The 72,089-nt window shown below is 38.2% G+C and overlaps 1 protein-coding gene, 3 long non-coding RNA genes and 1 other non-coding gene across 5 annotated transcripts; all 5 read left to right on the top strand.

The window, feature by feature from the left end:
* Positions 1–10,557: 10,557 nt before the first annotated feature.
* LOC126824479 (cell surface hyaluronidase) lies at positions 10,558–15,204 on the top strand (the record flags this gene model as incomplete). The annotated part of the gene is made up of 7 exons (XM_056101797.1): positions 10,558–10,744; positions 11,172–11,276; positions 12,032–12,216; positions 13,156–13,228; positions 14,595–14,713; positions 14,896–15,025; positions 15,191–15,204. Coding segments are annotated over 7 exons (813 nt in total), but the record flags the coding sequence as incomplete, so codon positions are not given.
* Positions 15,205–22,294: 7,090 nt separating this feature from the next.
* Positions 22,295–27,684, top strand: LOC126824478 (uncharacterized). Its single transcript, XR_008788648.1, has 4 exons — positions 22,295–22,492; positions 25,193–25,405; positions 26,419–26,518; positions 27,615–27,684. It is a non-coding gene; the product is annotated as an uncharacterized LOC126824478 (long non-coding RNA).
* A 1,699-nt stretch (positions 27,685–29,383) lies between these two features.
* Positions 29,384–31,224, top strand: LOC130013260 (uncharacterized). Its single transcript, XR_008788647.1, has 3 exons — positions 29,384–29,513; positions 29,868–29,918; positions 31,154–31,224. It is a non-coding gene; the product is annotated as an uncharacterized LOC130013260 (long non-coding RNA).
* Positions 31,225–31,429: 205 nt separating this feature from the next.
* Positions 31,430–34,849, top strand: LOC130013259 (uncharacterized). Its single transcript, XR_008788646.1, has 4 exons — positions 31,430–31,640; positions 32,271–32,603; positions 33,910–34,011; positions 34,747–34,849. It is a non-coding gene; the product is annotated as an uncharacterized LOC130013259 (long non-coding RNA).
* Positions 34,850–36,043: 1,194 nt separating this feature from the next.
* On the top strand, positions 36,044–41,972 carry LOC126823334 (uncharacterized). Its single transcript, XR_008788645.1, has 5 exons — positions 36,044–36,113; positions 36,836–36,859; positions 37,930–38,014; positions 39,078–39,181; positions 41,501–41,972. It is a non-coding gene; the product is annotated as an uncharacterized LOC126823334 (transcript).
* Positions 41,973–72,089: the final 30,117 nt, after the last annotated feature.

Genomic DNA, 72,089 nt, shown 5'->3' with positions numbered 1-72,089 from the left:
CTTCATTAGTTGATAGTCCCAATATGACTTGGTTTATGTTGAGAGCCCCCCTCTCCCCCCTCTCTCTCTCTCTCTCTCTCGCTCCCTCTTTCTCTCTATCTCTCTCTCATTTCATAATATTGTAGTTTAAAAAGATTCAAGTTCCTCATATGTCTATCATCTCTAAAATTTGTTTACAAGTACCCAACTGAATGAATTTTGACGGTTTATTGAGTTTATCGCCCTCTGTAAGCCTAATGTTGAAATAAATGTTAATCAAATATACATATTCATGCTTCGATTATAATCGACAATGACAAAGAGATTAGCTTAATCGACTCAACTGACCCTCTCTAAAACGTTATAAAGATAACGTTAAATGGTTGACATGGTTTTATGCCTAAATAGATCATTGATGGGAATGGGGGGGGGGGCAAGAGAGAGAGAGAGAGAGAGAGAGAGAGAGAGATCCTCTCCCAATAAACCAGTAAACCAGGTCATTTTGGGAGTATCAACTATTAATGGGAGAGAGACAGAGAGAGAGAGACAGAGAGAGAGAGAGAGGGAGAGAGAGAGAGAGACGAACTATGGCTCATTTCAATTATATTTTAATAATTCGCTTGGGTGTATGAGTCTTTAGCAGTGGGGGGGGGGGGGCTGGGGGCAAACGACATTGGGTGGGTGGACATAAGCTTGGAATCGAAACCACGCCACATGTATCTCAGTGGCAGACCTTATGATCTAAAGCACGTGTTAGACAACTCGACCACACAACCCCCGTACACACGACGGAGACCAGGAGTACTTAATATTCGTAATTGTAAATATACGATAGTACTAGATGAACCAGGAACCGCCATCTTTAAATTGTGCCGTCATGTCAAAATTTGTTTGAAGATGTGTTACATACATAAGTTGAATGAGAGAGAGAGAGAGGGAGAGAGAGAGAGAGAGAGAGAGATATGAGGTTTAACCTCCACTCGCCACAATAAGGTCATTTCGTGACTAACATAATGGTTCAATTTTATTTCAATAATTCGCGTCATGCGCGTAGGGATCTTTAGCAGTGGGGAGAAAACGGAGGACCCGGAGAAAACCCACGAGGTTGGACAGTCAACCCTACTCCTTGTCACGTACAAAAGAGGGAATCGGAACCACACCAGTTGACTCAATGGCAGATCTTATGATACAACGCGCATGCGCTAACCATTCGGCCATCCAACCCCCCAAGTTGAATGAACTTATTGTTGATGTTGTTGTATGTATGACGTGGTTAATCTGTTTATCGTGACTTAATAAAATCACGACCACTGATGCATACAGTAAGATAACATTGTTGTTCTTGGTTCACCGAACTATTTCATTATCGATCTATTTCAATTACTGTTAGGTCTATCTACTGACGTCATTATCGAATATCCGCCATATTTGTTGATCCAGATCCGTATTGTAACACATGAACCGTCGCTGAAATTAGCAGAAGACGCTCGTCGTGATTTGTCCACTTCTTATTTGAGGAGTTCGCTAAGTAGGCTTACTCTTTCTAGAACAACCGATATCACTTCCCTTTTCTGGACTGCCATTTACGGTAACAACTCAAAACAAGTAAACATTACAATTCGACCTGAATCATAAAAAATAAAGTGTTTTCGAATCTTGTTATTTTCTCCATCAATAGCGGTATGGAATCCTGGACTTCCTGATTAGTGATCCGACGCCTTACACGTTTGGAGGTCATTAGGTTACCACGAAATCATCAATTTACCCATATTATTGAGCACCCGGTAGTTTTTTTTTATTCTTTTAAATATTTTTTGTAAAATACATTGTTTGGAGGCGCGGATCGGGGGGGGGGGGGGACTTGCGGTGGCGAATAACTTTTTGCCCCATATTATTCTCGCGGGAAAGGAATTAACAGTCTGTTTAGGTTGGAAATCGTAATTTACTCCGAAACCAGCCGGTTGGTGACATGGTCGATTGCCCGTCAGTCCGCCCACCGAGGGCCGGGCTTCGCACTCCCAAAGGATCCGCCCATGGTTTGGCAGTGTTGACCAAACTATGATCTATTAGATCAAAGTGATAGTGATTTTTTGCCGTTTTGGTTTATGTCCTTGTGTTGAGATCCAACATAAGATTATTTTTTTTAGTGTATGAGTTAGGTTTAGGTCGACATAAATTATTTGATCTGATCCGTGAACCGATTATCCCCCGTATCAACAAATCGGTGACAAATCCCGGTGCATTCAAGCACAACATAAACAAAAATTTATTGCGCACTTGAACTGTTTTAATTTTGATCACGTGATATGCGTGGGGGACTCTAAATATACTAGTTGAACCAATCTGAGACAAAGTCACTACTCCGAGTTCGAACTCCTACATCAGCACTGCACCTTTTTTATGTACAGTTTATCGTTTGGAGTTGATCACTGGCAGCCATTATGATTAACAAATCACGATTTTAGAATTAGTTTACGATTTTTTAGCCTCACCTTTAAAACGATAAACCAGGCTGATTTATTCAGTTGAAAAGTTTACAGTCGGTCCACACTTTATTTTATGACTGGGACCTTTCTACTGAAATAAAATTGAAAGTAGAAATCCATAAAGTATAAATCAACGCATATTAAGAGTGTGTAAAACGTCACAGCAAGAATCTCATCAATCAACATGTGGTTATATTTGTTGCTTATGTTGAGTGTATGTTTATCAGTTACAAATGTTCAGGGAGCTTGTCCCCATCTTGAATCCGGTCTGCAGCGATGGAGTGATGGCAATACATGGGGAGGTACCAAACCAGCCCCTAATACTAAGGTAAGTTTGAAATATTTTTGAGATAAAGCCCGCTACGAAGGAAGTGATACCTGACAATTTATTAGCTTTGCGAGTAAGGGGTGGGGGTGAATGATTTAACGTTTGTGTCTTAGATAATAAGTTCTGCCATTTGTCGAGTAACACGGTTTCGATCCCGAGGATAGGAGCGCCTGCTTAACCTCGCGGATTTTTTTTCAGAGTTTTACGGTTTCCTCCCAATGCTAGAGACCCCTGCGAAAGTGAATAAACTGTAGCATACGTTAGTCCTGAAACAACCTAGTTTGTGTAGAGTGGACCTTATTTACAATTGGCTGTCCGTTAAAGATCCCTTGACAGCCAGACAGAACTTGAAGTGCATCTGAGCAAATGACCGCTAGACTGTATGACATTAGCCCATGTGCATATCGTCGGTGAAGTGTCAAAAGGGTGTATCTCGGGAAATTAGTCAAATACACTTTTTTTGCATTTTTAAAATCTCCCAATTAATATGCACATTTCTGTCTAAGCAGTGTATCTCTACCCCAATTAGAACTGTTCTGGGTATCATGTGTCCAAACGTTGTATCTTGATTTGTGGAAATTTTGAAATGCAAAAGGTTCTATTTTTTAATCTTTAGAAATACTTAGATACACCCTTTTGACACTTCACTGACGATATATAGATCCGTTGGTGCATAAAAATAACGTGTTCAATTCTAGTTAATTTCTTATGTTGTAGTAATAATGATAGAATGAAAGTTATTTTAAATCATGAGGATTGTTGACAGATATCAGGGAAGGGATGGCTGTATTTAGTTTTATACATGACAGTTATGTTGATTGATGTACAATTAACTGTTATATACAAAGACGGGTATACACCATGCAGTATGCTATATGGGAAATGTTACCCCAACCGTTTAATAATAATAATAATAATATCTTTATTAGGGTAAGAAATTAGGCCAGGCCTTTTCACAATTCTGCCCTTGAAACATAACAAAACAACATAAGAACAACAATGAGATCAAATAAAGAGATAAAAAATAAATAAAATTAAAATATTAAAATAAAAATGCAGTAAGTTTAACTACCTTCTCTATTATGAATTAAAATTATGTACATAAGGTTTACTAAGGTTAGGAATGTATCTTTAAAGTTTGATAATACATGTGTGTTTTTAATGAAGGTAGGTAGATTATTCCAGAGACAAGATCCAATGTATTTTAAACTATTTTTATATATTGATTTACTAGGTTGAGGAATATTAAATACAGTTTACTGTTATTTCCAAATCCACCTTCAATGGTTCTTTTACGTGCACACCACGTAGGGGGCTTGCGCGTAGGGGTCTTTAGCAGTGGGAGGAAACCAGAGGACCCCTAGAAAACCCACAAGGTTGAACAGGCGACCATACTCCTTGTACGTACATCCGGGGAATCCCACAAGGTTGAACAGGCGACCATACTCCTTGTACGTACATCCGGGGAATCCCACAAGGTTGAACAGGCGACCATACTCCTTGTACGTACATCCGGGGAATCGAAACCCCGCCAGTTGACTCAATGAAAGACCTTATGATACAGAGCGCCCGCGCTAACCACGCGCTAACCATTGAGCCACTCGCCCCTATCTCCTCCGGTTGATACATATGTACCGTAAGTACTGACATTAAAATAGTACGTATTTGTGACTTTTGAAATATGTGAACGATCTAGTTGTTCGGGTGGAATAGTAGAAATCCGGTGCCACGTGTACACATTGGTGTGCACGTAAAAGAACCATTGACAGGTGGATTTGGAAATAACAGTAGACTGTAAAGAAACGGTTGCGGGGTAAAATTATGTAAAGTGTCAAGATGATCTCGTAAGAATTATGGCCTGTAGGCGACCCCCCCCCCCCCCAGACACACACACACAGACAGGGATGACGTCCACATTATGAATGTATTTCTGACTATTCCGAGGTTCCGTGTACACATTAGCGTGCACGTAAAAGAACCATTGACGGTAAATACATGAGATAGAAATGGGGTTTAACGTCCACTCGACATGAACTAGGTCATATGGTTCAATTTTATTTCAACAGTGGCAGGAAACCGGAGGACCCGGAGTAAACCCACGAGGTTGGAGAGGCGACCCTACTCCTTGTCACGTACAACCGGGGATTCGAAACCACGCCAGTTGACTTAATCAAAAGCGTTTTATAGCCGAAGCGCTGAAGGCGCCAACCTCTTCGCGAAAAAAATCAAAGAAGTTGAAAAAATAAAACGGGAGAAAAATACTAAAACCGATGAGAAAAATGAAAATGTACCCTAGTAAGGGAGGGCCCTAAAGGCAGACAAAAGGGCCCCGCGTCTGACAAAAGGGCCCCTCTGGCCAAAGGAAAGGGCCCCCGAGTCCGAGCCAATCGTTTTCTATACACTGTTACTGTCGAATCCACTACTGAATGAGAATGCAGTCATTGCATTGGCATGAAAATCATCAATCAAGAAATCACTTTTTCTGAAAACCTACTAATAAGCTATTCAGGAAAGAGATGGCTAGGCCCCCCCAGTGTGGCCTGGCTTGGCGGTGCGATCATTTCTTTGCTGTCTATCGAATAAGGCCCCGGCCCTCAGATTAAACCGGCCTCGAGGGGGTGGAGGATATGTCAGAAAGCACCAAGGTGTTTTCTATTTTGCAAAAGAGGGCCCTCAAAATAGTATAGCCTCCGCCATGATAAACCCTTTAACGCCCCTTGACTCAATGACAGGCTTTATGATACAGTGCGCACGTGCTAACCATTCGACCAGCACCCCCCCCCCCCCCAACCCCGTTTGGTTACGGTTTTACTACAAAGTTAAAACCATTGCGCAGGTTTTATCCGTTTGATAACAGTAGGACATTAAACCCCATTTTATTTGATATGGCATGGCATTCAAATTTTGTCTTCCAGGTGGTCATATCAGGTAAAAACATCTTACTCGACGAATCGCCTCCAGCTCTTACTGGTATAGAAATACAAGATGGCGGCGCCTTAATCTGGGACGACAAGGCGGAGATAACACTGACGACTGATCATATCTTGGTTTATGGAAAGTTTATTATTGGGAGTGAAGATTGTAAATTCACCAAGAAAGCTAACATTGTATTAACAGGTATATATGTACTTAAAGATTATAACAATTACAAATTATTTTTAAAAAGTTTTATATTTAAATGCTTGACTTTAAAATGTTTTATGGTGTGACTTCTAAAAGTAAAAAGTTATCACTTGTCGGGGCTGGCAATTTGGGACCTGCCAAGAAAACTATGTCTATTCATTCGAAAATTATTAGTGTGAAAGTAACACTACCGTATCGTTATCCGCCCAACACCCACCAACCCTTATTGCATACGTATCCATAGATACAAATCTTACCATATGTTAGTCTCAAATTGCCTGAAGTATTGTGTTGACGAGATATTAAAGTTACAATTTCATATTTTCTAAGAAAGTCAAAACATAATTATTTCTGTATCTTTTGCTCAATGGGTTGTCAACTCACTATTATACGATCATAGGTTATCTTTCTCACACTTAAAAATCTTCACACCGGAAATAATAACACAATTACCTTTCAATTACCCCCCTTGTTTCCTATTCCCCGTCATGGAATAGCTATCTTCAAACGTTTGAATTTAAAGTTGAAAATGATATTTTTGCCAATTTCTCAACTGGCAGTAGTGAATTATAGGATTGATAGGATTATTCTTTAACAAGGTAGGACTGTTTAAAGATACCATCTATTTTAGGGCTTTATTTTAATACATTTTAAAAATATAACTTAAAAATATGAAATTGTAACTTTAAACCTCATTCCATTCATAAAGTAAAGCTTTTGAATTGTTTGGTTACTGTTTTACTACATAGTTAAAACCGTTGCGTAGGTTGTATCCGCTTCGTAACAGTAGCACATTAAACCTCACTAAACACTACTTATGGATAACAAGCAAATGGTAAGGACGAGAGTATCATCGTCGAAACGTTGCATGTTAATAAACCAGTAACTGTTATTCATAACTTGTTATCCATAAATAGTGTTTAGTGTGTTACTGTTCAATTACTAAATGCCACTTAAAGATACATTATGGGAGATCCGATAACGAGTTGGCAGTTCTCACTACAATAGTTAAAAACTAGATAATGTAAAGGCAATTTGCTGAAAATTTCATTCAAATTGATACTCTATGAACCGAGAACTAAGCGGTTGAAGTTTCCGGCTAGCCTTAATCATCTCTACTAAAGTCAGTACGATAAACAGCATAGTCTCGATTATCCATTTAATCGTTAAATCGTGAAGGAAAGTTATGCAGTAAATCGGCCCATAATCCACTAACGATCACAGGCTAGTGATGCCATCTAGAGTTGATTATGGTCTGGATAGGTTCATTAATGTCTAATTAATAATTTAGATAACATTTCAGGCCTAAAGAAAGACCTACAATAGACAGATTTAGCTCTTGCATAATGTAACCACACTTAAGTTCATTTTATTTATCGGGTTGGAGACCTTTCTAGAACACCCGATACCATTTTATAATGTAAATAATTTCAGGTTTAACTAACGATAGTACATCTGTGGGGGGTTATGGTAGAAAGTTTATTGGTGTTGGTTCAGGGGGCACAATAGAGATCCATGGGGAAGACAAATTGTCCTGGACAAAATTAGCTCGAACTATTCCAGCATCGTCACAAACCTGTGGTGTTGTGTACAATCATCAGGTAAGACTGTGTACGGTATCTTCACAAAGCGGTGGCTCTGTGTACAGTCATCAAGTAAGATTGTGTACAGTGTCGTCACAAACCCGTAATGTTGCGTTAAGTTATACTATTTAACGTTATAATATTATAATCCTTGTAGAAATAGATTTCACTAAAAATATAAACACAGGGGTGATGTCCCTGGTTAATAGAAACTTCGTGATATAATGTTGGATACTAATATTATAACAATAAACACATTTGTATGATATACTACTTCTGAATTGCTTGATAACGATACCTGTGTGTATTGAAACGTAGCCTGTTAATAAAATTCAGAAGTAGTATATCCATACAAGTGTGTTTATTGTTATAATATTAGTATCTAACATTATATCACGAAGTTTCTATTAACCCCCTGTCACCGACCAATGATTTTATTATTTTATAGATGGATCGGATGTTATGCTAGCACATTAACATTTTAAGTGACATTCAAATTGTAGATTGTAATTAATTCTTTACTGATTGTTTTTTTTAGATTGAAACCTTTATAATTTGAATATTTTAAATTTTATAGCAAAGCCAGGCTTTTTTTTTATCAGTCAACCAACTGTGTTTACGGTGTGGTGTGATGGGTGGTGAGGTGGTGTGGGTTGGTTTGGGGGAGGGTGGTAATAGCGTGATATTAGGAACAGAATAAATTATTATTTCGTCGGACCGTATCATGTCGATGTCCGCTAAGATATGTTATATTTCAGTCGTCTCCATACCAGAGTGAATGGGGTAAAGGTCTACATGTTATGGTATGGAATCTGGACGGTTCTATTCATGATTTTAATATTTTCCTTCTTGGTGAATCTTGGGATAAATCATCTGATGAACTCTTTGAACAATATGTTGACGGTAAGCCTTTCCTGTCTTGTCCGCAGGTTTGTCTTTAGATCTTTATCTTTAGAGTTTTGTTTTTCGTGTAGTGCGGTCCTCCTCCACTTACTATTAGAGTAGAGTTTTAACCCTTCGTACTGCAGAATGTTCTCGTTGTCAGGTTTTGCTCCTGTTTGCTCACTACACTTATTATTTTAGCGTTTTCCGAGATTCTATCCGGATTATCGCCCTTATTGTTAAAATTGTTTGGCGTTCTAACTCATGACGTCAACTGGCAGACTATCGCCATTGAGGAAACGTCCACTGTCAAGATTGGTCGCATTATTTCTGTTACGTCTTTTTTTGTATTCCTGATTGTTTTCAAATTTGAGCGAAGTCTGTGTCACTACAGGCCCGGGACTGTACAGCGCAGTTGTCGCTTACGGCGGGCCCCCGGATCCATTAACTTGATTTGATATTTGTTTATTTGGTGCAATGTCTATTTTCTGTCTTGTCCACAGGTTTATCTTGTAGATTTTTGTTTTGCGTGCAGTGCGGTCCCCCTGTACTTACTATTAGGGTCTTTAAATTTATCAGGAAGTGTTAGGTTATGTTTCGTTTTTATTTATTTTTAAAAATGACATACATGGTTTCATAATTACCTATATAATATTAGAATACACATCTGTCCTATCATTCGTTTCAAGTTTGTGAGTGAGTATGTTTTATTTCAGCAATACAAAATGATAAAATCGTTGCCATGGCGGTTAAACGAGGCCTGGGGCTCGGATCTGAAGGAAGGGATTTTGAAAAGGTATACAGTGCTGTGGAGCAATTAGGAGGCCTGGCTTCCGGTTCCAGTAAAATTAGAAATGCCGCGGACGTGGAAGCATATGCTTTCATAGCCTATAAAGGTTTGTTGATATTTAAATCTACTTAACCGCGTGTAAAAGAACAGTTATCAGTTTGAATTCGATGAAATACTCATTCAAAATTACCCTCATTGAAAACTGCATGGCATAAACCTGTTTGTGAAAAAACGTAGGACGGTTAGCTTCATTACAGGTCATGGCTGCATCATACTCTATAATTTACCTAACAACCTAGACCGCTACGACGGGACGATTTACCCAATACTACCCAATACTACCCAATACCACCCAATACCACCCGAATACCACTCCAATATCACCACATACTACCCAATACTACAACATAATGTTGCGTAATGAACATATTACTTGATTTTTTTCAACAATAGTGAAATATATCGTGGGAAATGTACTTCAAATGTGATTACAGACAGACGACCCTATCAATTGGTAAGAGACATTTTGGGAATAAAATATGGTATATCGTTATACCTGTTTTTCTCATTTTAAGTTTGGCGTCTTGGAAACTAATTGCAAAGCCAAAGAAGATGATTAATCAGAGTAGCAATCTAAAATCTATTTACCGGTTGTAAAGGGAGATAACTGTGTAAAAATTTCAATTTTCTGCAAAATATCGAATATTCGTTGCAGTAATTATACTAATGTGCTGTTATTTGACAAAATTAGGTTGTTATTTGATCATATTTGGTAGTATTTGGTAGTATTTGATGAGTATTTGGTAGTATTGGGTTATTATTGGCTTTTTTGGGGTAGTAGAGGAAGGCAAATAGAACAGCCAGATATCGGTATCGCATTTGAAGTACATTTCCCGCGACATAACTCTCTATTTTTTGAAAAAAATCAAACGATATGTCTATTTTGCATCATTATGTTGTAGTATTGGGTTGTATTGTGGTGACATTGAGGTTGTATTGGGGTGGTATTGGATAGTATTGGGTAGTATTGGGTAAATCGTCCCACCCCCGAGTTCACAAAGCATTCTCAGACTTAAGTTAAGAATTTACTCAACTTTCAATCACTGTTTATGAGAAATATCCAGAAACACAACACTTTGCACATAGTTCCTTATCAATGTATTTGATACATTAAAACAACAAAACTTTTATAAAGGGCTATATTTTAGTTAAAATAAAACAAACATATTTGAGTTAATATTGTTGTCAGTCACTGTTGTCTCTGTCTGTCCACATTTGTAAATTATCTGTTATTGATTCATAGGTTTTTACTTTATATCTTATTTTCCACCAGGTAAACCGGAATACACGAAGGAACAGCACGTGGCTAAAATACCGTCACAAAACTACACACAAACAGACGAATCAGTGAAGATTGACCTTTGGGATCAAGGGTTGAAGTTCAGCGTTCAGAGTGCCGTCAAATGGCAAGGGCCGTGGGGAACACCTGAAAACGTCGACTTTCAAGTTCTTACAACGGAGGTTGCTTATCCTAAAATTGACGTCATTGACGCCGTGACGTCATGGAAACCAGGTAAAATAATTACGATGTATTTCCACTACTTAAGACTTCAGCATAAAAATTGAACATGGACCTGCTGCTCAATGGGTAATCCCATTGTTTTTGTCGTCTAGGTGAAAAGGTTGTATTAATTATACGTTATGTTATTTTTGTCGCCTAGGTGATAAGTCGTATTACTTATAGGTTATGTTATTTTTGTCGTCTTGGTGATAAGTCGTATTACTTATAGGTTATGTTATTTTTGTCGTCTAGGTGATAAGTCGTATTACTTATATGTTATGTTATTTTTGTCGTCTAGGTGATAAAGTCGTATTACTTATACGTTATGTTATTTTTGTCGTCTAGGTGATAAGTCGTATTACTTATATGTTATGTTATTTTTTGTTGTCTAAGTGATAAAGTCGCATTACTTATACGTTATGTTATTTTTGTCGTCTAGGTGATAAAGTTGTATTTGCGTCAACTGATTATAGTTGGAAACAAGCTGAAGAGAAAACTGTTTATCCTTGTACAGATTGTAATAATAACCAGTTCAGAGTCGATGGTGAGATTTGTTTTTAAATATGACCCTTTATGTTAAAAAATCTGTATTTTTTAACAAGTGGGCGGACTGAATTGTCGATAACGTCACGTCGTTAACAAAAAGAAAATGGCCATGACGTTGACTCACAGACCAGGTGTTCCTGGGATGGTCCTAAAGTTCGTCGGGTTAAACGCGGAGGTTCTGTGAAAGATGGACTTCTAATCATTTCGATGGTACGAGAACCAGCGATCGCATTTCAGTGGTCAATTGAGATAAGAAGCAATTCCTGGTAGCACACCACATGGAGTATGTCGGTCTTCATTATTTCAGTTGGTGCGGAAACGTAGGACCTTTAACCCCATTTCATTTGTTTTCAATTGCCTTTTTCCGGTCACTCTAGCAAATGAAAAAAGGTATGTTGGCTGCTGTTTCTCGTATCATGAACTGCACGGGCAAAATTCCCCCCATAACACACTGTATGGCGTATGCCCGTCTTCATTAGCCCAGTATAGGAGCAGAATAGTAGGACGTTAAACCACCTTTCATATCATTTCATTTCCGTATCATGAACTGGGCAAATACATCAGAACATATGACAATAGTTTGTAGGAGCAGAACAGTAGGACGTTAAACCTCCTTTCATTTCATTTCATTTCCGTATCATGAACCAGGCAAAATACATCGAACATATGACAATAGTTTGTATCTCCTAATGCGATCAAGCAAACTTAATTTTATTTCGTGTTTAGTTTTAATTCTCCCCGTTGTATTCACAGGTGCCTTCAAGTACAGCCATTTTGGTGAAATTGTAGATGGCGCTGATGAACGCGGTGAGGTGGCGCTGTTAACACGCAAAATTGTTATAGAAGGAAAGATGGAGGAGAGTTGCTATGGTAATAGTGAACGTGAAAAAGAATTGTGTGGGTTGTTTAAAATTGATACACTTGGTGGTCACTTAAAGGTTTGATATCACATTCTCTTATTTAAAATTACATCTACCTTTTGTTTTGGTTGGAGTAACGGTGGCTCAGTGAGTAGGACACTGGATCCTGGGTTGGCCCCCTATGTTGGCAGGCAAATTACTTTGGATTTTCCTTCGCCACCCCCCCCACCCAATGGTGCTGGGCGGAGGACCTGGCAAAAACAGTATCCAGTCGGTCAGATGGGATGACAAATCGAGGTCCCGTTTACACTTTGGTGTACACGTGAAGGAATTCAAAATACGATTAAATTTTTAAATTCATTGAATTAACCAAGCGTTTTAAATAATCGTGATATACTTGTATCCCTTTCAATTTATATGTACTGAAGAAATGAAATTACTTATATAACAAATCACTAAAAAATGTGTGTTTATTAATAAGGTTTCAAACACGCCATATATTAAACTGAGACCTTCCGACATTGGTAACTGATGATTGATTCAAATTTGGAATCACGAAATGAAATGATTATGTTACACCTCTAATATAATCATTTTCGTCTTCCGCATTTCCAACTTTAAACTTACATATTTTAGCCACAGCTTTGGTTTAAATCACACAACATCTTACAGATATATATCTTTATTGTCGTCATATATGAAATGATCGTAATTATGAAAACAGTTTTATATAAGCAGCTTTGCTTGTTACTGCATTCTATTCACTTATATTCTCTTAAATGATAAATTGTAAATACTAATGTTCTCCTGAATCAAATACCGTTTAAACCAAATAAGATTAGGCCGTAGAGCCGTTATCCGGGAAAACATTGTTATTTGGTGTTAATTTGATTCAAAATTAGATTTGCCAAATTTAAGAATAAATCTGACTTAGACAATTCTTCGACTACCTTTTTGTGAAATTAATTCGCGAAACGTTTGCTTACTTCTAAAAGTTTTGTATAATTTGAATTAAAGGTTCACAGGAATTTTAGCTCGGCACATATTGAAGGTGCGGAATTTTATCACATGGGACAACAAAATGAAATAGGTAAGAATTAATCGTTTAGTGTTGGTTGTATTATGATTAGAGACACATTATTGAAGATTAGATAAAGAGCTGACAGTTCTCTTTATAATGGGGGAGGGGGTGGATGGCCGAATGGTTAGCACGTGTGTGCTGTATCATAAGGCCTGTCATTGAGTCAACTGGCGTGGTTTCGAATCCCCGGTTGTACGTGCCAAAGAGTAGGGTCGCTTGTCCAACCTCGTGGGTTTTTCTCGGAGACCTCCGGTTTCCTACCACTGATAAAGACCCCTACGCCTAAGCGAATTATTGAAATAAAATTAAACCATATGTTAGTCTCGAAATGACCTAGTTTGTGTCCATTGGACGTTAAACTCCATCCCTCTCTCTCTCCCTATCTCTCTCTCTCTCATTATAATAGTTAATTATAGATAATGTAATGAAAGTCGGAGGCATTAGAAACAGCGGAACGAACGATACGCTAGATACAGTATAATTATCATCCGATCCACCCTCACAGAGAAGACTGGGCGAACTTTGAAGTTACAATTGAAGATACCATCCCAAGGATGAAAGTATTAGGAAAATAGGGTTCTTCTGCTGTATCCCTGTTAGGAAAAGAGATGGAGAGAAATGAGGTTTTAAGTCCACTCGACAGAAACTAGGTCATTTCCATTCGAGACTAACAATAATTCAATAATTTGCTTGCTCGAACGGGTCTCGGTAGATGGAAACTGAAGGACCCACAATTCTGGAAGGCGACTTGGCCTTGTTCAGGCGTTAGACCATTCTTTCAACCCTGTTATCCTTGGTGCACCGCGCAACCTGGACGCTTACGACTGGTCCCGAATCCTTCCACTTGATTTGATATATACGGAAAGATACATTATGTAAGATTTGGATAAAGAGCTAGCCATTCTTGCTATAATAGTTAGAAAATAGATAAAGTAAAATGAATAATTTGAAAATTTCATTCAAATTACTCTGTTGCGAGCGAAGATATTAGTCTTTGAAGGTTTGACAATACATGTGCAATAATATCAACCACCATACTGGTTGTTCGAAGCTAAGTCTCGCTCCTCCATTGTTAGCTTGAATCAAAATATGGCTGATCTGTTCTAATCTATTTAATATCGGAGAAATCCGATGCCATCGAGAGTTGATTATGGCCTGGATAAGTTAATTAATGTCTAATTAATAATTTGGAAAACATTTCAGGCCTAAAGAAAGACCTGCAATAGGCAGATTTCGCTCTTGCATAATGTATGTTTAATGTTTGTTGTGCAATTTCTGTGTTGTGTGTCTTGTCCGCTGGTTTGTCTAATGTATTTTGTTTGTGTGTACTGCTGTCCTCCTGTACATACTATTTGTTCTTATCGTTTTGTTTCAGGTAACTATCCCATCCATTTTCATATGTGTGATGACGTAGATGGTGCATCGGTACGTCACAACTCTATACATCATACGTTTGGGCGTTGTATAACTATTCACGGTACGGATGGTCTTAACGTAAGTTTGTTTACCTTATTACAATGTTGCACTAGCCATGAAACGAACGATCGTCTATGCTATGCTATGTTTTAGGTACCTGATAGTGTATGGTATGATCACCTGGGAAATGCTATATTTAAGGCATCTGATAATGTATGCTATGATTATGTTATATTTTAGGTAACCTTGTTTTTTTTTAGGTAACTGATAATGTATGCTATGATCATCTGGGACACGGATATTTTCTGGAGGACAGTGCAGAACAAAGAAATATTCTTGATGGTAACATTGGTATCTCTACCAAATATGGTGCTTTGATTTTATCTGATCGTAAAAGATCCTGGTGTAATTCAACACTTCAAAACTTCTGCGAGTAAGATATTTACAGTTTTCTGTTATGTGCATTATTTTGTACCTGGAATTTAGAGAAAACCAATCATTAATGGATATTAGTACTATAAAACTTTACAATAAGGTTACGAATTTGTTTTATAGCCTACAGATATTAACGTTGACCTTTAGTACAGTAGTTTGCGCTAGAACATGATCATTTTATAACAGGATGTTGTATGCTGTATAGTTGGGAATAAGTACAGTCTGTGTTAACAACAGTTTGTTGCGTTGTTCGGGAATATCTGATACCGACGGCTTTAACATATTTCATTGTAATGAAACTCCACATTTATATATATTAATTGTGGATTATTTATGTAATTTTAGAACAGCTTCTGTCGATCAGTGGGTGAGGCGCCGAGGTCGCGGGTTCGATCCTGGTGTTAGTGAAGAAAATTTGTCGGAATTTTATTTATTTTGTATTTTATTTATTTTGTATTTTATTTATTTTGTATTTTATTTATTTAGTTTGTATTTTATTTATTTTGTATTTTATTTATTTTGTATTTTATTTACTTTGTATTTTATTTATTTCATTATTTAGATTGTATTTTGTTTATTTTGTAATTCATTTTTAACTTGGTTAGTTACACCTTGTTGTGTTGTTCGGGAATATCTGATACCGACTGAACTTTAACATATTTCATTGTGAAGATCTATTTGCTGAAACGCCACATTTCTATTGGTAAGACGCCGAGGTCCCGAGCTCGATCCTGGTGTTGATGAAGAAAATTTATCGGAATTTTATTTATTTTGTATTTTATTTTTTATTTTTCAGTGGTGTATCAACATTTTGGATAACCCATCCTAACAACTATATCAGAAATAACGTAGCTGCTGGTTCAGAGGTACAGAATATGTTTATATCATTCTATTTTGATATTTTACTCACCCTGTCTGCTGCACTGGTCATGTAGGCGTTTGATGTTTTGTAAATACACTATTTCGGTCATTTGGAGATATGTGCACGTCCATCTGCACCTCGAATTTTCGTCTCACCCGAACAACATTTGCGTGTACACAAAGGAGAGAGAGCGAGAGAGAGAGAGAGAGAGAGGACCCGAAGAAAACCTACGAGGTTGGACAGGTGACCCTACGCCTTGTCACGTACAACAGGGAGAGAGAGAGAGAGAGTGAAATGGGGTTTAACGTCCACTCGACACAAACTAGGTCATTTCGGGACTAACATATGGTTTAATTTTATTTCAATAATTCGCTTGCGCGTAGGGGTCTTTAGCAGTGGGAGGAAACCAGAGGACCCAAAGAAAACCCCCGTACACAAAGGAACCATTGGCAGTAGCTATTCTAAGAATAGATAGAAATGAAGCTGTTGGGGTAAAATCTCCCTTCCTCTCATAATCATAGCAATAACCGTTACCGTTTGCATACCTCACAATCTCCTAAGTATTGAATTGACAACACATAAAACCACATGCCTTACGATGTTAGCTGAGTGTAGCAGCAGCAATTACGCAAGTTCTATACTACACAAGCTATTTCTGTGTGTTTCAGTCAGTGGGATTTTGGTTTATTAATTCTGATCGACCAATGGGACCATCAGCTGCCAGACAACTTGAGCGAGGTTTAGTTACAGAAAATAGTACCAGATATACCCCAGTAAAGGAGTTTTATAATAACGTCGCTCATTCTAACGTTAAGGTATCTATAGTTGCTTATTTTAGATAGTAAGTTTTATAATAACGTCGCTCATTCTAACGTTAAGGTATATATATATACTCGTGTTTTATATAGAAAGTTTTATAATAACTTCGCTCATTCTAACGTTAAGGTATATATAGTCACTTATTTTTTATATAGTAAGTTTTATAATAACGTCGCTCATTTTAACGCTAGGGTATCTATAGTAACAGTTTTATAATAACGTCGCTCATTCTAACGTTAGGGTATCTATAGTAACACTTTTATAATAACGTCGCTCATTCTAACGCTAGGGTATCTATAGTAACAGTTTTATAATAACGTCGCTCATTTTAACGCTAGAGTATCTATAGTAACAGTTTTATAATAACGTCGCTCATTCTAACGATAGGGTATTTATAGTAACAGTTTTATAATAACTTCGCTCATTCTAACGTTAGGGTATCTATAGTAACAGTTTTATAATAACGTCGCTCATTCTAACGTTAGGGTTTCTATAGAACTGTTTTATAACAACGTCGCCCATGCTAGTATCAAGATGTCTGTTTTATAATAACGTCACTCATTTTAACACCGATACATCTATAGTAAAAGTTTAATAATAAGGTCGTTCATTCCAACATCGGGGCATCCACAGTAACAGTTTTATAATAACATCGCTCATTCTAACATCGGGGCATCTACAATAACAGTTTTATAATAACATCGCTCATTCTAACATTGGGTCATCTACATATTTAAAATACAGATGTGGCGTCATCCTTTGATGTTGGAGTATTATTATTTCAAATAATCGTACGGGCAATGTGCCAAGCGTAACTTGGTAAAATATTGAACTCGAGTGACGTATTTCATTGCAAAGCACGTGCAAGTGTCTGTATTTTAAGTTGTTTAATGGTCTTGAGCTTAAGACATTGCGTAATATATTGTAAAAACATTTGGGACTCACGGCCCTCATGTTGTTACAATATATTACTTAATGTCTCGCTCTCGACCATTAAACAATACATAGTAACAGTTATAATATAATAACGTCACTCATTCTAACATCACGGTATTTATAGATACAGTTTCAGAGGAACGTCATTCAGTTTGGTTATTGAAATTTTCGAAAACAAGATTATATGGTAGATTTTGCATATAACAAGATTAAACAGATGAATAAATCATTTGATCACATATTCACGTGTTATCCGTGTAATGACCATTATGGTATTATTAATCATTCTCCTGTTTGTAATTGGCTGGATAATTTATATTTATATTTTAGGCTGGATTATTGATATTGATATTTTTGGCTGGATTATTTATACGATTCTATTTTAGACTCGGTTAATGATATTTTGTATTTTAGGCTGGTTTATTTATATTTATATTTTAGGCTGTGATATTTATATTGATATTTATATTTTAGGCTGGATTATTTATATTAATATTTTAGGCTGGGTTATTTATATGATTATGTTTTAGGCTGGATTATTTATGGACAGTAAGATATCGTATGGTCAAGTTTATCACAATGTTTATGTTCCTGAGACTGGTATTATTGGCGGGAATCAGCTGGATGCACGAGATCCACCCACACCATCTGGTGAAAGGGTTCACTCCATTTTAGTCAGGTAACAATTAAGTATATCGACATTTTAAATCCTATATCGACCATTTAATTCGAAAATACAAAGTAAACCTCGATAATTTTTTTTTAGCTTCCATTCAATGAAATTGAATATGTTTATTTAGTCTTTGTGTGGTTCAAAGATATAAAACGGATTAGAAGCGCATTACAAAATAGTACATTAACGCTTTATAACGTGGCTATTTTTAGAACGGATTAGAAGTGCATTATAAAATAGTACATTAACGCTTTATAACGTGGCTATTCACAGAACGGATTAGAAGTGCATTATAAAATAGTACATTAACGCTTTATAACGTGGCTATTCATAGAACGGATTAGAAGTGCATTATAAAATAGTACATTAATGCTTTAATACCATGGCTATTCATAAAATGGATTAGAAGTGCATTAAAAAATAGTACATTAATGTTTTAATATCGTGGCATATATCTATCGTGGCATATATCATAGCATATATCTTTTCTTCAAATAGACCGTTCTGTGTGGGTAGAATGATATATTTATAACTTATTAACCCACGACATAATAAACACACCATTCTGTGTGTGCAGTATGGTATATTTATAATTTCCCTCTTCCTATTTAACCCACGACCTTAATGTAGACACACCGTAAAACTTAGTATTAATCTGTGGGCAACAAATAAACCTCTGGAGGACAAATAGTTGAAGAAACAGAATCTTGTTAATGCATTGAATATGAGGTTTTCCAAGTGGAAATTACTCAATTATAAAGGAATGCATAACGTTTCTCGTAATTTTTAATACAGTTATCTTGCCAATCTGTTTCACAGAGAATTATATCTCTGTAAAAGATGACTACCTTCAACACGTGACGTCTCATCACGCGGCGTCCGTCATTGGCTCAATGGCGCGTGCATTGTTTCTGCAACGGGCAGAATGGAGTCTTTTACTCATTTTAATACCCATTTACACTAAATATGAAATAATTTTTACCTACAAATACGTCAAACGTCTTTATTTATTTTTCTAATGCATAAAAAAAATTTGTTTGGGAATTTAATTTGTCGGAGGAAAAAGTTTTAGAATTTAATTTGTCGGAGGAAAAAAGTTAATATATGGGGCTCATTAAGTCGCATCGATGTCATCCTTATCAGTGATTGTCGCGGCCTGGCGAATATTCACTGTTGATCAGTGTAATATCTTACGTTTACAGTCATACTTGTGTTTATTATTAACAGCATTCGCTAAAAGCTCGCCATAAAGTAGAATATAGTGCCATCCATCCAAAATAGCAATTACGAACAATTATTTTAAAATTTCGTAAACTCTGTGTATTAGTATGTGTATATAAACTACGAAAGGGAAACTAGGGTTTGGCTCTGTTTATCGCCTTATGGTGTTGAGTCTGAGGCTTTTAAAGACGCGGAGTTAGTGGGGTTTTTTTATGATGTGAAGTTAGTGTTTTTTAAATTATAATTCGTATATTACAGATATACCGGCTATAAAAACAGGAACCAAAATGCATGGATACGAGCAGGAAATTTTTTATTTCAAAACTCAACGTAAGTTGCATAGTTATAGTATTTGATAATTATGAATAAGAAATTGATTTTTTTTTCTTTTTATAAAAATGATATCTGCAAGGTATTTAGTTGGTTTCTTAAAGGGCAATATTGGTGCGATCATTATCACATATGTGATAGAACTGGTTAAATACGTTCCAAATATAATTTTAATACAGAGATCATTGCTACGATAGATGCGTTGTGAAGCTTTCAAGAAAGGGAAGTGACGAACGCAAAAGGAAAACACGAGTTATCCTTCTGTATAACTGACTGAAATGACGAGTCATAACAGATACACGGGCGAATTTATGCTCACTAATAATACCTTATGTCGTTAAGTCGTTATGTGAGGCTGTGAGGGTATATCTGACAATTCAAAAAAGCAATTGAATGTCACTAGATAAGGGAAAACGTTTAAGGGTTGGGTTACTTTTAATGAAATATGAAGTTATAATTCTCACGAAAAAATAAATTAATTTCAGATTTGCCGATTCTATACGAGGCTTGACAATGGCGATATCCGCCGGCAACACTGCTCAAGAGGTGAAGAATTCACTGTTTATTGGGGAAACGTTAAATCTTGGAATGCCAGAAACGTATCGTAACTGGTCTTACCCTGGTGCCAATAAACCAAAACAGGAGTTCCCCAGATCTTTACCATCTTATGATCCGTGAGTATCACCATTATTATCAAAGATTATAGATAATGTCGATAGATCCGTAGAAGTCAAATGCAATCCTAATTTTAAAATATGATTCAAATTGGTTGAGCTTCATTCCAGGTATTTCCTTGCACACGACAATATTGGGAAAGTTGAACCTATAAAATCAATTCTCTTAAAGATACATTATGCGAGATCAGATAAAGAGCTGGCAGTTCCCACTATAATAGTTAAAAACTAGATAATGTAAATGCAATTTGCTGAAAATTTCAGTCATTTTGATCCACTATGAACCGAGAATTAAGCGATTGAAATTTCGGCCTAGTCTCGACCATCATTACTACATGATAAAAAATATAGTCTCGATCATCCATTTCATGATTAAACTATGAATGGAAGTCGAGCAGCAAATGGGATCATAATCCAGTAAATATCGCAGGCTAGCGATGCCATCGAGAGTTGATTATGGTCTGGATAAGTTAATTAATGTCTAATTAATAATTTAGATAACATTTCAGGCCTAAAGAAAGACCTGCAATTGACAGATTTAGCTTTTGCATAATGTATGTTTACGTATTTACATAGAGATGACTAATTGAAAATTTCGCAATATTCGGAATCATTAAAAGAGGATGCATGTAAACCAGCTCCCCCTTTAAGTGTTTGGTAAAATTTTTTTGATAGACAGATTATGTATGTTAATATTTTAGTATTGTATTCGTTATTAATGGTTAATAATCCATTTCATTACATTTTAAAAAACGCATTGAGATTTTAATACTGCTACAGAGATGTCTTCATTAAATCATGACGATCATAGGTTGACCAAAGGTGTGTTAATTGCATTATTCTCTGTATTGCTTGCCTACCGAATATAGTTCACGATGCAAGGTGCGCTAATTGCAATATTCTCTGTATTCTTTGTCCATCGAACATAGTTAACGATGCATTATGTAAGGGCTAAATCGGCTTGTTGCAGGTCTCTGGTTTGGCTTCAAATATCGCATAAAGTACAATCTGATTAAAATACAGATCTATATTTCGTTTCGTTTTTTTTATACTTTCGATCGCCTACACTACATGCAGATCTGACAAGTTGTACTGGAAGGTCGCGTCAGAGGTCATACGGACCGCTTTTGACCCTATGACGGCAGACATTGATTAATCAACCAGCGTTGATGTTTCTAGTGGTTTATCCACAGTTCCGTGCATGGCACGCCAAGAACTTGCTGTAAGGGACCGTTTCATTGGCCAATCCATCACTTCAACCAAAACGCTTGTAATATAACAACTCTTCCAAATCCTAGTGTAGTAAAGACAAGTAAAACTTAATTTTGAACTATAAAAAACGAAAGTAGGATTTAGACATTTATTAACACGGCAAGACTATAATCAGCTCTCTAGATCATCGGATAGTCGAGGTTTCAATGGATTTAAAAATGTAAAGATGGACACTCGAGACGAAATCTCTTTTCTCAAATACTGTTGCTACGATAATGAACGATCTATATTTTCAAACAGTTAAAACGTCGCCCCGATTAAAGTAATTTGAATGAAACAACTTCCAGCTCTTTATCTTATTAGTAAAGGCGCGTCTTTAATAATTATGGGTGTGTTACAAAGATACTTTGCATGTATAACTTCCTATTCTGTGCAGAAGAGGTAATTAAGTGTTTATTCTACAAATTTTCAGGAATTATGCGTTACAAGGATATATCTTCTATGACGGACCCAATTACGTCACTAATTGTCACTTCACGAACTTCAAGAACCTGTTCTGGAACGATTCGTACGAAGCCGAGTGGGGAATTCCTGCATTCAGACCCGCTGGCGGTATCGGCTTTCTTCGGAAAAATGCTTTTCAATCGCAGGCTCAAAGTCAAGTCTCTGGTGCGTCTTTTGGTTTTTGTGATGTGGTAAGTTGTATTATAATAATCTAATAGGAACAGAGAATGTACATCTAGAATAGTAGTGACGCCCGGGTCCGGATGAAGGCAATAATAAAAGTGCCCCCAAATCATTAATAAACACGCCATTTAGTATGTTGTATGTCTGTGCCAATAAATCTACCAAACTGTATACATATTGCCATTTCACTGAAAGCTTCCCCCGGCTCTAATCTTTTTATTAGTGCCCTGCGTTGCTTCTGCGTTACAGCACACAAACGAACATTAGAATTCATGGTGGCGTTGTACAAACTCTTCCGGGTTCGGAGTTATATTACTTCCGGTTTCTCCTCTCCCCCTACCCCGCATGGTAAACAACATACAAGAGCATACAATATACATATCAGGATATAACCACCAAATGACGTATTAGACAGTAGCGATGAACGTTTTATCAACATAATATATTATTACACTTGATTTCTAAGAGCAATCATCGTATTTCCTTATGATATAACGAAATATTTTAATAAATAAGTTTTAAAAAATTAGCGCCTTCCGCCATTTATGACGTCAAATCTTTATCACTCAACAACATGATATTTATAGCGATAAACGTGTTATCAACATAATATATGTTATTACACGTAATTGCTTACCTAAATCATTAAATATTTCCTAATGCTATATGATATTTAAATAGATTTATAGCCATAGTACCTTGCTTCATTTCTGCTGTCACTGGTTCATCAACACAGGATAAAGGTCATTGTTGCCACAATAGCGATAAACGTCTTTTATCACCCAATAATAGGGTGGCCCATGCACCTACAGAAATACAGTCAACCGCTGATAGTTCGAGACTACCACTGAAGCGTGCACATTCGCCGTGTCGAGGCCAACTTTCTGACAGTATGATACTATAAATAGCCATGGCACGTGCAATTCTCTACAAATCTATCAACTATTACAGCCGTAAAAAATTTATTGTTGACGATTTTGAATAGCAGTAAAATTAAGCTTCTTGGTTATTACAGCAGATTTAGAAATTACGTTCGTTTCATTTTTTAAATCGCTTTATCATTAACTGTACCGTTAAGAGCGGCATCTTTTGGTTTAGTACAAATACTATCTCTGAAACACTCGGGTTAGACAGGAACATGATACTAGCAGTAGTTTCATTTTACTTTTACAAGCTTCTTAAAACAATTGTTGAGCTAGCTAACGTGCTCATTTCTTAATTCAATTTCTTGTTCTAGCTTTCTGTTATGTTTCGTAAAAAAGTAGCCTTGATTATCCCGACCTGTCAATCAGCCTTAGAATGGTCGATAGACTGGTTAAGCGACTCTAATTTCAAAACAAGGGCACGTAACCTATCTTTTACTCAAAAGTGTCTGGATGTTATGGACGACACATGGAACCAGTTTTCAGTCTATTATTTATAGATGATTAATGGTCATAGCTTATTAAGTACAACATGATCGTTTATTTAGTGACTATAATTGTGTGAAACTGATTTGAGGCTTGGCATATATATAAATATTGTGGCGAAATTGTCGAGATTTATGGAGATATTTATTTATGGTGGGTCACCCTACCAATAATACATTCTACAGTAGATATCGCTTGTGTGATAAATTTCATAATCTACTGCGATATCTCCTTTACATGAATTTGATTGGTCAGTTAAAAAGGAACTCCTTTCTTTATTTTCAAACAACAGTTCATTTTTTTTATTAAAAGTAACTTCTTTTTTGTATTAAAAATAAGCAATTTCTATTTAATTGACCTAGATGGAAACACTGGGTCAATATAAAGGACTTTGCAATGGCTGACTTGCTGTCAAAAAATTATGTATCACTAGCCTTAATGTAATGAGGTTCAGTAAAAGTGAAGTCTATAGCAAATAATTATATTTATTTATTCGTGCATGTAAGAAAGGATTGGGTGATAAATAAAATCCCCTTCTCATCTATTTTGATACCAAGAAATATCAACACTCGTCGATAAAGTAAAACTCTCTTTTACTTTCTCGACTTGTGTTGATATTTTTTGATTTCATAAAAGACTCGTAGGAGATTCTCTATATCAACGCACAACAACATGATATTTATAGCGATAAGATGTTATTACACGTAATTGCTTACATAAATCATTAAATATTTCCTTATGCTGTATGATATTTAAATAGATTTATAGCTTTAGCACCTTGCTTAATTTTTACTGGCACAACTTCATCAACATAGGATATTTATAGCCACAAGCTTGTTATCAACATATATTGTATTACACATGATTTATAACCAAAATCATTTAATAGTTTCTAATAATATGACGAAATATTGACGTTGTCGCAAAAATAAATTTATGCACGTCGGACATTTGAACAATAGTATTAAGATGTTGGTGTTGAATTTGTAGCGAATGGGTGTTGGATTTGTAGCGAGCGGTTATTGGATTTGTAGCGAATGGTTGTTGAATTTGTAGCGAGTGGGTGTTGAATTTATAGCGAGTAGGTGTTGAATTTGTGTGAGTGGTTTTTCGTCGGGTCCGTCGGTTTACCCGTCACTGCTGAAGCCCCTGATACTTTATATACGATCTGCAGACATCAAATGAAATGAATTGCGACGCCCTATTTTCCTACACCAACCAAGGTAATGAAAATGGGCAATGTACATGTGAAAAACCAAATTTGTTAGCTATGTAATGTTGTCATGTTTTCAATTATAGGAAGAAGGTAACTGGGTATTTGATGGTAATAGGAGTAACGTAGACTTTGATGAAATGGACGGTGATCTACAGGCAACGTTTTATGATGCCGATGGAAGTGTAACGGGGCATGCTGGGACACAAGTGGTCAAGGACGTACCTTTTATGACGTCACCAAAATGTTCTCATCGACCTGGTTGGCAGATGTACGTTTGTCCTCATAGATATGCCAAGGTATTTAATTACCATTCTAACTAGGATGTCCTCTATTTAATTACCATTCTAACTAGGATATCCGGTATTTAATTACCATTCTAACTAGGATGTCCAGAATTGAATCTAAAAAACCTGAACTTACTTCAATTAAAGATGTAGTATTAAAAAGCTAAGTCCGGCTTCAAATATTTAAATTATTATTTAGTTAGACACTTATTCAAATGACAGACGCGTAGCCAATTCTTTAGAGAGAGAGAGAGAGAGAGAGAGAGAGAGAAATGGGGTTTAACGTCCACTCGACACAAACTAGGTCATTTCGGGACAAACACATGCTTCAATTTTATTTCAATCATTCGCTTGCGCGTAGGGGTCTTTAGCAGTGGGAGGAAACTGGAGGACCCGGAGAAAACCCACGACGTTGGACAGGCGACCCTACTCCTTGTCGAGTACAACCGGGGAATCGAAACCCCCGCCAGTTGACTGAATGACAGGACGTATGATACAGCGCGCACGTGCTATCCATTCGGCCACACCCCCACCCCCCACCCCCAATTCTTGTATATTAGTCGGATTAGACCATCCGCGCGTCATTTAATCGGGTATCGAAAAAGTGGAAAATCGAGACTTCATTTATTATCGTAGCAATGACAATCGAGACTACGCTATTCTTGCCAAAACTTCAGACATTCATAACTTTGCTCAGAATAAAGTAACTTGACTTAAATTTAAATATTTTCATTTTTGATTATCTATTTTTAAACTTTTTATCCAAATCTTGCATTTTTAATAGTGTACATAAAATGATATTTTCTAAAGTGACCAAAACGCAGCAGTATAAGCAGTATCGAGTTTCGAGTTCAGATATCTTTAAAATAAACTATAAATAACTATGGGGTATACCTTTTTGAATAAATGATTAAATATAGAAATCTAATATACTTGTGAACGCAAGAGAAACGATATTTAACAAAATAAAACTAGCAAAACCGATACACACTTTAGTGTTATTTTTATAACCTCTCGTTTTGTAGATGACATTTTATGGTGATGGCGCTATTACTGATAAAAAGGGGAACTATCCAATTCAGTTAGTTCGTGATGACGTCAGCCATACTCCATATTCCATTAAAGGTATCGTTATATGTGTCATTTTTATATTATAAAGAATTTTTATATAACGCCATTTCCACTAAGAGTATTCAAAAGCACACGAATCTTAAAAATGAAATGAAATGGTGTTTAACGTCCAACTGTTCGGTCCCGATTGAGCTAATATAGACGGGCATATGCTATACAGTGTGCTATGCCGAGAATTTCGCTCGGACAGCGGTGCTAAGGCCTACTCTTATATCGAATTAGAACAGCTAAGGGATCTTTACGTCCACGCCAATGTGTACTGGGGACCTCGGTTTTTCGTCCCATCCACCGGGCTAGCGACTTAAAAACTTAGCCTCCGTGGGTGCCATGAATGTTAGTACCATACTGCAGTAAAAAAAAACCGATTACAAATGTTAAGTAAAATATATATCAAAATTGAAAAAAAAGTGGTGGATGAAAACCGAATAACATGCCACAGATAATTGGTTGTATGTCGCCTGTTGACGCTCTAGAATTGATAAAGATTTCTGATAACTACCAATGGAGTTATCGCCCTTGATCGCAATTGTAAAGACAAAGTCTTGTGGGAGCTCCAGAGGCAAACGTTATTATCCGATTGTCTTAATATTCAAGTACAGGCGAAGAAGTCGATTGATTTTCAACGATTTATTATAAATACTGGACATATCGCATAAACTTTGTCAGAGTTATATGTATTTTACTTTCCATGAAGGACAAGATGGTAGAAAGGCTTTTGCAGCCTAATTTTTTACCCGTCTCAAATAAAAGTTTTCTTATTCTTCTTATGGGGATCATGGTGCATGGCTAAGTAACCTGGAGGTCGGGTGTTCGATCCCTGCATTGGCCGAGAAAGTTCATCCAGATTTTCCGGCGTGGTTCCCCCTTGACAGTGATGCAGGACGGGGGGTCTGACAAAGACAGCTGTCTAATCGTCCGGATGGGCCGAAAAACCGAGGTCCCGTGTACACATTGGCGTGCACGTAAAAGATACCATGACAGTAAAATGGAATTTGATACAAGAGTAGGTCTAGTGCCACTGTCCGGACAGAGAGAGAGAGAGAGAGAGAGAGAGAGAGAGAGTATAACCAGTTCTTTATTATGTTTGTAGGTAACCACGGTTTAACCCATCTTACCATGCTGAATAAAACCTACACAGTTCATTTTAATGGTAATGCCCCCACTACTGTTACAGTGTACGCCGATAATCTTGTAAAGTAAGTCACCAACCTTTAATATTAAACGGCTCCAAGAGAACAGCAAAATAGACCTTCACCAACCATAGTACTGGCGGCGGTCATGCACCATGCAGTGTACTATGAAGTGTCCTGACCGCGGCCTTTCTGCCTTCTCTTCATCAAATTTCAACAGCCTTGGATTTGTACTCCATTTGAACAACATTTTTGGAAATCCCAAGGCATTTTTGGAAATCCCAAGGCATTTTTGGAAATCCCAAGGCATTTTTGGAAATCCCAAGGCATTTTTGGAAATCCCAAGGCATTTTTGGAAATCAAAAGGCATTTTGGGGAAATTTCATGGAATGTTGGGAAATGAGAAGGAATTTTGGGAAATCCCAAGGCATTTGAGAAATCCCAAGGCATTTGAGAAATCCCAAGGCATTTGAGAAATCCCAAGGGATTTTGTCAAATCCCAAGAAATCTAACCCGGGACATCATGGTTTACTGGACTAGAGCTATACGCACTTGGCCACATTCGCTCCCAAACCAGGTCCATGTCCCTTGTATTGATATTAATGATATTAAAATATATTACCATCTAATGCCATTGTGGACTTCAATTTATCTTATTCAATGTTTTAGGGGAGATTTTATCCGACTTGGTTTCTGTTTCCCCAAAGATTCAACTCAATTTGAAATAAGCAGCTGGTATCCCTACATCAGTAGCCAATATGCGCCTACTATACAAGTTAATTCTATAGAGGAACTTGACGCCGATCAATCAGGAAGAGCCTACTACTGGGACTCTAATATAGGGTAGGTCTTGTGTCTTCATGGTTTCTTTAAAACTCTAATGGTCATAATATTTTACAAACATCGTCCATTTTGATAACTAATACATTGCTTGACTATAACGTCAAGATATATCCCCAAATGAAACCCCAAGGTCACAAAATGATCGCCTGCTAACGGTACCGTACTTCAGTTCTTTGGATTTCGACCGATACACTCATTGTGCAAACACTGTGGAACACCTTTCCTTTAAATCTCAGCATTTCACAATGTTTAGAAACGTTCAAATTAAAACTATAAACCCATATTATAAATAGTGAAATATAAAATTGTTTAGAAATTATAAAACTACACAATCTTGCTTTATGAATTGAGTGCAGTGAAAATACAAATTGTTTATTTCCACAGGCTAACAAATTTTAATGCACGTAAACCCAATTCCAACCAAAACCAAGTAAATCATAAGCCGACTTCCTTAATGGGAATCTTGGGACGCTGTGACGTACTTTGGGTCTTGAATTTAGAGCTTTGCGCCGCCTTGAGTTTTTGTACCACTTCCAAATGGAAAATATACCGTGGTTTCAAAATTATTTTCAATGCTATTGGCAGATTATTATGACCTTCATTGTTTCATATTGCTCCACGAAAGTGTCAGTGTGGTTTCCAACGCTATCGACAGATTATGTTCTTCATTACGTCATAATCGTGATGCTCAATCACAAACGAACGTAATACTGTGGAACAGATGTGCTTCAAATCGACGCCAACTGTCCCAGAAAGCTCCTCCCCTTTAAATATCGGATTTTGAAGAAGGGGTTTGATCTTATACGTTGAGCGTTATATATAAGTTATTAAAAATATACTGTTTTTCAAAACATTTCAGATTATTTTTCATCAAATTAACGTCCAACGAAACGAGAACAGATCGCCGGAACTGTCCGAATGGAAAATGTCCCAACTTTAAAATCAATCGTCTTGATGGTGGTGTTAGTAGTGACTGTCTGACGTCAGCTTATGGTCCATACACGAAGGAACCAGAGGTAGGATATAGAGTCGACCATTTATTCAGATGATTGTACCATTTCTCGTATTATCTAAAAATATTTATATAAAACCTATTTAAAGATATTCGTTCGTTACGCATGTAGTGGGCTATGCCCACACGCACAATGGCGGATACTTCCATTACGTAGTTGGAGTATGCGCTTCCTGGAAATACAGTATTCGAATACAGTTTTAGGACCAGTGAAGTGCACATTTACGATGACCATTTCCTTGAAAGCCTTAAAAACGAATTGGTCATTTTGGTAAGCATATTTATGGCAACGTGAAGGTCTTTTTAGAATTTGTCAAATGTTGTGGAAATATTCACCTGATATAATACAATATTTCAGGCGGCTGAACCCAAACCAGATGCTTTACCATGTCAGACTAAATCATCACAGGTAACAAAATATTTTTCTTCTAGAATCACCTGGCAGGTTAAATAGATTATCTGGTTGTAACGTCTTCAAACAAAATTCATTCAATATGCGTTATTAATGGACGCATAACCATATTATTTGTTAGATATACATATTAAACATACATTATGCAAGAGCTAAATCTGCTACTTGCAGGTCTTTCTTTAGGCCTGAAATGTTATCTAAATTATTAATTAGACATTAATTAACTTATCCAGACCATAACCAACTCTCGATGGCATCGTTAGTCTGCCATATTTAGTGGATTATGATCCGATTTACTGCATAACTTTCTTTCACGATTTAATGATTAAATGGATAATCGAGACCATGACTTTTGTCGTACCAACTTTAGTAATGATAATCGAGGCTAGGCGGAAATTTCAATGGCTTAGTTCTTGGTTCATATAGGATCAATTTGAATGATATTTTCAGCAAATTGACTTTACATTATCTAGCTTTTAACTATTAAAGTGAGAACTGCCAACTCGTTATCGAATCTCCCATAATATATCTTTAATTCAATAAAGTTAAAAATTCAACTCCGTGGTGTACAAGCTTCACGAACACGATAATATGTTTCTAAAACGTTTGAAGGGTGGTGGATGGCCAAATGGTTAGCACGTGGGCACTGTATCATAAGGTCTGTCATTGAGTCAACTGGCGTAGTTTCGATTCCCAGGTTGTACGTGACAAGGAGTAGGGTCGTCTTTTCGTCCTCTTGGGTTCCCCTCTCTCTCTCCCCCTCTCTCTCTCTCTCTGGAACGTTTGATGTAACACTTGTTTTCTTTTAACCACGAGTCGAACGAAGTTAAAGATGGATATTGAACTGGGATATGTCCGTCCTCTCGTACCGATTATTTCCCTGGAGCATAACATCGTTCTATTAATAAAAACAAATTTTCTGTCTTTGGTTGGTATAAGATATATTTTTGAAATGTTGTACACTCATCAATCTGTTACAGAACTTGTATCTTTTCTGGACAAACTGGCGTAGCTTCGATTCCCCGGTTGTACATTACAAGGAGTAGTACTGTCGCCTGTCCAACCTCGTAGGTTACCCCTAGGTCCTCTGGTTTCCTCCCACTGCTAAAGACCCATACGCGCAAGCGAATTATTGAAATAATATTGAACCATATGTTAGTCCCGAAATTACCTAGTTTGTGTCGAGTGGACGTTAATGTGGCATCTATAATGTTGTTGTTTATATGTATCAGGGCTTGGGCGCTGGACCACAAAGAACAACGTCGTACGTACCACCAGCTCTGGAACCACCTAAATGTCCGAGTCTACAATCTACAGGTAGGCGTGATTACCTATTACACTGAGTTGTTTAATGCCGAAAAGAACTATTTTACAAGATGCAACTCTTTGCACTTTAAATCAATTCATAGGTTTTGTTTTCAGATGTCGGTGATGTCTTATTGAAGTACCGTGGGTGTTACAAAGATGACTGGACATACAGAGATTTTAGTCTCGAACTAGTAAGACTGTTTACGTCCATGACAAGAGAGATTTGTATCGGTAGGTGTTACCGTAAAGGTTACCTATATGCTGGTATTCAGAACGGCAATGAATGTCGATGTGGGAACAGTTTTGGACGACATGGAGCGGACCCAGCTGGTTGTGACAAGCCGTGTGCAGGAAACAAGGCGGACATGTGTGGTGGTGCTTTGAAGAATGACGTTTTTGCTACAGGACTTAGTGAGTACCGTATATCCATCGATAGTAAGGCAAATCTAGCTATTTGGGAGCTATTATTACTAGCTAAGAAATGAAATGAAATAAAATGGGGTTTAACGTTCTACTGTTCTGCTCCGAACTGGGCTAATAAAGACGGGCATACGCCATACAGTGTGCTATGAGGGAAATTTTGCCCGGACAGCGGCACTACGGCCTATTCTTATATCGAATTCCAACTGTCCAGATTTTCCGGCGTGGTTCTCCCTTGTCAGTGATGCAGGACGGAGGGCCTGACAAGGACAGCTGTCTAGTTGTTCGGATGGGACGAAAAACCGAGGTACCGTGTACACATTGGCGTGCACATAAAAGATCCCTTGACGGTTGGAATTCGATATAAGATTAGGCCGTAGTGCCGCTGTTCGGGTAAAATTTCCCTCATAGCACACTGTATGGCGTATGCCCGCCTTCATTAGCCCATGGACGTTAAACCCCATTCCATTTCATTTCATAAGCCCAGTTTTTTCATATTTCGTAATTTTGCATTACGAGAAACCGAGGCTAAGGTGATTTTAGTCCAGTTGCAAGTTATCATTGCCTTAGTTATCATTAATTATTTTTAAAAGACTAATTGCATAAAATTTCATATTTCAGCTTTGCCACCAGAACCAAGCCGCTGCGGTCCTGGATCACGTGGTATTATCGTCAATCAGAAATGTTACTATCTTGTTTCTGAAGAGCGCAACTATATGTCAGCACAACGCGGATGCGCCTTATTAGGTGGTAATTTGGCTAGCATACATTCTGCCACAGAGCAAGAAATAATCACTGGTTATCTTCGACAAGGATCTGGCGACGTTTGGTTTGGGTTAAATGACGTCACAAAGGAAGGGGTGTTTGAATTTATAGACGGTAGCCAAACATCTGAATTTTCCTTTTTTAAAAATGGCGCTCCTAGCAACTGGTGGGGTGAAGAAGATTATGGAAGTAAGACAATCTATTATGTATTTGGACAACAGCTCTCTGACAACATATCATATTAGTACATACCAATGTCAAACACGTTTCTTTCGTGATATTATTGGGTTCCCATACATTAAGAGTAGGATGTCCGCGAAGTCAAATAGGTCCGTAGCCGATCTAATTTGGGACAGTTCGGTTCGTGAAAAATATAGAGCAATCAAATGCAGTATGGAATTGTTGATATTCAAACAATAAGTTTCAGTAGCCGATTTCAGAGAGTTACAATAAAAGGATTGGAGATCATTATGTCCTGGAAAAACAGGAATGCATATTGTTTTATACAGAATTTAATGTTTCAGATTAAGACTTACATGACAACTAGTGGCTCGCCCCATAAGTAAATAAGTAAGCATGCCTTTAATACTGGAAATCTGACTGAACAAGTGTAGACCCTTTAGGAGATCCCTAAAATGTACCAAACAAAGGTTCCGCGACTTGTCAAACTAATGGAATTGATCCAGATTACTCCTTTAAAAATAATTTGATTATATATGCGAAGACGTTAAAGGGACAATAACACTCTTGCTGGCTTGACAGCCCCAGAAAATAAATAATAGCCTTATTCTAAGTACTAGATGCTTAAGTGTCTTACCTGTTGTGTAAATTATCCATTACATCCTATTTTACTTGTCCAGAGGGTTCGAAAATATTTTAAAATCCAAGTCACATTTGAAAAGGTTTACGTAAGGCTTTTCAAATCATTCAGTTGCATTTTTCCAATTTTTTAAATTAGGTGTGTTAAGATGAAATGTATATCATCAATTAATTGGAATATTGTAAGATAGTACAATTTGTTGACTAGAATAAAGATTGAGACATATTATTTACTTACAACAAGAGTGGTATTGAAACCTTTAAGAGACTGAATATTTCTATAATACAGTGTTATCAAAAGTCGGTATTGAATGCCGTGTCTGTAAAGGTATCCTTGGAAAGTGGAAGTCAAAGATAAGTTGGTAGCAATGCAATTTCCAGGCAACATTCGCCCGTGCACTACCCCAGACAGAAATGAATATTTAATAAACGAAATATTGTGTTGACGAGGCTTTATGCTAGGCTCCCACTATCACAATTCACGCTATGTGATTTTAATCGTGGTGATCCTATCAGGTCATTCCTAGCAATCCTGTTGATCGTATCGAAACGTATCCGAACGCACCTGCACGTAGAAGGTCGTGGACGCATCAGGGACAATCCTATCGTAACGCAACGCAGGACAGTCCGAATCTAGCTTTACATTATATTATATTCCATCCTGTCTTAATTATAGTAATGGACAGCAAGGCTATGTATAAATGGGATGACCGTGGACGAGACGAGAAAAGACGATTCCTGTGTCAACTTCCATCTACCCCTGTTTCAAACGTTATAGGTAATTCCACATTATCATTGAATTTTGTTTTGAAAAAAGAGGCCATTACATGATATTAATGTTATCCCAGTCTTGTAACGACATTTTCAACTCGAACCAGACATTTTGAATTTTTAGCAAATGACCGGTTTTGAAGTCCCATCTGACTGACAAGGCGTCACTCGAAGTTACTCAGTTTCTTAACGGGAATGGTGTAATCGAAAAGCCAGGCCGGGTACTGGATTATCGACTAGCATTTTCCGAGACTCGAATTCGAAGAAGAACCACGAAGAAATGTTCAAAACCAGTGGTGGTGCCTATGGTGGGTCTGGCAAGGAAATAAAACAAAATCGTAACCCAACCGTGTACACATAAAAATAAATAGTTCGAAATCGAAGAAGTAATAATGGAGAGGCAAAACTGTAGCCATATTTCTCTCAAAATTACCAAAGAATTGCGTTGACGAGACAGTAAACGCCTTTCCATTTATCCATTAAATGGACAAATATTTGACAGATAAATAATATTTGTGTTATTTATATTTGACACATTTATATTTGACAGTAAGATAATATTGTCTTATTTATATCTGACATTAAGATAATATTGTATTATTTATATCTGACATACAGATAATATTGTATTATTTATATCTGACAGCAAGATAATATTGTATTCTTTATATCTGACAGTAAGATAATATTGTGTCACTTATATCTGACAGTAAGATAATATTGTGTTGTCTATATTTGACAGAAAGTTGTGGTTTTAAGAACCAGGGTGTAAAATTAGGATCAACAGGTGGGTGTTATGCTGTTATTAATACTGGTATGACGAGAGAAGATGCTGAATATTCATGCTTTACTAGATTTGGTGTTATAGCTCCTTTTACAACACAGGTAGACAAGGTATTTATAGTTTACTCGTTTTACAATACAGGTAGACAAGGTATTTATAGTGTACTCATCGCTAGATGACGTCAGCTTGGATCCAGTCTGATTGAAATACAGATCTATATTTCGTTTCGTTTTTTATACTTTCGATGGCCTACACTACATGAAGATATGACCGGTTGTAGTGAGAGGTCGCGTCAGAGATCATACGAGCGGCTTTTTGACACTATGACGTCATACATTAATTTGATCAACCAATGCGCAACGTTGACGTTTCTAGTTGTTTACCCACAGTTCCAGTTCCGTCCATCACACGCCAAGAACTCGCCGTAACGGACCGTTTCATTGGCTAATCCCTCACATTAACCAGAACGCGGCTTATATAACAACTCTTCCATATCCTACTGTTGTGAAGGCAATTTAAGTAAAACGAAATTTTGAACTATAAAAAAAACGAAACGAAAAACATTCTGTGTTTTAACCCGATTGGCTTCGATCGATAGAAACGAGTTACGGTAGCTCTGCTGTAAAGGTGCCGGCGTACTAACTAGGCGATCCCAGGCGTTGGCCGAGTCATTCGACTGGAATTACCACCACGGTTTTCCGTTGTCAGGGGTGTAGAACCGGAGAGCCTGGCAGTTATATCAGTTTGTATATTATAGAGTGAGGTTATTCAACAGTTATATCAGTTTGGTATAGAAATGGATTATTGGGTAGGAGAAAAAGATGAAGCAACTGGTAATTTTATTGGTAAGTTTATTTCTAGTTATTTGCTTTAAACGTTGGACCTTTGGTAGCTTTTGCATTATTGTCAGGGCGATGTTTATTTGTGCAACTATATAAACTACATTATATAAGCCACCGTGCCTCAGTGAGTCAGACGCTGGCTTGCTAACCTGGAGGTCCGGGCTTCGATCTTGGTTGTGGCTGAGAAAGTACCTCAAGATTTTCCAGCGTGGTTTCCCATTGTCAGTGGTGCAGCCCTTGTCGGGGAAGGGGGTGACAAAGACAGCACCTTTTATTCGGGTGCTCTTTTATGGATTGGCGTACACGCAAAAGAACCTCTGAGAGTTAGAATTAAAAAAAAGCCATGGATACAGGGGTATTTAACATGAAAATAAAGGCGCAGAAAAAAAAAACTTATTGTTATTTCAGAATTAGTGTACAGTAGGTTGTTTAAATCTAACAGTATTGGTCAATGGGATTCCAATGGTGCTATTTGTCTTCTAAGTAAGACAAATTATATATTACTACAAACCAAATTGTTCTACAAACATCGCGGATTACTTGTTGTTCAATATAGAAAAATAAGTCGAAAAATGATGCCGAATGAGTTCTGTAATTTTTTATGGGACGACTCACTGTGAAGGAGTATAACAGCTCTGTATATTTCAAGGGGCGACTCACTGCGAATGGATATTCCCATAGCAAAAAGAAGGCCATCACGGCGGCAAACTATTCTACACTTCGAATCGTTGTTTCAGCAAATATTCACGAAATCATGATGGTATATCACCAGGGTTGTGTATGTGTGATCGGGGGTGGGGGGTCTCGCTAACCTGGCATTGACCTAAAAATTTCAACTGGATTTTCCAGCGTGGTTTCCTCGTGTCAGTGGAAGGAAAAAAAACCTAGGTCCCATGTACACACTGGTGTGCGCGTAAAATAACCCATGTCAATTTGATTAAATTGATATAAGAGTTGGCCTTTGCGCCGGTGTCCGGGGAAAATTTCCCTCACAGCAAAGGTGTATGACGTATGCCCCTCTCCATTAGTCCAGTCGGAGCAGAACAGCAGGACGTTAAACCCCATTTCAATTCATTCCCTAATTACGAATTGACGTTTGGGTGCCCATGAGCAGATGTTTTCTAGTCCACTAATGCATAATTATATTTTATCTGAATAATTAAGCTTCTTCCCCCTCATTTTATTTATTTAATTTTTTTTGGCAGGAAATCATTTACCGTGTCCTGATGGTAAGAATAATATAATATTTTTGATTAACTTACGTTATTTTTTTAACAAACCGTCTCAATTTATATTAGCTGAAAGTTGGAATCGGATGTCCTTAATCAGTATAGACTTCGAACGTCGATAAACTTATCAATTATATGCCAATTAACATAGGGAGATAATTAGCTAGTTCTGGTGATGACGCGAGTCGATTAGGTGCATGCAGTCAATTAGGTGCCAGTGGGTAAGTGAGGGATGGGTTATTACGTTATATTGTAATGTCCATTTAGACGCAGAATCTGTATGTATTATAGCTCCAAGCCAATTGTCGTGAGTCAATTAGATGTCAGATGGGTCAGAGAGAAATGGGCTGTAGTGGGTTATTAAGTTATATTGTAATGTCAATTGGACGCAGAATCTGTATTATAGATCCAAACCAATTGTGGCGAGTCAACCAGATGCAAGTTAATTAGGTGTCAATGGGGTGATTGAGAGAAATAGGCTATAGTGGGTTATTAAGTTATATTGTAATGTCAATTAGAAGTCTGTACTATAGCTCCATGTCCATTGCGGCCCTTTAAGTACCAGTCTAAAAGTGTCTGATGGAGAAAACCTGAAATTTCACGGAAGATTGAAAGCATCGACTACAGGCATAATCAAAGTTTTTATTAATCGGAAGTCAATACATAATCCACAAGTTAAAAACTAGATAATGTAAAGGGAATTTGCTAAAAATTTCAGTCAAATTGATCCAATCTGAACCGAGAATATAGCGATTGAATTTTAGGCCTGGCCTCGATTATCACTACTAAAGTCAGTACGATAAAAATCATAGTCCCGATTATCCATTTTCTGATTAAATCACCAATGAGCGTTGAGCAGCAGATCGGATTCCAATCTAGTAAATATCGCAGGCTAGCGATACCATCGAGATTTGATTATGGTCTGGATAAGTCTGGATAAGTTAATTAATGTCTAATGAATGGTTTATATAACATTTCAGGCCTAAAGGAAGACCTGCAATAGGCAGATTTAGCTTTTGCATATGTTTAAATTAGTTTGAGTGCTATTAAATCAAATCAATTATATTTAGGTTGGGTGGCATTCAGTGGTTCGTGTTATTTATATACTGGTAAAATTGTTGGATCTTATGAGAGAGCTACACAGCTATGTAATGGGTAAGACTTTAAATTAGCCACATTACCATACTGTATATCCTATCAAATTATATAAACAACTAATTATAACATATTCTATCAAATTATATACACAACCACTATATGGAAGACCAAACAGCGCTTTATTCAGTGTTCTTATTACTTAGTTTTTGATTTATAGTCACTAATTCGAATCTCTTCTCTTTTCGTATTTCAACATTTGTACACTAAAATCATGGACTGAGTATATACGGTTCATGCTAAAATTAACCTTTTGTATCTTAAAATCAACATTTATTGTTTTATAAATCAACATTTATTGTTTTATAAATCAACACTTATTGTTTTATAAATCAACACTTATTGTTTTATAAATCAACATTTGTCAATTTCAGATTTGTAAATTGTATTTTTTGTTTAAATTTAATTGTATTTTAATACATAGGTATAATTTATTTTAGAAAATCAAAAACTAGATTTACATCTCATTAGAAACAAATTTTCAAATAAAAATCTCCACTTACCAACCTTGCAAAATATTTCCCCAAATTCTTCTTCAGTTGGTGGTGGTGGTATGGGGGGGGGGCGCTGAATGGTTTAACACGCACGCTTTAGATCATACGGTCGGTCTATCAATGAGTTGAGTAGCGTGTTGTCGATTCCCAGTTTGTTCATGGCAAGGTGTAGCATTGTCTATCCAACATCGTGGAGTTTGTCCTTGCCTCCCGGTTTCCTATCACTGCTTAAAGCACATACATGCAAACGAATTATTTAAATAAAATTGCACTGCGTGTTAAACCCGAAATGATCTAGTTTGTGCCCGAGTGGACGTTAACCCACACTTGCAATTGTCGGAGTAGGGGTTGGAGGTTTTCAGACTGTGTGGCAATTGTCGGAGTAGGGGTTGGAGGTTTTCAGACTGGATGGCAGTTGTCGAGTAGGAGTTAGAGGTTGTTTACAGAGTGGGTGGTAATTGTCGGAGTAGGGGTTGGAGGTTGTTTTCAGACTGGGTAGTAGTGGTCTGACTTGTCAGGAAACATAATCTCTGTATATCTGATTAATATAATGTCTTTCACTTTAAAAGGGGACGCAGTAACCTGGTAACCATAGAAACAAAAGAAGAAAATGATTTTGTACATGAATTTGTGAAGCAGATGGAAAATGGAACAGCCCAGAATCTTTATTTGGGTAGGCACAATCTTCAGACAATATTTTTAAAAAATATACCGAATTATTACAAAATATACGCTATATTATTGTTAATCATGAAAACGATGATTTTCAAATGCACGATCCCGCAACCGAAAGCTCCCCTTCCTCAACAAAAAGTATACTTGAAACGATTTATGCCGCGCTGGAGAATAGGCCTAACCATGAGCGGTCTTGTTTTGTAGAATATGTTGTAGGCGAATTACGCAATCTTTATCATGGACCTGCAATATTTGGTGCTGTCAAAAGTGTTAAACATACTGGAAAGGCAATCGGTTGTCGTTCACGTCATTATCTGAGGAGTATAAAGCCATCTACATTTACCTACAGTCTGATTATCGGTGGGCGATATAATGATGGATCTACATAGTTGCACTATTTTGATCATTTTTAAAACCACGTCGCGGAAAAGTTTTCATTTGAATTGAATGCCGAGAAAAATGTAAATATAAACTAGACCTTTATGGCATCGATTTAAAACGCGGCCCATATCTCAGATAATAATGGAAGTTTTCTTCAAATATTCATGCATGCCAGTTAAATTTAAAGATTAATTGAAAACACAAATAATATTATAACTTTCACAAGATTAAAAAAAATGAAATGAAATGAGGTTTAACGTCCTACTGTTTTGCTCCGATCTGGGCTAATGAAGACGGGCATACGCCATACAGTGTGCTATGAGGGAAATTTTGCCCCTGGAGCGGCGCTACGGCCTACTCTTATATCGAATTCCAATTGCCAAGGGATCTTTTACGTGAACGTCAATTTGTACACGGGACCTCGGGTTTTCGTCCCATCCGAACGACTAGACAGCTGTCCTTGTCAGGCCCTCCGTCCTGCATCACTGACAAGGGGAAACCACGCCGGAAAATCTGGATGAACTTTCTCGGCAAATGCAGGGATCGAACACCCGACCTCCAGGCTAGCGAGCCAGCGTCTTACCCACTTAGCCACGTGACCCCCCACAAGATTCAAACTATGGGCAACTATATTTTGTCTAAAAGTACGTAAAATTCCCGAATACCATAGGTCATAATAGTATAAAATAAGCCAATCCAACCTCGTGGGTTTTCTCCGGTTTCCTCCCACTGCTAAAGACCACTACGCGCAAGCGAATTATTAAAATGAAATTGAACCATATGTTAGACCTAAAATGACCTAGTTTGTGTCGAGTGGACGTTAAACCTCATTTCTCCCTCTCTCATAATATCAGCACAACCGCGAAGTTGCACTTCTTGTGTTTCGGGGTAAACTAAAAAAAGATGTTTTGTAATAAACATAACCCTCGTCAGTGCAGTATGGTTCTTAATTTAGCCACATGTGAACACAAAGCTTACACTTAATCACACTAGAGGTCTACAAATAGCCACATGTTATAAACACAACCTCAACGTCCGGCGTGAAAAGTGATTAAAAATAACCTTAATAGGTACATTTCTATTTTTGGAGATTCGATAGATCGTCACACATATTGTTGAACCTGCTTCACAAATTAGTTATCAGGGTGCTTTTGAATCGGACACAACAGGGGCGGATCCAGGAAGTTTTGCAGGAGGGGTTTGCAAAGCTTTTAGTTACAATGCATGACGCCATCATCGTCTCTAAATTACGAAGGCATTACGTACATCTGATAAACTACTTTTAAAGCCCAAAACTGTTCAACTAGTCTCTTATGGTCAGCGCTCTGTTATCAAGCACCTGTTTTATGGAATAATCTACCATTTAGTTTAAGATGTTGTACATCTCTATATTCTTTTAAAAAACAACTTAAAACACATTTATTTAATCAGGCTTTTAACTGACTCTGTATACAATCGTTAACATGCCCATAATCTTGTTGTTTATGTGTGATTTACATTGTCACTTTGAAAGTGCCCCTGAACATGTTATATGAAAGGGTGCATTATAAATATGCTGTAATAATACTAATAATAATAATAATAATACACACTGGGCTTTTTAAAGAGAGAAATTCAACACCCCGTTTGATGTCAATTTTGATATTGAATTAATAGGATCACATTGTAATTAATTTACATTAATTTGTGATATCACACATTTCTATATCACTATATCCCATCCCACCATCTGATAATAAAGGATAAAGCACACGACCATATTAGTGTGTTTTACAATTTTGGACACCCCCCCCCCTCTCCAAACCCCGTCTCTGGATTCGCCCTGTACAAAATAGCTGCACCGTGTGATATAAAATAATTGGGATTATAGTGGAAATGACCGCGTCCATAATGTACCATATCCTCCTTTTCATTTCGTTTCCTATTATTTTTACAGGTTATAAATATAGCAGTAACCATGATAAATTCACTTGGATTGATGGTTCATCTACTGGTTACTCAAACTGGGCTTCCGGCAATGGTCTGGGTAACCTCAACAAGGGCGGATGTGCGAGAATGAGATCATGGGACACTGAGCATGCGTGGGAAAATACAAACTGTGATAATAGTTGGCTATACATTGTTTGTAAAGCTAAAATGAACTAAAATAAGAATTTAAATAATATAATAAGGAAACTAATACGTCGATAATTATTGTAATTACAATCAAGCAATCTAGGAATATCTCTATATTAATTATAACATCTGTTTATTATTTAATATGGGGAATCTGAAATCTCCTATAAAAACATATATATGACAATTTAAATGTTGCGCAAACACATAATTGTACCCGGATGTCGATAATGACACATTGATATTGATAATAACAACATGTAGTTATACTCGTTTGTTGCTAATAAGTAGGATATTTATAATAACCTGTGGTTATACCATATAGGTTATTAGTAACATTATGTGGTTATACTATATAGGATAATATGTAACAGGCATTGCCTGAGTAGAGCGAAGCTGATTATTGTCAAATATAAAACCTTCATAATTAATTTTCTCAAGTGATACAAAAAATGTTAAATAATTTAGTTTTTCAAAATTTATTTTTATTTAGATCTACATTTTAACATTAATTTTGTTTATAAAAAAAGAACAAAAAAGTGTGAGAATTTTGTTCATTGACGTAAAAAATATGTGACGTCAGTGATTAGACGCGTCATAGAAATAGTTCTATGAGGCGCGTAATTATTTTTGTTAGTTACGTGATCTCGTTTGGTCGAGATTTGGTAAGTTGACATGCGCATTGCCTGTTTTGCCCAGTGTATCCGATTCCGGTCTGAATTTTTTTTTAATCAACAGTCTGTGGGTGACATTTTCAAGTACGCTCCTGTGTTACCGGAAAAGCGCTTTGCAGAGCTTCGCTCTATATTAAAAACAAAACGTGGTTATACTATACAGGATAATAATAACACGTGGTTATACTATATTTGAGAATATTAATTAAAAGAACAGGAGATTATACGTGGTAATATAGAATATCAATACAATAACACGTAGTTATACTATATAGGATATTAATAATAACACCAGGTTATAGGTTATACTATATAGGGTTATTATAATAACACGTGGTTATACTATATAGGATAATCACAATAACACGTGGTTATACTATATAGGATAATCACAATAAAACGTGGTTATACTATATAGGGTTATTATAATAACATCTGGTTATACTATATAGGATATTAATAATAACACCTGGTTATACTATATAGGATATTAATAACACCTGGTTATACTATATAGGGTTATTATAAAAGCACCTGGTTAAACTATATATAGGGTTATTATAATAAGAAGTGGTTAAAATATGCTATTTTATCATATATATTGTACTGTGATAATAATTATGTTTGTTATAACTTTTAACAGAATGTATTTTTGTTATATTTAACAGTTATGTTATTTTTAACAGTTTTTAACTTATATATTATATGAATAAATTTGATAAACTTAAAAATAAACTGTTACCTTTTAATTTAAACTCGCGAGGATAATTCAGTGGCGGACGCAAAATACTTGGTTTGAGGGTCGGGTGGCAGAAGGGTCACTTTCCCCTACCAAGGAGGGCGGTGAGGTCATCCTCCGAGAAATAGTTAAAAAAAGACAGGGTGTCAATGACGATTTGTGGCTACTTACTGTGGACCTGGACGTATAAGGCTCCAATCTGTATCCGCCACTGGAATAATTAATGCCACGATTGCATGGATATATGCATGGTTTTGAAACCGGTCTATTCTCAGGAACTCCCGTAATCTTGAATATATTTGTGATTGTCGTTTGTCTGTCTGTCTGTCTGTTCGGGGTTGGCGGCTAGACTAGGTCTGCCCCGAGTCTGAAATTTGGGGTATAAGGGGTAGCTCGGACCGGAGAGTAACATAGGCCAGGTGGCGTTAGTCTACCACTTCCGGTTTCGGAGTTATGACCCCCGAGCGAAGCCGGTCTGTTCGTGGTTGCCCTGAGTCTGAAATTTGGGGTATAGGGGTAGCTCGGACCGGGGAGTAACATAGGTCAGGTGGCGGTAGTCTACCACTTCCGGTTTCGGAGTTATGACCCCCGAGCGAAGCCGGGTATCCTGCTAGTACATGTATAAATTACAATGGACTACACATTATCTAGTTTTTTTATCAGGAACTTCAGTAACATGTATACCATATCATATCCAACTATTCATGTGAGTGGGCCATAGTGCCGCTGTCCGTGCAAACTTTCCCTCATAGCACACTGTATGGCGTATGCCCGTCTTCATTAGCCCAGTTGGAGCAAAACAGTAAGACGTTAAACTCCATTTCATTTCATTTTAGTTGTTCACAATATATAAGAAATGGATGGAAAATGTCTCCGTTGACGTAGATAATATCATTGATATGGTTTTACGTATGGAGAGAGGGAGGAAAGGGGTTTAACGTCAACTCGACACAAACTAGGTCATTTCGGGACTAACATATAGTTTAATTTTATTTAAATAATTCGCTTGCGCGAATAATTTGTATCAGGTGTCTGTGGTAAAGGAAGATAACTACCTAAACGTTTAGGAATTTCATACTAACTTAACAACGGCTAGATGTTGTAAAGCTCGCAGTCGTTAGCACGTGCGCGCTGTATCACAAGGTCTATCGTTGAGTCGACTGGCGGGGTTTCGATTCGCCAGTTGTACGTGACAAGGAGTAGGGTCGCCTGTCCAACCTCGTGGATTTTCTCCACTTCTCCGGTTTTCTTCCACTGCTAAAGACACCTACGCGCAAGCAAATTACTGATATAAAATTGAACCATGTGTTAGTCCCAAAATGACCTAGTTTGTGTCGAGTGGACGTTAAACCCACTCTCCCTCCCTCTCCCCTCTCTCCCCCCCTCTCTCTCTCCCTCTCTCTCTCTCGGACGTTAAACTGATTTCAATTTTCAAGATCTGTTTTCTTTTGACCCAGCAATCAATAGAGCACCCATGAAAAGACTGGCTAATGGAAGCTGGCAATTTCGCACAGTCGGTCTGCGTCATGTTGATCGGGATTACTATCCCGAACTGGTCGTGCGTCAAGAGTTTTATTTTGATCACGTGATCGTCGTTGGAGGCTGTATTGGAGTTCATGTTCACGATCACTTGAAGACATTGAACATCAGCAATTGACTGTATGTCTATAACCTCACCATTTAGACTCAGACCCAAAATAAGAATAGCTCCATTTGAATCAAGTCAAACGCAATCCGTCCAAAATAAGGACAGCTACTTTGAAATCGACAATCGAGATAGAACAACATGTTGTTTGGTTGTTTTGTAACATCGGTAATAATATGTTTATCGGTTATAGATGTTCGGGGAACTTGTCCCCATCTTGAATCAGGTCTACAGAGATGGAGTGATGATAGAACGTGGGGTGGTACAAAACCTTCCCCGAATACTAAGGTAAGTTTTAATGACTCGTGAATTCTAAAGCAAAATATAGCTCATGTAACCCAGAAATAGACAAGAGACATAAATGCATGACATGTTTGGTGGTACTTCGGCACCAGTCGGGATATTTTGCGCCAATTGCAAGATGTAACTCCAATACTATTATAGTCTCTATCATCCAGGAAAATAGTGTTCTGGGTGACCAAGACTAATACTATTAAAGATACATTTCCGCGTACAAACTGGGTGATTTAAGGGTATATATGGACTAAAAACTAATTAATTTGTCATAATTTTGCTTCAAATCCTTCTCAAACATTGTAATTGCGAAGGAATGCCCTGCTATAAAAATTCGATCAAACCAGGTCATTTTTACGTCACGTGACTTACCTCTCTCGGAAGTCAGAGGAGAATTCATTGCATACATAAGACGATGTTGTCTTTAATCTCTTACTATTTATTACAAATATCGAATCCTAATTAAATTCTCGGATTATCCACTACCCGCGTCCTTTTCCGTCATTTTTATCTCAGAAAGTGTCTAACTCTTCATAAAGTTTATCAACTTGTACATCAAGCGCTCAATGTTCGGGTGTGACCTTTGACATCACGCGTGCAGAAATTCCTAATCGTCGGGCTGTCGATTAGGGGAACCCTTACATTTTTGTTCTGTATACGCTCCGTGGGTGTTTTTCTGTGAATCAAGTATTTTTCTAGTAAGATTGGATATTTCTACTTTCCATACCAAAATTGCCATACTTTTATTGAAAATAACCACCCGATAAATACTTTTCTGGGAACCTATCTTTAAAGATACATTCTCACGAAAGTATTTATCGTGTGGTTATTTTCAAAACAAGTATGGAAAATTTGGTACAATAAAGTTTGTAGTCCAAATATATAATCAAAAATAACAGTTTGTACGCGGGAAGGTAACTTTAACATTTCCACAATATATATTAAGGGGTGTCTTCAGGAATTTGAGTTCAGCAGTGGTGGGGGGGGGGTCCAAGGAGGAGACAATATCAAGTTCTGTGTGAGGTCTGGGCTTACCCAAGGGTTTTATAAAATCAGCTCTCTGAGACCAGATTTAGGCTCATTTAGGTGCATGTTTGCATATGATGAGACTGGAGTGGGGCAAAGGCACTGGCTTTGCTTTGCAAGTTTCTTTTATTGTCGGACGTTATTTCAATGAAAGTAGGAGACAAAAATATTCTGCGCATGAGCAGGAAACGATCCAGACCACCCGTATAGAACTATATTATGATTTGTCCACCAGTTTTCCAAACCAAACCCCTTTGCTTGTAATCTGTAATATACTATTCAAAAAAAGTAGGGGATATTTGATTTTTAAGTGTTATTAAAGTCACCTAATGAAACTGACGAAGAAACAAATGACAAAATGAAATGAAGTTCACATTCATCGATTTATTCCAAATGATCGTTAGACTAAGTAAGGCACAGACTGACCATTATAAGGGTAAAATGATACCCGGGGTCAAACAGCAAAGTTACCACAGCATCACAACCAAGTCAGTAACGGGTAAATCCTCCTCTGTTTGCCAAACAAGCATTGATCCGACGTGGCATACTCCTAATGAGACGTCTAAGGTCATTTTGGTCCAGATTGTCCCATTCCTGTTGCAACGCAGCAGCAAGTTCTTGGACATTGGCAGGACGTTGTTGACGTTGACGTAACCTCTGTCCAAGCATGTCCCAGACATGCTCGATGGGGGAGAGGTCGGGACTCAGTGCTGGCCAAGGTAATGTGGTGATGTTCTGTTGTTGGAGGTAACCTGTAACGATCCTGGCCCTGTGACATCTTGCGTTGTCATCCTGGAAGATGAAACGGCGGCCATGACGTCGTGCGAACGGCACAACATGGACTGCCAAGATGTTTTCCCGGTAGTACTGGCCTGTAACACGCCCTGCAACAACATGTAAAGCCGTTCTTCCAGCAACAGTGATGCCTCCCCACACCATAACAGAACCACCCCCAAATCGATCATGTCTGATGACGTTAACGTCTTGGAAGCGCTCGTTTCGACGACGCCACACCCTCCTACGTCTGTCCAAAAAATCAACAGTGAACCTTGACTCATCTGAAAACATCACATTGCTCCAGCGTCGATTATCCCAGTGTTGACGATCCCTACACCAACGACGTCTTGCCTGAATGTGATGATCTCTCAAACAAGGGATCACGCGAGGACGTCGGGCGCGAAGGTGACCCCTATGCAGTCGATTCCGAATCGTCTGGCCACTCACTCTCACACCAGTGTCTGTTTGAAGACGAGCGCTGATCTGATTTGCTGTGATGACACGATTTCTCAAGGCCAAGGTACGGATAAATCGATCCTGGGCTTGAGTTGTCGCCCTTGGTCGATCTGAGCGTGGTCTGTCCTGTACAGATTGTGTATCACGGTATCTGGACCATAGCCTGCTTATGACAGACTGAGAAACATTCATCGTCCGCGCCACAACCGCCTGTGTTGTGCCGATCTGTAGCATGCCAAGGGCACGTAACCTTTCATTTTGGGTAAGCCGACGCATATCAAAATTTGTTTTCTGGTCACTAAAACAATTAAACTGATGTTTCCACCCTGGAATTCAATGCCACAATGACTGTAACATTCAAAGTCAGAGTCGTGCAAATCTTGGGTTGGACCCCCATGATGATCCCAAGCATCACCTGCATTCCATGCGGTAGCTATTGGTGTGTTTGGGCGTCACATGTAACTAGAAATGTTTCTTCTGTTAGGTTCTATAGTGACTTTTTTCGTAGTCATTTGCATATTTTAGTATTATGCCCCCAAAATCAAATATCCCCTACTTTTTTTGAATAGTACTATAATAATAATAATAATATTAATACTTTATTACATATAGCATTAAGTAAAACAACTTATAGCTTTAAATTATACAATAATACAATCAAAATGAAAAGACGTGTAATTAAAAAGAAAAAGGAAAAACAAAAAACAAATAATAATAGTTATTCACAAACAATAAATACTATATATACAATAAAATTAACTTTCAAGTTTAGGAAGGTAATGATGTACGTTCAGCAGAAGCGAAATATATAAATTTAGCTGTAGATATTATAAGTTTTTGATCAGTTGACGACATCAAAGAGACAAATTTATAGATATTTGGACTAGTATAATACAATTCTCTTAAGGTATTATATGCAGGACAAATTAACAAAAAATGGTATTCATCTTCCAACGTCTTCAATGTACAATATTTACATAATCTCTCTTTCCTGGGTGTATTTAAATATCTGCCAGTTTCTATGCAGAGCGAATGCGTCGAGCATCTAAATTTACTGAGAGCTACTGTAAACTTCAGTTTTAGGTCATCAATGCATAGATAAAATTTAAATAGAGGTAAATCTGTGAACGAATTATATGTGCTTAACTTAGATGAAGCAAAACGTAAAGAATTCCATTCTTGGATAGATTGGTCAAACAGTTTAGCTTTTAAAATATTAAAATAAGGAAGATTAAAATCTTGATTCGTCCAGTAAAAGGAACAGCCAATATTATCCAGTAAACTTTTAACATTGAACACCCATGTTTTATTACTGTATTTCTTTTCCAAAGCTGAATTCCGTGAGTGGTTGTAAACAAAATATTTTAAATTATCTTTATCTGATAAAACATTTATCCAATATTTTAATATACAATTTAGTCTGGAGTAATATTGAGTTGTTCTTCCAAGCTCTCCATACACCGAAGCACTATGCGTAGAGGATTTTAAAAGTAATACCCGTTTACTATGGAAGCCTATAACTACCATTCATAATTTCTACTTTTCGCCTCTTCAGAACACGAAAGTCGAAAAGTCGAAAAGTAGAAGTTACGACAAAATGTGAGGCGACAAGACGGTATACAAGCCAAAATCAACTCGAAAATAGGAAATTAAGAAATAACACACTGCGATAATAGCGCCCCCCGTTATTTCTTAATTTCTACTTTTAGACTTGCATTTTGGCTTGTATACCGTCTTGTCGACTTTCGACTTAGTCATATTTTTGTATTTATTGATGTCAGTAAGAAGGCGCCAACACGCTATACAAGCCAAAATGCAACTCGAAAAGTAGAAATTAGGAAATTAACACACTGCGCTAGCGACCTTTGGATCTGTCGTACTGTCGACTTTTCGACTTTACTACTTTTCGCCTAGGAAGTTGTTGTAGTCTCTGCCTTGCAGGTCACATTTGAATACGCGCAATTCCCGTTAACAAAAATGTTTGTGTGATAGAGTCTAGTAATGATGGCGGAAGAGGTCATTAATGTATCATCGGCATACATTAAGGATGTTAATATCAGAGAATCAATAATGACAGGATCAATAACTTTATAATTCATAAATGAAATGAGTTAAAATCATTCAAATAAAATAAAAATAATAATGGTGATAGGTTATCTCCCTGCTTCACGCCTGCATAAGATGGAAAACAATCTGAATAATTATTATTAAATTTTACACATAAATTTACATTACTATACATAGACTTTATACAGTTTACCATTTTTCAGATATACCTAGTGATTTTAATTTTATAAACAATAGATTTCTATCAATTTTATCAAAACATTTCGAGTAATCTCCAAAGCAGCAAAATAATTTTTGACCGTTTGACAAATACTTACTAATGATCAGATGCAGAATAAAAATGCAATCTTCAGTACTTTTTTTTTTGCTTGAAAGCCAAATTGGTTTTGTATAAGGATATTGTTATTGGTAGCCCAAGACATTAACGTTTATTAACGACTAGTGGAAAAAAAGTTTACTGAATATATTCATTAAAGTTATAGGGGGGGGAGGGGGGTGGATGGCCGAATGGTTAGCACGTGCGTGCTGTACCATAAGGCCTGTCATTAAGTCAACTGGCGTGGTTTCGAATCCCCGGTTGTACGTAACAAGGAGTAGGGTCGACTGTCGAACCTCGTGGGTTTTCTCCGGGTCCTCCCGTTTCCCCCCCCCCCTACGCGCAAGCGAATTATAGAAATAAAATTAAACCATATGTTAGTCCCGAAATGACCTAGTTTGTGTCGAGTGGACTTTAAACCCCATTTCTCTCTCTATCTCTCTCACATTTGTGTTATGCCAAGATAATTATTTACATTATGTACATCACCTTTTTTAGGTACCATAACTACTACACACTGTGACCAGTCTGATGGATATAAACATGAGTTAAACAAAACATTATAAAAATTACATAAAGGAACAATTAACCATTACAGGTTTTAACTATTTCTGAAATAATACCGTCCCTTCCGGCGCTTTTACCAGTTTTCAGTTTTGAAATAGCTTGTGTAATCTCCTGCGTAGTAATAACTTTATCTAAATCACATTCGTTAGTTTGCGACTGGAATGGCTGTGTATAATTAAACTATTACAGTTTTTAACTATTTCTGGAATAGTACCGTCCCTCCTAGCGCTTTTACCAGTTTTCAGTTTTGAAATAGCTTGTGTAATATCCTGCGTAGTAATAACTTTATCTAAATCAGATTCGTTAGTATGCGACTGGAATGACTGTGTATAATTTTCAATTGAACTTGTAGACTCATTATTTATTTCATAGCAAACTGCGAACATACTACTGAAGTGGTCATGAAATTCTCCTAAAGATAAAGATATGTTTGGACATTGATTAATTGCTGTGCTTTTTTTAGGGATTTCATGTGGGACCAGAATTGTTTTGTTTTTTTTTTACAGGGGGGGGGGGGGGGTGGATGGCTGAATGGTTAGCACGTGCGTGCTGTATCATAAGGCCTGTCATTGAGTCAACTGGCGTGGTTTCGAATCTCCGGTTCTACGTGACAAGGAGTAGGGTCGCCTGTCCAACCCCGCGGGTTTTCTCCGGGTCCTCCAGTTTCCTCCCACTGCTAAAGACCCCAACGCGCAAGCGAATTATTGAAATAAAATTAAACCATATGTTAGTCCCGAAATGACCTCGTTTGTGTCAAGTGGACGTTTAACCCAATTTTCTCTCTCTATCAATTGTAGCCTCGATTAAGACAGGACGTGGGTACAACTAAGCTGATGAGAACATAGAAACCATTTTTGTGTTTTAAGATTTCTTTTTTTCCATGTGGGAGGGGTTGGGGCGTGTGAATGTATAGCCCACAACGTTTCTGGTATCTGATTACTTCTCTTAACAGGTTGTTATATCTGACAGACACATCCTGTATTTATCGGGTGGTTATTTCCAATAAAAGTATGGTAATTTTGGTATATATGGAAAGTAGAGATATCCAATCTAACTAGAAAAATACTGGATTCCCCTAAAAACACTCATGGGGCGTATACAGGACAAAAATATAAGGGTTCCCCTTATCAACAGCCCGACGATTAGGAATTTCTGCACGCGTGATGTCAAAGGTCACACGCGAACATTGGGTGCTTGATGTACAAGTTGATAAACTTTATGAAGAGTTAAACGTACAACACTTTCTGAGGTAAAAATGACGGAAAAAGACGCGGGTAGTGGATAATCCGAGAATTTAATTAGGATTCGATATTTTAATAGTAAGCGATTAAAGACAACATCGTCTTATGTATGCAATGAATTCTCCTCTGACTTCAAAGAGAGGTAAGTCACGTGACGTAAACGTGACCTGGTTTAATCGAATTTTTATAGCAGAACATTTCTTCGCAATTACAATGTTTGAGAAGGATTTGAAGCAAAATTATGACAAATTAATTAGTTTGAATATGTTTTTAGTCCATATATACCATTAAATCACCCAGTTTGTACGCGGGAACCCATCTTTAAGGCCAGCTCAATTTTTGCCAAGGTCCAGCGTTAGGATTACATCTCGTGACCTATGACGAATAATTGAGTTGGCCTTATCATTAAGCACTAACCCTGAAGGAGTAGTTACTGAACAAATCTGACATTCTATTTATGAAACAACTGGGCAATGGGCAATAAACAATTAAAATACGTTACCACTCAGCGTTGGTATCTCGGAATGTTTCAAATTGATTTCACATGCAATATTTTCAGGTTTAAGTAATGATAATACATCTGTAAAAGGTTATGGTAGAAAGTTTATTGGTGTTGGTTCCGGCGGAACTCTGGAAATCCATGGGGAAGACAAACTGTCCTGGACAAAACTAGCTCGAACTATTCCAGCATTGTCACAAACCTGTGATGTTGTGTACGATCACGAGGTAAGATTTTATATATAATCGTCACGTTACTCCGTTTCTTAATCCGACCCGAACGACTACATGGTGTTCCTTGCTAGGCCCTGCGTCCTGCGCCACTAACAATGGATAGCCACGCTGAAAATATGTCTCGGCCAACAAAGGGATTGAAGCCGGGACCACCGTGTTAGTGGGCCACGACCTTAATCAACATGCCACTGCGAGTAGAGTAGTTCCGACACTAAGCCATTGTCTATACTTTCTTGGTTATACTCTCGACCGAGAAGAACTATTTGCAAAACCACACCCCATGAGGTTTTCTCCGGGTCCTCCGGTTTCCTCCCACTGCTAAAGACCCCTACCCGCAAGCGAATTATTGAAATGAGGTTGAACCATGTGTTGGTCCCGAAGTGACCTAGTCTGTGTCGAGTGGACGTTAAACCCTCTCTCTCTCCCTCTCTCTCTCTCTCTCTCTCTCTCTCGAATTTCTATCTAATATCTTGTGGAACTCTTGTGTGAAAAAATTCCACATAGAACGCCCCTATTCTAGAATCTCCATACTTGGTTTCTAAGCAGGGATAATGAATTTGATTCGTCAGAACTCTAGGAGACAATACCTCTACGCCAATAATTGAGGTACAAATGTGAGAGGGCCACAGAGAGAAATGGGGTTTAACGTCCACTGGACACAACCTAGGTCATTTCTGGATTAACACATGGTTCAATTATATTTCAATAATTCGCTTGCGCGTAGGGGTCTTTAGCAGTGGGAGAAAACCGGAGCCCCCGGAGAAAACCCACGAGGTTGGAACGGAAAGGCAATTTGCTGAAAATTTCATTCAAATTGATCCACTATGAACCGAGAACTAAGCGAATGAAATTTCTGCCTAGCCTCGGTCATCATTACTAAAGTCAGTAGATAAACATCATAGTATCGATTATACATTTAATGGTTTAATCGAGAAGGAAAGCTATGAGGTAAATCGGCTCACAATCCACTTAAGTTCGCAGGCTAGAGATGCCATCTAGAGTTGATTATGGTCTGGATAAGTTAATTAATGTATAATGAATAATTTAGATAACATCTCAGGCCTAAAGAAAGACCTTCAATAGACAAATTTAGCTCTTGCATAATGTATGTTTATGTCTTCATCTAATGAACTTGTAGGTTAGGTACTGACCAGTTAACTTTTCATCTGATGTTTTGGTTTGAGCTGGTCTTCATCAGATGAATTGTTCTATTCAAAAACAGTAGGGGATATTTGATTTTTAAGTGTTATTAAAGTCACCTAATGAAACTGACGAAGAAACAAATGACAAAATGAAATGAAGTTCACATTCATCGATTTATTCCAAATGATCGTTAGACTAAGTAAGGCACAGACTGACCATTATAAGGGTAAAATGATACCCGGGGTCAAACAGCAAAGTTACCACAGCATCACAACCAAGTCAGTAACGGGTAAATTCTCCTCTGTTTGCCAAACAAGCATTGATCCGACGTGGCATACTCCTAATGAGACGTCTAAGGTCATTTTGGTCCAGATTGTCCCATTCCTGTTGCAACGCAGCAGCAAGTTCTTGGACATTGGCAGGACGTTGTTGACGTTGACGTAACCTCTGTCCAAGCATGTCCCAGACATGCTCGATGGGGGAGAGGTCGGGACTCAGTGCTGACCAAGGTAATGTGGTGATGTTCTGTTGTTGGAGGTAACCTGTAACGATCCTGGCCCTGTGACATCTTGCGTTGTCATCCTGGAAGATGAAACGGCGGCCATGACGTCGTGCGAACTGCACAACATGGACTGCCAAGATGTTGTCCCGGTAGTACTGGCCTGTAACACGCCCTGCAACAACATGTAAAGCCGTTCTTCCAGCAACAGTGATGCCTCCCCACACCATAACAGAACCACCCCCAAATCGATCATGTCTGATGACGTTAACGTCTTGGAAGCGCTCGTTTCGACGACGCCACACCCTCCTACGTCTGTCCAAAAAATCAACAGTGAACCTTGACTCATCTGAAAACATCACATTGCTCCAGCGTCGATTATCCCAGTGTTGACGATCCCTACACCAACGACGTCTTGCCTGAATGTGATGATCTCTCAAACAAGGGATCACGCGAGGACGTCGGGCGCGAAGGTGACCCCTATGCAGTCGATTCCGAATCGTCTGGCCACTCACTCTCACACCAGTGTCTGTTTGAAGACGAGCGCTGATCTGATTTGCTGTGATGACACGATTTCTCAAGGCCAAGGTACGGATAAATCGATCCTGGGCTTGAGTTGTCGCCCTTGGTCGACCTGAGCGTGGTCTGTCCTGTACAGATTGTGTATCACGGTATCTGGACCATAGCCTGCTTATGACAGACTGAGAAACATTCATCGTCCGCGCCACAACCGCCTGTGTTGTGCCGATCTGTAGCATGCCAAGGGCACGTAACCTTTCATTTTGGGTAAGCCGACGCATATCAAAATTTGTTTTCTGGTCACTAAAACTATTAAACTGATGTTTCCACCCTGGAATTCAATGCCACAATGACTGTAACATTCAAAGTCAGAGTCGTCCAAATCTTGGGTTGGACCCCCATGATGATCCCAAGCATCACATGCATTCCATGCGGTAGCTATTGGTGCGTTTGGGCGTCACATGTAACTGGAAATGTTTCTTCTGTTAGGTTCTATAGTGACTTTTTTCGTAGTCATTTGCATATTTTAGTATTATGCCCCCAAAATCAAATATCCCCTACTTTTTTTGAATAGTATATATGTTGATGACACGACGCTGTCAGAGTTATCTTTCCCTATATGTTTAGTTGCCCATGAATGAAAATTAATTCAGTGAACATCGAAATTCTACGTTAAATTTACAAATAATTAATGTTTCCTACTCTTGTTTTAGCGATACAAGATGATAAAATCGTTGCCATGGCAGTAAAGCGAGGTCTAGGACTGGGATCTGAAGGAAGGGATTTCGAAAAGGTTTACAATGCTGTTGAACGATTAGCAGGCCTGGCATCTGGTGCCAGTAAAATTAGGAATGCTGCAGACCTAGAAGCATATGCCCTCATAGCATTCAAAGGTTCGTATATATTGTTGATCATGGATGCGTTTAGATTTATAATCCGATATAATAGGTATTCACGGCAATAAACAAACCGCATTCCAATGAATTTGACAAGTTGAGTAATGCACTTATATTGCTCCTGCGTGTATTTTTGTATACATGGGACAAGCTAGCTTAATTCCCAACTTGGCCAAATTTACAAGCTCTAGATATTGTAACAGCGGTAAGCAGTCAACTATATCTATCTATTGTCGAAGATATACTCTGAAAATAAAACATAATTAGAGAAAGTTCAACTTTTGTTAAATTTAAATCGGAGTTAAAAACACATTTGTTTAAATATTATTACAAACTGTAATGACATTTGTTAAGCGCTAAGAAAAATCACGGGATACAATGAAACGCTCTAGAAGATGCATATAATAATAATAATAATAATAATATTGGCCTGCACCACTGACAGTAAAACTTCCTCCGGATTTTCCGGCATGCTTTTCGCTTATTAGTAGTGCAGGACTAAGGGCGCGACACGGGCGGCGCCTAGTTTTTCGGATTGCACCAAAAACCGAGTACACGCTGTAGTTCATGTAGGAGAACAGTTGAAACTCAATTGACGTCCGGATAACTTTTCCCTCATAGCACACTGTATGATGTATGCCCATCTTCATTAGCAAGGTAGATACAGAAAAATATGACATTTATAAACTCAATTTCATTCAATTATTCTTTCCATGCAGTTAACCAATTGTGTTATTTTTCATCCAGGCAAACCCGAATACACCAGGGAACAGCACGTGGCAAAAATACGGTCACAAAACTACACTCAAACAGATGAATCAGTGGAGATTGACCTATGGGGTCAAGGGTTGAAATTTAGCGTTCAGAGCACCGTTAGCTGGCAGGGAAAACAGAGAATATATGATAAAGTCGACTTCCAAGTTCTTACAACGGCGGTTGCTTATCCAAAGGTTGATGTCATTGATGGCGTATCGTCATGGAAACCAGGTACGTGTTGATAAGATAGTGAAAATCATCTGTAAAGGTCTTCAATCCAACAAAGTCATATTTTGTATTTTAATTTACTCCGCCGTTTTTGTCGTTTAGATGACATAATTGTAATACCAATATTTCATTTGTTTTTGTCCAAGTGATATAATAGTCATGTAATTTGTTTTTTTTGACTAGTTGAAAACATTGTAATACTAATAGGTCATTTGTTTTTGTCGTCCAGGTGATATATAATTGTAATATGTGACTTGTTTTGGTTGACTAGCTGATTTGTATTTCTAATGTTACTTGTCAACTACGTGATAAAGTTGTATTTCAGTTGTTTTGTCAACTAGGTGATAAAGTTGTATTTCAGTTGTTTTGTCAACTAGGTGATAAAGTTGTATTTCAGTTGTTTTGTCAACTAGGTGATAAAGTTGTATTTTAGTTGTTTTGTCAACTAGGTGATAAAGTTGTATTTTAGTCGTTTTGTCAACTAGGTGATAAAGTTGTATTACTAATATTGTATGTTTTGTCGTGTAGGTGATAACGTTTTATTACTAATATTGTTTGTTTTGTCGTGCAGGTGATAAGATTGTATTTGCGTCAACTGATTATGACTGGAAACAAGCTGAAGAGAAAACTGTTTATCCTTGTACAGATTGTAATAATAACCAGTTCAGAGTTGATGGTGAGTTTGTTTTATTTGACACTCTGTAATACCAGTATTGAGATGTCAAAATTAACTTAATACCCAACTTCCCCAAGCTGATTAAAATACAGATCCTATTTCGTTTCGGTTTTTTTATTGTTCAAAATTTCGTTTTTCTTGTCTTTATTACACTAAAATCTGGAAGAGTTGTTACATAATCTCCCTCCACAGTATGCTAGTTTCCAAAAAACAATTAGAGCCTTTAAGAGCACGTGTTTACTGTAGGCGTGCCTGTAAATACCAACAAACAAACAAATGTGCCTAACAAACTGACCAGTACAAACAGGACTTGGCCGACAGTTGAAGAAGGTAGACCTATCCAGTCCAGCTTGAAAGCAATTTGCTGTGTGTCTTTGGAACAGTGCTGCATACCAACATATATATGTATATGCATGTACTGTTAAAGGTAATCACTGTTTTAGGAGCTTTCAAGTACAGTCATTTTGGTCAAATAGCAGATGGTGCTGATGAACGTGGCGAAGTAGCGCTGTTAACACGAAATATTGTTATAGAAGGAAAAATGGAAGACGGTTGCTATGGTGATAGTAAACGGGAAACAAAATTATGTGGATTTTTTAATATTGATACATTTGGTGGCCACTTGAAGGTTTGTTATTTAATAACTAGCTTTCCTCTGGGGTCTATTTTTCGAAAACAACTAACCTTACAAAAAGTATTTGTGTCCCGGGTCCTTGTCTGTAGTATCTTAAATTTAATGCATCGAGGGGTCCCGTGTACACGTTGGCCTTAAAAATTGTAATTTGATGTAGTGCCCGGGCAATATTACCCTTATTATACAACAATGCCAGTTGCAGGACGTTAACTAAATTTTATTTCGTACCAGGCTGTTGCTTATGTCGATTTGCACGGTATTTGACGGTGGATAAGTGGGTGAGACGCTGGTTCGCTAGCTGAAGGTCGGGTGTTCGAACCCTGCATTGGCCGAGAAAGTTCATCGGGAGTTTCCGGCGTGGTTCCCCCTTGTCAGTGGTGCAGAACGGACAGTCTGACAAGGACAGTTGTCTAGTCGTTCGGATGGGACGAAAAACAGAGGACCTGTGTATACATCGGCGTGACAGTTGGAATTCGATATAAGAGTAGGCCATAGTGCCGCTCCCCAAGCACAATTTCCCTCATAGCACACTGTATGGCGTATGCCTGTCTTCATTAGCCCAGTAGGACGTTAAACCCCATTGAATTTTTTGCATTTGACTTAAATGTCAATTCCATGCCATCCATTGTTGAATTTGAATGCATCAATGTCCTCAGAGCACCTTGTCTAACTACAAATTTCATAAAGCATAACTGGACTTATCTTGTGTAAATTGTATTAATATTATTGATATTTTAACAGGTTCAACAGAATTTTAGCTCGGTACATATTGAGGGAGCAGAACTTTATCATATGGACCAACAACATGAAATAGGTAGGGCTTTTAGAGATATGACTACATAACAATGTTGTATCATCACCTGCTCAAACAAAAACAATTACCTTATTTCCACCATTAATGTTTTTTTACAGGTACTTATCCCATTCATTTTCACATGTGTGATGACGTAGATGGTTCATGGGTACCTCATTACTCGATACATCATACATTAGGTCGATGTTTAACAATCCATGGTACGGATGGTCTAGAGGTGAGATTTGTTTAACTGTGCTCGTAGGAATACGGTAGATTGTTACATAATGGCAGACAACCCAGAAATAAATATAATGCGGTTTAGTAAGTCCTTACTACTGTTACATAATGGCAGATTTTATTGATAGTTATCGTGCCATCTTGACACCTGAAAGTAGAATGGATTTAGATATCGTTATGTCGGCTATTGACATCCATGATTGTCCAGATTTCACTCATTATTCATTATCATGATATAAACTTATAGTTGACTCGTATTATATAATGTTCTATGTCTTGTAAGCAATCTGTACTGAACGTTTAATCTGGTATATGATGCAATATAACCAGCTGCATAATCCCTTCAATCATCCATTGTCTAGAAAGGGTTCAACAGCAGAAATCAAAAAGAGATACGATTGTAATTCAGTGAAGGCCATGGGTGCCTTGGGTTAAGGCTAGAACAAAGGCCATGTAAGTCGGTTAGAATGGGGACCGCGCCGGTCTCCATTCCAGGCCAGAGGGCCTGAAGTTAGCAGACTCAGGTCTGGCGGAATCCAGCCGAGCTATGACCAGGGTTTTCTCAACGCAGTATTATTTAAGAAGGCGTGTTCATATGTTTAAGGAAAAATAAAAGTATTATATGAAATTTAAACCAGTGTTGTCATCCAGAACCGGTTCAAAGAACCAACACTGTTACAAGATAAATGTCTTAACATTGTCCAGTAAGAATTGCCTTCTCTCGCTCTACAAAAGGTATAACAACGAATGATTTTGTACGTTGGCATTTCCACGAATGGTGCATCCATATTGAAGGCAACGGTACACAATAAAGGCGATGGATCTAATATTAAATATTGTTAGGATCGTCTGAAACTGCTGCTGTGTTAATGGTAATTTATGATCTACTGGGACATGTTATATTGATAATGTATGTTATGATCATCTGGACTATGTTATATTTAAGGCAACTGATAATGTATGTTATGATCATCTGGACTATGTTATATTTGAGGTATCTGATAATGTATGCTATGATCATCTGAGACATGTTATATTTGAGGTATCTGATAATGTATGTTATGATCATCTGGACTATGTTATATTTTAGGCAACTGATAATGTATGTTATGATCATCTGGACTATGTCATATTTGAGGTATCTGATAATGTATGCTATGATCATCTGTGACATGTTATATTTGAGGTATCTGATAATGTATGCTATGATCATCTGGACTATGTTATATTTGAGGTATCTGATAATGTATGTTATGATCATCTAGACCGTGTTATATTTAAGGTAACTAATAATGTATGTTATGATCATCTGGGACATGGATATTTTCTGGAGGACAGTGCAGAACAAAGAAATATTCCTGATGGAAATATTGGTATCTCTACCAAATATGGTGCTCAGACATTATCTGACAGCAAAAGAAGCTGGTGCGATACGAAACTAAGGAACTACTGCAAGTAAGAAAATGTTAATAATAATGTAATTAAACCTAGTTGCTCGGGATTTTCCAGTATCCCCCCTCCCCCAAACACCCCGCCCCCACACCCAACAAACACCCCGCCCTGATAAGGAGCTCTGTGGTGTTGTATGAAACATGGGGATGTCGTTGACACTTTGGAGTATACTAAACTAACCCGTAACGTTGTAATTATGTCTAGCCCAAATCGAAGACATGGCACACTGCATGGCGTGTTCCCATCTTCATTAGCTCAGCTGGTGTAGAGAAGACGTAAACCCAATTTCATATTCCCGTATTGATATGCCACATTCGTTACTGCATTGGCCGAGAAAGTTCATCCAGATTTTCCGGCGTAGTTCCCCCTTGTCATTGATGCATAACGGAGGGCCTGACAAGGTCAGCTGCCTAGTCGTTCGGATGGGACGAAAAACCGAGGTCCCGTGTACACATTGGCGTGCACGTAAAAGATCCCTTGACAGTTGGAATTCGATATAAGAGTAGGCCGTAGTGCCGCTGTCCGGGCACAATTTCCCCCAAAGCACACTGTATGGCGTATGTCGTCTTCATTAGCCCAGTTCGGAGCAAAACAGTAGGACGTTAAACCCTATTTCATTTGCGGCAGCCTACGATGGCTTAACGTGATGAGGAATAATACTATTTTAATATTGGCTGTTTAGGTATGGAGAGGGGTATCCATTCAAAGTGTAAAAACTAAAAACTAAGATAATAAAACTATAATGAAATAATGTATTTCTATAAAGTAGGACGTTAAACCCCATTTCATTTCAGGATTTTGGTTTATTAATTCTGATCAACCACTGGGACCATCAGCAAGAAGACAACTTAAGCGAGGTTTAGTTACAGAAAATAGTACCAGATATACCCCAGTAACAGAGTTTTATAATAACGTCGCTCATTCTAACGTTAAGGTATCTTTACATCCCACTTCTACCTCGTTGCCAGTGGCAACCTTTGATAAAACTGTCCTGTTTATTTCCAGTATAGGCACGAAAGTATCCGTGTATCAGAAATGAACAGTACGCTTTCCAGAAAGCGTACTGTTCATTTCCGACAAACAAACACTTTTATACAAGCATTGAAAATAAGCAGGATGAAAACAAACGCCTAGAAAGTCATACATTTTATTACAAATAATTTCAACGGACGAACCATCCGCCGATCCACACTTCACCAGGATTGACCCACGTTGTGCAGCGTTCTTTACATTACATTTAATATAATTGCAGTCCCCTACGCCAGGGACAAGTTGACGATGTGGTTGGCTCTTATGTTCACCGACTTAGTCAAAACAACTTCGTCTTTCAATACGGAGTGCAGTCTAAAAAAACCCACGTAACTGTTTTACGCTCAGGGTAACGCAGCCAGACGCACGTGTAAATACTACTCAGGTCATTTCTCCACTGCAAAATCAGTCTACCACGAAATGTAACGTGAGGCACAGAAAGGGATAAATGAAAGAGCAGAAAGTATTTGTCACATTTCACTTTTTTTCACATGTCGCTTCACAATACTCGATAGAAATGTCTATCGGTGAAGATTAGGACAAATTTGGTCGGGGCCGCCTCGGCTATAGCTATCTATAGTAACCCTTTTATAATAACGTCACTCATTCTAACGTCAAGGTATTTATAGTCAGTTTTATAATAAGGTCGGGGGGTTGGATGGCCGAATGGTTAGCACGTGCGTGCTGGATCATAAGGTCTGCCATTGAGTCAACTGGCGTGGTTTTGAATCCCCGGTTGTACTTGGCAAGGAGTAGGGTCGCCTGTCCAACCTCGTGGGTTTTCTTCGGATCCTACGGTTTCCGCCCACTGCTAAAGACCCCTACTCGCAAGCGAATTATTGAAATAAATTAAACCGTATGTTAGTCCCGAAATGACCTAGTTTGTGTCGAGTGGACGTTAAAGGTCGCTCATTCTAACAAATATAATGTAATTTTAACGGTTTTCGACCCATCACCAAGGATCTCAGATTGTTTGTCATTAAATCAACCATGAATCATAGAAATATTGGAAGATCTTACGTCATAGTACAATACCGACAGTTTGAGTTTACAAGGACATTTCGGGATGAATAATTCGTGCATGAATCCTGGGGCACACAGTATATGTCAGTATAATGTCTAAGCAATAGGGTAACACTACCAAACACTATGTAACAAACGTTTATGTTTGAAATGAAATGCGGTTTAACGTCTACTGTTTTGCTCCGAACTGGGCTAATGAAGACGGGCATACGCCATACAGTGTGCCATGAGGGAAATTTTCTAATTCCATTTTATTTGGCCATTCTCACGATTCTTTATATGGAAATGAAATAGGTTTTAGGCTACTATTGTTCTAGACCATCTGGTGTTGAAGTGGGGGACATGTCATGCTGTGTGCTACAAGGGTACTATTGTTCTGCACCATCTGGTGTTGAGGAGAGGGGCGCACGCCATGCTGTGTGCTACAAGGGTACTATTTTTCTACACCATCTGGTGTTGAAGACGAGGCTACGCCATGTTGTGTGCTACAAGGGTACTATTGTTCTGCAACATCTGGTGTTAAAGACGCTGATACGCCATGCTTTGTGCTACAAGGGTACTAAGACGAGGATACGCCATGGTGTGTGCTACACGGGACATTTCACCCGTACATCGGCGTTTCGGCATCGGTTCTTGAATGCCAACTGCCATCAAATTTTATGAATAATATACCTACCTGATATATGTACATATGAATTATCGTTCCTTACGCTAAAACTCGCACTTTCCGGTACTAGACCAATCGAGTCTACCGGAAGTAGTAAACATGCGCACGCACCAGATCACATGATCCCATGCACATGTCAGTTCATTCGAGGCGCTTACAAATCGCCCTTGAGAAACTGATTCTGCAATTAGGGGAAGGATGGGAGGGTTCGTACATATATCAGGTTGGTATATTATTTATAAAATTTGAACTTATGTCAAATTTTTGAATTTTATTTCATAATATCCTACCTGATATATGTACATATGAATTATTCCTAGATTCCCCAAGCATTACATGAATGGAGGTGGGATTCAGATCAGTGTAGCTCAAATACTTTCTGATTTATATATATATATATCTTGTGATAACAACGAACACAAGTTCAATGTTGTATAAAAAATTACATACCTCCTGAAAAACTCGCCGGGATTTCTGATATATATCCACTAGACTTTAGCAGACTTTCTAAAAACCATCACCTCATGAACACAAACCATTACTCGGTTTGCAAGAAATCAACATTTACATCTTGTAAATAAAACTTTATAAATGTATTTTCCTGGGTCCAGTCAGCACTTTCCATGATACTTTTCATGGAAGAACCTTTGAATAGAGCCCAGGAAGCTCCCAATGCCCTAGTAGAATGTCCCCGCACAGCTGGCACTATATCTCCTTTATAGGCTTGTCGTATCACATTTACAATCCATCTAGACACTGTCTGTGTCGAAACTGGTAAATGTGGCTTATTTACGCATAAAAACATCTTAGTTTGATCTCTTCCATTTTGTTCTCGAAAAGGTTCTGTCATCTTTAAGTAGATTGCCATAGCTCTTTTCGGATCTAATAGCTTGTTATCTGGAAAAGATGGTATATACATTTTTGGGTTAAAGTGTGATGCTCGATCTTGTTTTGAAAGACCTTGACGAATAAACGTAACTCCATGGGCTTGAATATTGACATTTCCTTTTCCCAATCTAAGAGATTGTAGGTCGCCACATCTCCTGAATGAAGTTATAGCAAATAAGAAAACTGTCTTCCATGTAACATATTTTAACTTAGATTTACGCATGGGCTCGAAAGGCGACCTCGTCAACATACTTAGAACTCGGGGTAAATCCCATTCTGGGAGAAGTTTCCGAATTGGTGGCCTTGAATTAAAAATTCCCCTTAGTAAACGGATAATATATGGGTGTTGACCGACTGGAACTCCCTCCACTGGTTGCAACACAGTGGATAGCATGGATCGATAACCAGCAATGGTTCTATAACTTAGATCCTCATCGAACAAGTGTGTCAAGAAATTTGCACAGTGACCTAAATTTGATACATAGGGATCAATTTCCCGTTCACGACACCAGCATACATATTTCCTGAATTTGGACTTGTAACCTTTTTGTGTCCCAGACCTCCATGAGGCTGCCAACAATTTCCTAGTGTTAGCCGAAAATCCTGTTGTTTGAAAACGTCTGTCGACAATCTCCATGCAGTCAATTGAAACAGTTGTGGATTTGGGTGGTACAATTTTGGATTTCCCTGCTCTAGTAATACCTCGAGATTCGGTAACCTCAATGGGGGAGCCACTAACAGTTGTAATAACTGAGGAAACCATACCTGCCTTGGCCAAAACGGAGCAATCAGTATTATTTCGCTTTTGAATTTCTGAATATGACGAAGAACTAATGGAATCAAGCTTATTGGAGGGTAAGCATACGCGAACAGATTGTCCCAACAAATTGACAGGGCATCCATTTCGAAAGCTAGCGGGTGATAAACCCATGCACAAAATATTAGGCACTTGCGGTTCTGGGCTGTAGCAAACAGATCTACTGACGGATAACCCCACGTCTGGAAAATCATTTCGACTACCTCCAGATTCAAAGACCATTCGGTTGACAAAACCTTCCCCCTGCTGAGGCGATCCGCTAATACATTCTCTGCTGATGGCAAGTGCGCCGCCTGAATTGACATGTTGTGACTTAGTGCCAAATTCCAAACTTCCCATGTTTCTTGACATAACTGAGAAGATTTTGTGCCCCCCTGCTTGTTCAGATAATGAACAACTGTACTGTTGTCCGAGCGTACTAACACATGTTTGTCTGTTAACTCTGTCTGAAAATGTTTGATTGTCAGGTGAACTGCTCTCAGTTCTAACAGATTGATATGTTCTTTTTTCATCATTTCCGACCACATACCCTGCACAAATCTGTTGTCTAGATGACCTCCCCAACCCCACAGTGAAGCATCTGTAGTTATGGTTACCGAGGTCTGCATTGGCAGTAACGATTGACCCTTTAAAATGTTGGCTTCCTGTAACCACCAATTTACATTTAATCTTAGTTTTGGAGACACAGGAACTTTTACTGACAAACTCATTGTCGACATCTTCCAAACACTCAATAGATGAAACTGAATTGGCCTCATAAACAAACGTGCATTGGGTATCAATTCCAGACATGATGCAATCTTGCCCAAGAGACGGAGATAGTCCCTTGCTGAATCCTGACCCCCCAGAAGGGACTGTACTGATTTGCGTAAACTGTTTGCCCTCTCCAAACTTGGGTAAACCATACCCTGGTTGAACTTTAACAGAGCACCTATGTATGTGATCTCCTGTGAAGGAACTAGTTGAGATTTTTTTATATTTATAATGAAACCTAGTCGAATCAGAAGATCCACCATTTTCCTGCGATCTTTCAATAGATCTGCCTTCTTCTGGTTGACTGACAAGAGATCGTCCAGAAACGCTGCCATTCGAACATTTTGAAAACGAAGGTGCTCCACGACCACTGAGAGAATTTTTGTAAACACTCGAGGGGCGGATGTTGGTCCGAAACACAGAACTTTGAATTGGTATACTCTGTTTTCTACGCAAAACCTTAGATATTTCCTGTGTTCCGGAAAAATCGGTATATGGAGATAAGCATCTTTTAGGTCGATCGAGAAGGCCCAATCTCCTGATTTGACTAGACGTAAAACCTTTTTGAGAGTGTCCATCTTGAAATGTGTCTTCCGGAGATATCGGTTTAATGGCTTCAAATTTATCACAGGTCGAAGTTCCCCGTTCTTTTTGGTTACTAGGAACAACGAACTGTAAAAACCTGAATGGATCTTTTTTTCTGACACTGGCTCTATTGCATTTTTTCCTAAAAGAGATGTGATTTTCTGTCTTATAAGACGTAAACCCTTGGCCGCCACCCGAGTGTGCTTTATACCAAGAAAAGGCGGAATTTTCAGAAATTCGAGTCTGTAGCCCTCCTGTATGGTTCGTAAGACCCAGCTGTCTGAAGTGATCTCTTGCCATTGTGTCAGAAAAAAAGACAGACGCCCGCCCACAGGTATCTCCGGACGTCTCATCAAAACACTTACTGTGTCATTGGTTAGTAGATCTGGAACCTCTAGTTTCTGAGGCAGAGGTAAATGACGGTTTTCTTCCCTCCTGATAGTCTCTTCGTCCCCTTCGAAATGAGTAGGACTGGCCCCTATTGTATGTCCTCCCTCTTGGTGTTGCTGGAGCCCGAAAAATATGTTCACTATTCAAAGTATTACCTTGGCGAGACTGAAAAGTGTTAGAGCGCTTAGCTGATGATGCCTCTGGTATATAATTACTTCTTCTTTTCCTGTTATATAAAACCGGCAAAAGTTCCTGGACGGCTTTCTTCTGCTCTTTTTTGTCTTTCAGAGCCTTCTCCAGGCTAGAACCGAAAACTCCATCCCCTGTAAGAGGGAGATTAAACAAGGTACGTGAGTTCTCTACCTCATAGAGAGAAGAGTCAGTCATGGCCATGCTTCTTTTGATTGCATGGTGAAAGGCACCCACCCTGCCAAATTGATCAAGATTTTTTGTCGACATGGCAAAAATGTTTTGAATTTGATGCATGATTTGTTCTTTGGTGAGTTCACTATCCTGAGACACAAGACCCTGCATAAGTGTACCTAACGCTTGTTGAGTATATAGCTGAATATTTATACCCATTAAAGCTGCTTGTTGCCCTTTATAAGCTAATTTTTCGGCCATCTTATATGGCTGTTGATATAGTGAACGGCCTGACTTAGCAAAAGATGCCGAGGTACCATGTTTTTGAATGAGACATGATTCAACTAATGTGTCCAAGGTTGGTACTTGTAAAAAAATCCTGTCCTCCTCGCATATGGGAAACAATTCAATATTTTCCTCTGAAAAGGCTGTCAAATTAGATGGAGTCGAACACCTCCAACTATGATTAATTACATCTCTTTGAGACTGATCTAGCCTTATACCCGGTTCATTCACAGTGTCCTTTCTTGTTGTGGCGTCAGTGCCAAAGATGGAAAACAATCCTGGACCTTTGGTAGATTTGTCGACATTTACATTAATTCCCTGTTCCAAGGGCAAGACCGGCATATCTTCCTCAGGCTCCGATGAATCAATCCTTTCATCTTGACCGGGTTGAATTGAAAGACAGTCAGAGTCTGAATCTGAATCATGGTAAAAATAATCATTTCCTTTGCTCCTACATGAAATGACATCCTGTTTTTTACTTTTAGAATCTTTAGATTCGGTAACCCTGTCGGATCTCGTTTCGGTAGCATTATTTTTGTTCACAATTAGGTCGAACAACCGATCTAGTTTGGACTCCATTTGATCCAACCGACTTTTTGTTTTACTCGATTTCTTCTTCTTTTCTTTTGATAAAGTCAACTGTTTTCGTTTCCTGGATAGTTTCGCCCGTATCAATCGGCGGTTCACTACGAGTTTGCTGACCTCGTTTTTCCCCGTCATTTGTCTTATTTTCAATCATTCTACAAGGACCCGATAAAGGCGCCCTAATATGATTACTTACCGAAGTCGAAGACAAACAACTTGTCGAAGATTCCTCTCCATCCGAAACTCTAGCCATAATGGCTTCCAAATTAGAAACACTAAAAAAAACAACACGTGCGATTTGCAAGCGCCGAGAAAACGAACTGACATGTGCATGGGATCATGGGATCTGGTGCGTGCGCATGTTTACTACTTCCGGTAGACTCGATTGGTCTAGTACCGGAAAGTGCGAGTTTTAGCGTAAGGAACGATAATTCATATGTACATATATCAGGTAGGATATTATGAAATAAAATTTCATTGTAACCACAGCTGGAAAGTAATTACAGTCTATCTATTAAAGTGGGGGGGGGGGGTATAACATATCTCATCTCAAACTACAGTCAAATCATTTGGTGTGTGGGAGCGGAGCGTTCACTGAGTAAGTAACGATGATGTGATGGAGTTCGAGTCAACAATTTTACATTTTCCTTGAAGAGAGCAGAGACGAGAAGCAATTGATCAATGTCACAAATGGCCTAGGGCACAATGGAGCCGGTGTATTTTGCCAATGTTCCAGTGTTGTACTTTGAAACACAAAGATTGTCCAAGGTGCCGAAACGTAATTTACTTCGCCACATTCTGTGTCTATTTGTGTCCACTGTTCTATCTTTGGATGCGTTTGATCGTATCTCCGAATATTTCGTGTCCGATTACAGTTACCATGGATACCATTTTCAGTCTTTCTCTGTGCCAAGGTGACTCTAGGTATAGCGTTGCTCCATTACGGTGTTGTCCGAGATAATACCTTGCCCTGGGAAATTTCCAATAACCTGGTTGCCCTGAGAGAGAGAGAGAGAGAGAGAGAGAGAGTTACTAACATATGGTTTAATTTCATTTCAATAATTCACTTGCGCGTAGGGGATCTTTAGCACTGGGAATAAACCGGAGGACCCGGAGAAAACCCACGAGGTTAGACAGGCGACCCTTCTCCATGTCACGTACATCCGGGGAATCGAAACCACGCTATAGTTGACTCAATGACAGACCTTATGATAAATCGCGCACATGCTAAGCCCCGCCCCACCCCCACCCCAATATCGAAATGAAATGAAATGGGGTTTAACGTCCTACTGTTCTGCTCCTATGCTGGGCTAATGAAGACGGGCATACGCCCTACAGTGTGCTATGAGGGAAATTTTGCCCGGGCAGCGGCACTATCGCCTACTCTTATATCAAATTCCAACTGCCAAGGGATCTTTTACGAGCATTCCAATGTATACACGGGACCTCGGTTTCCCGTCTCATCCGAAGGACTAGACAGCTATCCTTATCAGGCCCTCCGTCCTGCATCACTGACAAGGGGGAACCACGCCGGAATATCTGGATGAACTTTCTCGGCCAATGCAGGGATCCAACACCCGACCTCCAGGCTAGCGAGCCAGCGTCTTACCCACTTAGCCACGTGATCCCCCACCCCAATATCGAATATATACGTAGATTCATTATGTTTTATATGGATAGATATGATCATAGTCGTTCTTGCCATTGAAGCTAAATATATTTTTTATTTCCCTGGTGTTCAACAAATCATACCGATTAACAAATGGAATATCTACGTAAACTGAAAATTTTACGTATGAGCTGTTTGTTTGCGTTCAGCCAATCATCAGCTGAAACACAAACTGTGAACGGCTTTAACGTGCGGAAATCAGTTAATTGAAAACGTACTGAAAATAGCTTCTCGCGCTATAGACACGGGTCAGATGACATTTAAATGTTTTAATGACGTCATTGACGAGTTCTATGGCAGTTTTCATTAAGACATGGAAACCCAGTCGTTTTTTGTTCAGTTTAAGAAGTATTTTGACAGTGGCAGACGTTTCAAAGAGGAGTTTTTGTTTTTATCTGTGATCGTATAATGGAGCAGTGATTGCTAAATCCCGCGACAACAAAACGGTTTCAAGTTTTTACGCAGAGGATTGTGAAGCAAGTGTATGTGATATCAGTATTGTGGAAAAAGACGTTAAACATCAACTGTGAACACTGTGAGTGTAAAGTGCTTTATCCACAAACAATGTCTTCTGGTTACAAATTCGGAACAAGACGAAACGGGGTAGGAGATATCCTAGAACCTGTTGATATATCTTATTTAAATAAACTGGCATGGAACCAGTCTGCACTGGAACACAGGATATTTTGTGACGAACTGTATACTACATTTAAAAAGGATTCAATCGTTACTGCCAATGCGCATACGACGGATAAAACGCGGAGTTACTTTACCTATAACAACAAAGAACTAAGTAAATGCAGCTATTCGAGAGGGGGCAATACTGCTGGGGATCAGTTACACATATTGGATAGTTTCTCGCAAACCGACGGGGAATACCTCAACATTATTTTCACGTCCTCGCAGAGGCCAAGACGAAACGCTACTGGAAATCTGCTGGATAAACTGTCAGTTGATCAAAGAGAATCGTTGCACTCTTTTGAAATTACATACTCCCCAGTCATATTCTATAGTCAATAGCAACTGGTATCCAACTAGGGTTAAGCACAATGCATTCCGGATCCTTGTGCCACAACAGAGTATGTCACGACAGAGTATGTCACTACAATACACAATGACGTAGGGTGACCCTCCGACACTCTCCCTATCGCGCTACATCGGCTGCGGCGCAGCCTCGTGCCTCCGGCATCACAGATTGTCAACATTTTATATTTCATTTACAAGATTCCCACTATCACGATTCGCGCCACGATTGAAATCGTGGTTTTAATCGTGGCCTATCAGATCTTATCATATATTGTGATCAGTCGTAGCAATTGTGTTGATCGTATCGAAACGTATCCGAACGTATCTGCACGTACCAGATCGTGAACTCAGTCGTGACAATCGCATCGCACGACAGTGGGAACCTATGATCCATCAATGCTGACTTCCTGTTCAGGCAAAAAGAGCCGATAACCCGAAGTTTCTAATCTAAACAATAAATAAAAACATAATAAAATAAACTATTCATTTGATATAGCGCTAATTTTGATAATAATCTGCAATAGCGCTGTACATAATGAACTACAGGATCAGAAATTGGTGAAGAGGTGAGTCTTGAGGGCATGCTTGAACTTTTGCACATTTTCAGATTTCTTAATGTGTTCGGCACCGCATTCCACCATGTTGCTCCAATGACATTAAAGGCACGACTGGCAAACGTTTTTCGCTTCACCAATGGCACTTTGAGTCTCAAGTACTGGCTAGCGGATCGCATATTGGGCCTTCAGTGTTCTTCGGTTTTTAAGAGTGTCCTTATATACATTGGTGAACAAACATGAAGACTCTTCCAAATCAGCGTCAGGACTTTGTGCTGTATTCGAAGTTTGATCGTTAATCAGTGTAAAGTTTTCAGTGCCTCCGTTGAACTTGAATATTTTTCGGTCCTGATGCCTGAGTACCAGTTTAGCTGCGAAATAACATGTTGTGCGTTTGAAAATAAACGATTGATTGGATTTAAGATTGTATTTTAGTTATTACCATCCACACACAGTACAAAATTATAATTTCATATTATTACGGTGTGATAATATCCTATATTTGCCAGTGTATGACTATAGGTGTGTAATGCGCTGATCAAGGACTATTTGTATCATGTTTCGGATTAGGCCGACAAAATAATTAGAAATTAATAAAAAAAAAATCTGTGGTTTTATTTTTTAGCCGCCCCATTTTTTTTTCTTCTCATTTCCCAGGTCCTGTATGTCTGTCTTGGCGTGTTTTTTTGCAGACAAGTTCCAACACTGAAATTTCGGTATTGACAACAATCCGAATCATCAGCTTTATGTTGATATTGGATAAAATTATATTGTTTATAAGGCATTTAGTGATAGGAATAACATTAGGGGGGTTGGGATGGCCTAGTGGTCTAAAGTGTCACGCTTCGAGCTCGCGCTGGCTGGTCATTTCTGGCTTGCGGTCGTTGTTTCGATCCCTGATGTGCGCTAAGATAATAAAACAAATGAAAATAAGAAACGAGTCTGCGATATCACCCTCGATGGAAGCGGACGTTAAACACTAAGAACAACAACAAAGAATAACATTGGAATAACACAAACACGCTTTCAGGAAAACAACCACTAGCAGAAGACGTACGACGTGGTTTGTCTACTTCTTATTTGAGTAGTTCGCTAAGTAGGCTTACTCTTTCTAGAACAACCGATATCACTTCCCTTTTCATACTTGCCAGTTGAGGTCCTCTCAACATAAACCAGGTCATTTGGGGACTATCAACTATTTATGGGAGGGAGAGAGAGAGAGAGAGGGAGAGAGGGAGATTAGACGTCTATTCAATACAAATTAGGTCATTTCGGGACTAACATGTGATTCAATTTTATGTCAATAATTCGTTTGCGTGTAGGGGTCTTTAGCAGTGGGAGGAAACAGGCGACCCTACTCCTTGTCGCGCACAACCGGCGAATCGAAAAAATACGCCAGTGAACTC

Source organism: Patella vulgata, chromosome 6 (genome assembly GCF_932274485.2).
Source record: "Patella vulgata chromosome 6, xgPatVulg1.2, whole genome shotgun sequence".
Lineage (NCBI taxonomy): Eukaryota > Metazoa > Mollusca > Gastropoda > Patellidae > Patella > Patella vulgata.
This window is presented reverse-complemented; position numbering and strand designations above follow the sequence as displayed.